Source organism: Heterocephalus glaber, unplaced genomic scaffold (genome assembly GCF_053883595.1).
Source record: "Heterocephalus glaber isolate CG9 unplaced genomic scaffold, H.glaber_assembly_v1.0 deba00001764, whole genome shotgun sequence".
NCBI lineage: Eukaryota > Metazoa > Chordata > Mammalia > Rodentia > Bathyergidae > Heterocephalus > Heterocephalus glaber.
In genome coordinates this window covers 245,246-317,334 of record NW_028258461.1, presented here as the reverse complement: position 1 = coordinate 317,334, position 72,089 = coordinate 245,246, and positions in this window count along the sequence as shown.

The window sequence follows — 72,089 nt, the reverse complement described above, 5'->3', positions numbered from 1 at the left end:
CAGGAAGGCAGCAGAATGGATTTTTATGGGTAAAATGAGAAAGGTTACATAAGTTATTTTAAAACAATTGTTCTTGGCTACAAAGATAAATAACAAGGGCGGTGTATCAGTCCAAGGCTGAACAGGCAGTTGTTGAACAGACACTTCTGTAAGGGTATTTTTCATGCAAAATTTCATTGATCTATTTGCAAGGATATCATTTGGGCTGTCTTTTGCGACAGTTCTTGTTATCAGGCAAGTATACATGAGGATTCTCCACCCCTTCATGTACTCCTAACTCCATTTTGGAGGGTTTGACATGAGTGACTCCATTTTGTTTCTAACCATTTTCACATTTATCAAGTAGACTTTCTCAAGGTCCAGCCTAGTGCTGAGGTCTGACCCCCGTGAGCATTAATTTCCTTCCGGTGTTGCAAGTAGAATCAGGGAAATTACTGGCCTACTCATTCCCTGGTATTTATCTTAAGCCAACCAAGCAGAACAAACCTAGTGATCAACAGTACACTATTCTATGCAATGGCACTGAATTGTAACACCTTAGAAGTAAAAAGATTAAATTGTATGTGTATTTACCCTAATAAACAGAAGGAAAAAGAAAATCAGGAATAGTATGTGGATCTCATGCACATAAATGAAAATAGGATTTATCCATGTATAGTCTACCTACATGAATAGACAGGAAATTTGTCAATCACTTATGATTTAAGAAGAAAACATTCTATTTGTCGGTACATAAATAAAGAAATTCTCACAGTTTTCCAGTAAGTACTATTTAATTTGGTAGAATACAGGTGAGTGCTTTGGTAAAAGGAAAACAACTTCAAAATCATAGATTTAGCACCATAGACATCATTTGTAATTTTGATAAAAGCCTTTTCAGGGTACAAGGTGTGATCAAAAGCTACAGTGTTTTTAAATTTTAAAAAGCTCTTGACGGTAAGACAGGTTGCCATTAATTCCACTCAAAATACTTTCCCTTGCTTCCAACACAATTATCCCATCATTCTTGCCACTTAATGAAGCAGTTCTTGAAGTCCTCTTTCGTGTGTCTTTAGTTGGGTCATTGTGGCTAAATTCATGTCTTGACATGATTCAAAATATTTACCCTTCATGGTCCTTTTGACCTTAGGGAAGAGCCAGAAGTCATAAGGTTGCAGATCTGGTGAAGGTGGATGAAAACACACCTTAATGTTTTTAGGAGCCTGCATTTCCATTCAATGGCTCTGAGCAGAAGTATTCATCACTTTTTATTGCACCTCCTGAAGACACTCCTGAAAGAAGTCTTCCAGAACTCTTGAGAAAATGGAAGAATGTTGGTCTAAGTGTGTCTTAAGTGACAGGAAGTATTTCAAGGGGGCATAATGGCAATGTTCTTGATTGTAATAGAATTTTTTATTAACTTTATTGGTACATTTTAGGTACACATTATGGTCACATTCATCCTTGAGAATTTGTACCTGTACACGATGTATCTTGGTTCTTGTTTTTGACATTCTCATTCCCCTTCCCTCCCTTCCACCCCTACCCCTCCCTATTTACAAAAGCTTTGTTTCCATATTTTCCCAAATTTTTTTCTTTCCCTTCTTTTCCTTTCCCTCACTTCCCCTACTTCCCCTCCCCTTTTGAACATTTGCATCCTATTTCACATTGTCTGTTATACATTTTGGTCCTCATTTCCACTTTCAGTTTCTCACACCAGAGGGACCCTGCTCTCATACTGTTATATATTTTGTTTACTATTACAACTAGGTGCAAATAATGTTGGTATAAAAATTAAAACTGTAAATATAAAAATAATGTATAATTACTATAAAATATTTTCAAAATGGGAAATACAGGAAGAAAAACAAACTCTTGAAATTCTATCACCTAGAGAAAAATAAAGATAAATTTGTAAATATAAGCTAAGGGCTATGTGGCCAATGCTCTGCAGGAGGTTGCCTTCCAGAAATTATAGTTGCTAAGGGAGACTTTTAAAGAACTCTACATTTATGTCCATTGCTTTGAAAAACGTAAAGTGTTTACTCCATGCACTATAATAAAATTTCTCAAATTGTCTTTTGTCTCCACCCAAATTCTCTAAATCTTAGAAACTTTTTCATGCTTTTTTATTAACCAAACCACAACCCCTTTTTCAGATAACCAGCCAGCTCTGCTATTCATGCTTTGTTTGTCTTTTCAGGTTCTAGTGATATATGTCAACTTAGGTTATCTGGAATTATATCTAATTTTCTCTGTGTATTAACTCTGCTTTCATAAAATCTCATGGTCCAGTTTGGCAAATACTGAACTGACACAGACCAAGCCTGAAGATGGTCCTTCGCCTAATACCTACTCCCTTTCTCCTCCATAGACTAGATAGTAAAGAGACACAGTCTGTTTGGCTAAGGTTGAGGACCCTGGATGGCACAGCCCCAGGAGACAGTTACATTGTATGTTTTCCCTGTTCCCTTCCCGCACATGCCCCATCACAAAACAATCACACTACATTCCGCCTAGGCCACGTAGGCCATGTAGTACTATTTGCCCCACCTTCTCTTCCTGTTTGTCTTACACTATAAATAAAGAGCACTGGATTCCAGGCGGCCATTAGCTCAACAGGCTATGGTTCCACCTGGTCTCAGCTTTCAAGCATAATTTTGGTATGTATCCTTTCTTGGTAATTTTTCAATGTTCTTCATCTCCCACGGCCTTCTGACTCTACATTGTGTGGGTCTCAGCACTGGACACTCTAGAGGTAGGAAAAGAAAGAAGCTGAGCTAGCAAAACAAAATATACTTAGGGGAAGGAATAAATATTCACATGTAAATGCCATTCTCCCTAGTAAGCATTCAACATGTTTAATCTTAATTACATCTGCAATGAAATATATGCACTTTATGACATCAAGCCCCTGTAATATTAACTCAAGCCTGCCCTTTGCACTTCTACTTGGTGAACCAACTTTCTTTAAGATGTTTCTGAGAGTACTACCATTCTTGGACTAGAATAACAGCCTCTTCTGGCAAACTTCAGTTTTTGAATGGTGAGCTTCTAGGTGGGCAACCATCTTCCCTGCATACACACCTCTGGGTCTTCACTGCTGTTAATGGTTGAGATCTAAAATGTCACTCAAAAGTCTCATGTGTTGAGACCTTTCAGACGGTAACTGGATCATAGGAAAACTAGACTTGATAGTAGAATTATCTACTGAGAACTTCATAGTGGAATGTGCTTGATCGAAGGGGGTCATGATCTGGGTGGGTGTATCCTTGTCCCTGGCTCCTTCTCTCTCAATCACTCTCTCCCTCTCTTTCCATTCTACATGCCCATCTTCCTGCCTGTCTGCCATGGGTCGAGCAGTTTTCTACCATGAGGCCTTTCTGTCATACATTTATGCCTTGGAGCCATCTCATCATGTACTTTTCCTTCTGAAACTGTGAGCCAAAATAAACCTCTTGTACTTTAAGTTGTGCATGTCAGGTATTTTGTGTTAGCAATGGGAAAGTGACTAATACCATCACAGGCACACCTATATGTGTCTAACAAAGTGAGGAATCCGATGAATTTCTTGAAGGGTTTCCTTTATGAGGGTAGTTATCCACTAAATGGTTCTTACCTCTAAAACTAAAGGAACTTCCTCTCTCCCATGGGTTCCTGGTAACAACTAACAACATATAAACAGAATCATGCGACATGTGGTATTTTATGAATAGCTTCTTCTTTCACCTAGCATAGTAATTGCAACAGTTAATCTGTGTTGTTGCATGGATCCATATTTAATTTTGTAATTGAATAATATTCCATAGTAATAGGCATAGCTCATTATGCTTATTTAGCCATCAGCATTTTTATGTTTGGATTGTTTCCACGTTTGATTTGTTTTTAATTTTTTATTACATTATAATAAGGAGTACTATTTCTGGGTCATACATCATGTTTAACTTTTAGACAACCACCAGACTTTATCCAATAGTAGCTGCATCATTGTATATTCCCACAAGCAAAGTTTGAGGATGCCAGTTTCTCCATATCCTCATTGACATGGGAATTTCAATTTTTAAGTTACATTCTTTCCAGTGGGTATGAAGTTGATATCTCATTTTGCTTTTCGATTTGCATTTCTTTTCTAGTTAATGATACTGATCATCTTTTTTTTTGGTATTCATTGACTCTTTGGATATCTTCTTTTGATAAATGTCTATTCAAGTATTTTGCCCATATTTAATGGGCTGTTCTCTGTAGTGCTGAGTTGTGAAAGACTTTAACATATTTTTGACTCTAGAGTTTTATCCGATATGTGACTCAAAATATTTTTCTTAGTTAATGTTATGTCTTGTAACTTTTACTAGAGTACATTGAAGCAGGAATGTTCCAAGTTTACCTATTTTTACCAAGTTTTACCTATTTAATTTACCTATTTTTTCTTTTGTTCCTAATGCTTTTTTGTCATAAATAACAAGGTATTGACAAATTCTAAGTCATAAAAATTTACTCATATGTTTTCTTTTATAAGGTTTATATAGTTAATTCTGATAGCCATATCTGATTCAAGTTTAATTCTACAAATGATATGAAGATCTAACTTCATTCCCTTTCATGTAGATGTCCATTTGTCTAAATATTATTGGAGAGACTATTCTTTCTCTATTAAATGACCTTTACAACCTGGTGAAAAATCACCAGGCCACAGACGAATGGGCTTATTATCTGAATTCCCATTTACCTAACTACATGCCTATTTTATACCATTAGCATTCTTTTGTTTGTTTGTTTTTGGTACCAGGCATCAAACTCAGGTCCTTGTGCTTGTGCAGCAGGCGCCTAAACCACTGAGCTAAATCTCCGGCCCAAAGCATACTTTTGATTATGGAAGTTTTATAATGAGTTTTTAAATTGGGAAGTATGAGTTTTACCAACTTTGCATTTTGATTTGGTTTGGTTGTTTTTTATGAGTGCTGTCTATTCTGAAATGCATGATATTAGACAGGAATTTTACGAAAAAGCCTCTGGGATTTGGGTAGTGATTGCATTAAATCTGTAGATCACTGTGGAGAGTATTGTCAACATAACAATATTAAATTTTCCAACCCATTACCCAGAACATTGTTACTTTTATTTAAGTCTTCTTCAATTTTCCTAAGCACCATTTTGAAGTTTCAGTGTGTAAATCTTGTGTTCCCTGAGTTAAACTGGTCCCTAAGAATTTATTATTTTTGAAGCTATTGTACATGTAATTGTTTATATATGTTTTCTAATTTCCTTTTCAGATTTCATTGCTAGGGTATAGAAATGCAACTGATTTGTGTGGGTTGATCTCATATTCACACAAATTTGCAGATTTTTAAAATTAACTTTAATAGGTTTTTTGGGGGGTAGTGTATATTTTAAGTTTATCTATGTAAGGATCATGTCATCTGTGAATACATTTGTATGTTCCTTTACAAATTAGATGCTCGCTATTTTTTTTTTTATTGCCTAACTTCTCTGGCTTCTAGTAAAATGTTGAATACAAGTGCTGAATATAGGCATCCTGGTCTTGTTGCTTATCTTAGGGAAGAACTTTCAGTATCACCACTAAATATGATCTTAGCTGTGGAGATTTCATAAATGGTTCTTTTTTTGGTAAGGATGCTCCCTTCTCTTTATAATTGTTGAAAATTTATCATGGAGGATGCTGAATTTTTCAAATACATCATTTGAGATAAATATTTTATTTTCTTTCCGTTAATTTGTTACATTAAATTTATTGATTTTTATATGTTAAACTACCTTACCATTCTTGGGATAAATCCTTCTTGGATATGGTATATAATACTTCTAATATGATGCTTCATTTGTTTTACTTTGTTGAAGAGTTTTCATCTATATTCATAAAGATTATTGGGCAGTAGTTCTGGTTTCATAGATTCCTTTTCTTATTCTTTCATTTATCTCTTCTACAGTAATTATTATTTCCTCCTGCTAGCTTTATTTTTTTTTTAATTTTGCTTTCTAGTTCTTTTTAGGACATTGGTTGGAAACACTATTTTAAAGTAGCAGTTGATAATTATAAATTTCTATCTGAACACTGCTGTTACTGCATTCTAGAAGTTTTCATATGTTGCATTTCCATTTTTATGCATTGTAAAGCATTTTCAAATTCCTTCTGTGATTTCTTCTTTGACTTATTGGCTATTATGTAATGTATAGTTTATAGTTTTCATATTTTTCTGAATTTTGCAGCATACTTTGTTCTTAATTTCCATGTTCATTCATTATGTCTTCCAATTAGACTTTGAATAATTTAATCTTTAATTTCCTAAGACTTTACATCTATCTAGTTTGAGTTAATATCAACTTAGCTTCAGCAGTATTCAACTCTTCTGTTATGCAGCTCTTTACTCTCTCCTTTATATTATTATTGGCATGGGTTGCCTGTTTATATATTGTGTGGCATTTAGCATAGTTTTAAATTATTGTTTTATGCATTTATCATTTAAATAACATTAGAAAACATGGATGAGATATAAACAAAAATATAATAAATAATACTAGATTTTACATACTGTTATCTTTAATGACATTACTTTTTCTTCTTATGATTTTAAGTTACATTCTTAAAACTGCATGTCACTTACACTTCAGTCTGACAGATTTCTTTTTTTTTGTATTAAATTCTTTTATTGGTACATTGTAGGTATACAACACAATGACATTTCTCATTGGGAATTGTACCTTTGCATAATGCATCTTGGTTCTTATTTTTTCCCCATTCCTAGCCCTCCCTTCACCCCCTCCACCCTTCCCTATTTTACAAAGACTTTATTTCCATTTTTTCCATTTCTCAGCATTTTTCCTTTCCCTTCTTTCCTTTCCGCTGCCCCTCCCACTACCCCTACAACTTTGGACCTTTTCTTCCTATTTTGCATTATTGATTATTCATTCCAATCATTGGTACATTTTAGGTATACAATATAATGACATTCATCATTGGAAATTTGCACCTTTACATAATCTCGCTTGGTTCTTATTTTTCACCCTTGCTCAGCCCTGCCTTCAACCCCTCCATTCCTCCCTACTTACAAAGATTTTGTTCCTATTTTTCCATTTTCTCATATTAATCCCATTCCCTTCTATCCTTTCCCCTAGCCCTCCCACTTCCTTCCCCTTTGCCCCTTTTCTTCCTATTTCACATGACCTATTACACATTTAGTTCTTATTTACACTTTCAGTTTCTTACACCAGAGAAACTATTCGATATTTACACATGTGTGTCCTATTTATTTCACTTAAGAGGATGGCCTCAATGTGCATCCATTTAGCTAGAAATGTCTCTAGTTTCTCGTTCTTTATGGCTGAGTAGTACTCCGTTTTAGAAAAAAACCACATCTTCTTTATCCAGTCTCCAGTTGATGGGCACTTGGGCTGTTTCCAAGCTTTTGCTATTACAAACTGTGCAGCTATAAACATGGGTGCACATATATCACTGTGGTATGATTCTTTTATTTCTTTTGCGAAGATACCCATCAGGGGGATAGCTGGGTCGAATGTGACCTCTAGCCCTAGTTTTTTGAGGTATCTCCATGCTGATTTCCACAGTGGTTGCACCAGTCTGCACTCCCACCAACAATGGAGAAGGGTTCCTTTCTCTCCACACCCCCACCAGCATTTGTCATTTGTTGATTTCTTGATAGCAGCCATTCTTTCTGGGATGAGGTGGAATCTCAGTGTCGTTTTCATCTGCATCTCTCGAATGACCAGTGATGTTGAACATTTTTTCGTATATTTATTTGTTGCTTTTACTTCTTTGTCTGAGAAATGTCTGTTCATTTCAGATCGCCATTTTTGAATTGGGCCTTTGAACTTGGGGGTCTGATTTTTTTCAGTTCTTTATATATTCTACATAGTAGACCTTTGTCTAAGGTACAGTTGCTGAAAATTTTTTCCCAGATTGTAGGTTGTCTCTTAGCTCTGTTGGTGGTTTCTCTTGCAGTGAAGAATCTTTTTAATAAGATGAGATCTCAGTTGTTGATTGTTTATGCAAGTTCCCGTGCCACTGAGGTTTTATTCATACAATCTTTACCTAGATCAATATCTTCAAGAGTTCTACCTAAGTGGTCTGTAGGTTTTAAAAGGCAATGCCAAGAGTTGAAACAAAGAGCTGATATAAATACAGTCACTGTAAATGAACAAGTATTGGGTTAGGAAAGCAATCATGGAATTTCAAAACTAAGGGTCCAGATGGCTTTCAAGCAGGCAGTATCAAAACTCAGAGAGGAATCCTGTTGTGTTGATATAAGGACAGGTGGCAGTTCATTGCCTGGTGATCTCCTGGGCAGAGACTGTGATGTGTACACTGGATGGCCCATGACATGTGATAAGTCAGTGCACCATGCTGCAGACTCAACTGACCTTCCTTTTATGGCTCCTGGATAAGGTGGTTAGTTATATGATACATTGGTCTGGTGTGTTTGATAAGCTCACATGCCCGGAATCTTTGATATAGTCTGAAAAGTCCATGTGTCTATGTGTTCGTGATTTAATTCAATAAATTCATAGTTGACAAAATTTTATTAGCACAAATAAGTCATTTATCAGTTTGTGCCTTATGGCTGTGATGGGCAGATGGTGGTTGTTCACTTATACAGTCAAATTGCCTAGTCATTCTACTTTAGCATTTGTACTCAAAGTGCAGTAACTCAGGATAAGCTCAGAAAAAGTTGCTAAGATACAATCCCTTGTCCACCAAAGATGGCGCTAATTTTGGGCTGGATCTGAGTCCTCTGGAGTTGGGTGGATGTTCCACGGCTGGAACTGTTGCAGTCAAAACTCGGGTCTGTTCAGCAGGTGTCCAGATCTGTGTGATATCGGAGCTAGCCTAGAGACTGGATGTGATCTCTGGCCTGCACACAGGGCCTTCAACACCATGGCCCTACGTTAGCTTTGATGCCCTGTTCTCCAGTGAGTGGAGTCCTTCTCCTTGCTCTGCTACCCTAGACACGAGGTTGAGGGAAGAGTGGAAGAAGTTGTGTCTTTAGCACCTGCCATAATGCATTTCCAGAGGCTCACACCACAGGTTGGCAGTAGGGGTTGTGGGGCTTTGCCCGACATTAGGTTCACTGTGGTGGGTCTGATACTAGGTATCAAGTCTAAGGTTTGGACTTAATTCTCCTTCCCGGAAGCGAGGGAGAGACACCTCTCTCCAGCCTGGGCTGCTTGGAGGTGGTGGGAGGGTGAACGTGGGATGCAGGCACTTCTTTCTCTCCTCTTCTCCTCATCTTTCTGAGTGTGTCTTCTGGAAGAGACGGGAGGAGGGTCAGACTCACCGCCTTGTTCCATTTGCCCTACTTTTGGTTTCTTGAGGATCTACTTTGCCCTCTGTCAAATTCCTCTGTCAAATATAATCATTTCTTATATCTTACTCATACTTTTAATGGTCTCTCTTATTTCCCTAAGCCTGTTAAATATAATCACTCATTTTATATTCTTTTTTAGATAATATCAATGTTCATAGTCTTTGCAGGTTGGCTTAAGGCAGCAAGTTTGTCTTTTCGGTTGATTATTCTCTCAACAGTTTTTGTTCATTTACCTCTATCTTTCATGAGTTTTGATTAGAAATTCAACAATAGATATATAAATATGCAGGTGAAGTAATTATTAAGTATTAGGAATGCAATTAAAGAATTCATCTCTTTGATATGTCGAGACAGAATACAGATGTTGCTCTTAGAGGTTAAAATTTTTGCCCAAAGTAACAAAGTTAATGAGTGGCAGTAATAAGAGAACTCAACCAGGTTTCTTACACCATCTGTTGATTTTCTTTCCACCTGATCACTCTGTGTGAATTAATTATTAGCTTTTTTATTGTTTTAAAAATGAATAGCAATAAATAACTTTAACACTGGCACTGTTTGTTTACAAAAAGCTGGTAAGATGTTAACACAAATATCTTTAGAATGTGACATATTTTCCCTCCCATTATATAAACAGAGAAATGAGGCATTTCCTTTGAAAGATGATTTCCTTGATACTCATTCATTTTCAAGTGACCTTCTTTTGTCATTGAACTTCAAGTTGGCAGTAAGATGTTATGAGAAAGTCACACACTTCAGTGATGGAGTGTGTAATTAACATAGACTTTCTGTAGGAAGATTTAAGAGTTAGCTTGTTGTTTGACCAACATTTCAGATGGTTTTCCTTGTGCTGCAGTTTGCACTAGGAATATTTTATCAAATATTATATAAAGTCAAAGGTTTGAGTCACACATTCCTTTTTACTTTGTTCCTCAAACATCTGCTAAAGAGCAGATTTATTTTGATGTGAGAATGTTTGATCCCAGCTGGCTGGTTTGAATAGTGATTTAATGAGAGCTAGCCCAGTAAATAGGCTGCTTATATATGATGAACATGAAGTCTTATGCTCTACATAATTATCTGGATATATCTTCAGAGGCTGCGAATGAGAAATGCTTGTGGTAGAAAGATGACCAGCATCTGCTGCATTTCAGACATGGGCATTAGGTCAACAGAGATATGCAGACATGTGAATCGAGTTGGTTGATCATGAATTTCAAGAAAAAATCCTAGTATTTGAGGAGGCAAGCTTCAGTCCTCTTAACTATTTCTAATCTGATTCTTTTTTCTTGCTTAGTAGAAGAGGCCTGTTAGATATATTAGATTGGATACCAACTTAGGCTCCACTTCCAAAGGGCAGTGCTCCATTCTTAAGGCATAATTATCTCTAGACAATTAGCTGCGGGTGATAAAATAATAGACAGTTCACTTCACATGAAATTAGCCAACTGTTGGTTTTTTGGGCTAGTTTATCGGGCAACTGACCACTTAAAAGTTATTTAGTGAGTTTGAGCCACCAACGTAACAATTATTCAAGGATCTAATTTTTCCACTTGCAATTAATTTGGAACTGACAATTACATGTGATTAATAGAATGGCTGTGTAAGCACATTTATTATAAAGGTGTCTTGTAAGCTTGCCCAGAACATTGAGGGGAGGGTGCAAAAAACTCAGAATAGATTCAGTCTACATAGGTGGGATCATGGAGTTGTTATAGACCAATGCAAGCAGGAAGAAAGTTTTGGATAATTGGTCAGTGAACATGTACCAAGCGCCTACCCTGTAGGTGTCAGGCACCGTTCTTAGTACTGGCAACACAAAAAGAAATAGGATAAAATCTTTATTCTCAAGTAACTTGTAATCCAGGTTTCTGTTGAGCTTCTTATATGGTAATAATCTTGAAACCAAAGTGCTGTAGAAGTTCTGATAAAAATGACAAATTGTTTTAACTCTATCTACTTACCCCATTTCTATTTTGGGCCCAAGCTACTGTAATTACATATTTAAATTTTTATTTGGTCAGTTACTTCTTAGTCATTTGGCTTCCTACTCCTATAATGTCTCTTCAGAGAAACCTTCCTCATCTATTTGAAAGAATGCACCACTCTATCCCTCTGTTATTTGATTAATTGTTTTAATAGCTCTTATCACTGCCTGATCTTATATATTTATTTGTGTATTAACTATCTCCACAGTAATGCAAGATTTGTGAGCCTGCATCATTGCATATGTTCTTCATTGCTCTTGAAGTTGTTAGAACACTGTTACATATAGTAGGTATGCAATTTTCTCAATTAATTGATTTATAGACTGGAAAATCAAGGAGGGTGTCAAGGAAGAAATAATACTTTAAGTTCAGCATTGCTTATAGATTTGCATAACTTTACAAACACTTTCCGACTGAGCCATGCATGAAATTAGAAATCACAAATGTATACAAGAGTCAAAATGCAAAATATGTCAATGGAATCTGATATAACCAAGGATGAAAATTTAATCTGTATGGGTTCAGAGTCCACAATGCAGCTAATCTTCACAAAACCATTCTTTATTGTATTCCTATATAGTATGAAAGGAAAATCTCTAGTTGTCTGAAAATATCATTGAATTTTCCCTCATTTCTGAACTAGACATCTGCATAAAGTAAATTTTCAAATATATATCAAGCAAAACATATTACAAGGCTGGGGATACACCTCAGTGATAGAATACATGTTTGGCATGTGAAGCCCTAGGTTCAATCCCCAGAATCTTCTGAAAAACATATCATATTATAGCTACCTGAATGTAGAAATAGACAGGAAAGTTCAGCAGTCTTTATTAACTTGGACATTAGTGACATTTTGAGAAATGTGAAACAATAGCTTCCATTTCACTACACTTATGGTTGTCTTGGAAAATATAACCACTTTTCATAAAAATGTTATTTATATTAAAATATAACAGGGGGATTTAGCTCAGCGGTGCCTGTGCCTGCCTTGCAAGTGCAAGGTCCTGAGTTTGTTCCCAGGTACCAAAAATAACAAAAGTGACATTTATTAATAGTTTCTGAAAATTTAATTGATAAATTTGTGTTAAATTGCCTCTATCTTAATTTCTAATATGGAAGACATAGATAGATATAATGCACATAATTAAAAGCTAAGATCAGACCTCCCAAATTTAAAGACCCAATCTGAAAATGGGCATCTGAAATGAACAGACATTTCTCAGACAAAGAAGTAGAAATAGCAAATAAATACATGAAAAAATGTTCAACATCACTGGTCATTCGAGAGATGCAAATGAAAACAATGCTGAGATTTCACTTCATTCCAGAAAGAATGGCTGCTATCATGAAATCAACCAATAACAAATGCTGGCGGAGCTGTGGGGAAAGAAGAACCCTGTTCCACTTCTGGTGGGAGTGTAGACTGGTGCAACCACTGTGGAAATCAGTATGGAGATACCGCAAAGAACTAGGACTGGAAGTCCCATTTGACCCTGCTATTCCACTGCTGGGGATCTCCCCAAAGAATTAAAAGAATCATACCACAGTGATATATGTGCGCCTATGTTCATAGCAGCACAGTTTGTAATAGCTAAAACTTGGAAACAGCCCAAATGCCCATCAACTGGAGACTGGATAAAGAAAATGTGGCTTTTTAATAAAATGGAGTACTACTCAGCCATAAAAAATGAGAACTTAGAGACATTTATAGCTAAGTGGATGCACATTGAGGTGATACTCTTAAGTGAAATAAATAGGACACACATGTATAAATACCAAATAGTTTCTCTGGTGTGAGAAACTGAAAGTGTAAATAAGGACTAAATGTATAATAGGTCATGTGAAATAGGAAGAAAAGGGGCAAAGGGGAAGGAAGTGGGAGGGCTAGGGGAAAGGATAGAAGGGAATGGGATTAATATGAGAAAATGGAAAAATAGGAACAAAATCTTTGTAAATAGGGAGGGCTGGAGGTGTTGAAGGGAGGGCTGGGCAAGGGTGAAAAATAAGAACCAAGAGAGACTATGTAAAGGTGCAAATTTCCAATGATGAATGTCATTATATTGTATACCTAAAATGTACCAATGATTAGAATGAATCATCGATAATGCAAAATAGGAAGAAAAGGTCCAAAGGGGTAGGGGTAGTGGGAGGGGCAGGGGAAAGGAAAGAAGGGAAAGGAAAAATGATGAGAAATGGAAAAAATGGAAATAAAGTCTTTGTAAATAGGGAAGGGTGGAGGGGGTGAAGGGAGGGCTAGGAATGGGGAAAAAATAAGAACCAAGATGCATTATGTAAAGGTACAATTCCCAACGAGAAATGTCATTGTGTTGTATACCTACAGTGTACCAATAAAAGAATTTAATACAAAAAAAAAAAAGCTATTTGGAGCATTCCATAATTTTAAGAAAGAAAGGGGTTAATGAATGAGCAACCAAATAAACCCCAGAAATTCCAGAAGTGCTTCAAATTATTACACATATGTGGCAAATAAAGAGGAGAGAGTAAAAAAGGAGGGTCACAGCTAAACTTTAGTGTCAACTTCTAGGTGGTAAGCATCAGGCAAGGAACAGGCAAAGTGCTAGGACTATTAGAATGAAATACCCGGCCCTAGCTCCAAAGCCAAAACCCCTCAGGTTTCTCTGCACTTTTTTTTTTTTTTTTTTTTTTTGTACCGGAGATCTAACTCGGGACCTTGCGCTTGCGAGGCAGGCGGCGGCACCCCTGAGCTAAATCCCCAGCCCCTCTCTGCAGTTCTTAATCAACACAAATCCGTTTTTTTCAGGGCTCAAATAATACTTCATGTGTCATACTTTTTGTCACCTTCCAGCTTTTGAAAAATATATTTACTAGATTTGTGACCTTGGAGGAGTACCAGGGGTAAGAATTCCTTATGAGATTGCTGTGACATAACACATATAAATAATAATTACTTTACAGGATTATGTGAGAAAATGCTTATAGGAGATCTGAAATGCATTTAAGTTCTGAAACACTGATAAGCACCAAAAAAGTACTTGTCATTACAATTGCCATTATTTATTTTTGAGCATATTTATTCAATTAAATGTAAATTCCTTAGGGGAGGACCGAGACCATATTTTACATAATATTCTGTATAACAGTATTTAGTACAGAACATCTTACCTATGAGCCGCTAAAGACAGTTTTGTCAAAATGTATTGAAATGGGTTGGGGATCATTCCGAGTTAGAACTGAGATGATCCACCATATTGCAGAGTCAAAGAGGATGAGTATCAGGAAGAGGGTGATGGTCAAGTTAGAGAAAGGCTGGCCTCTATTGTCAAAGAGATCCAAAGATTGGGATTGGTAATAGCTATATATGTATTATCTTGATGAAGGATCTGACAAGAGAGGTAACTGCATGAAATGATGAATATGTTAATTTGGCGGACTGTGGTAATCACTTCACTGTATATGTTTCAGAACATCATATTTATACCTTAAATATGTATAAGAATTAATCATCTGTAATAAATAATTTCAAAAGAAATAAAAAGATTCGATCTTAGTTTGGGGAGGAAATTTTCTGTTATTGTTGCTTTGTTTCATTTTCCCCAGACTGTCAGAGGTACTTAATATTCTGGAATTTCCTTATAGCAATTTTAACATTGTTTCAGTTAACTTTGGAAACTGATAAAACTTCCTCATAAAACTAGTCACTGTCTGAGTTTCATAAGGTTCCTGTACATTTTTTTTAATTGCATTTAACATTTTTATTTTAGACTGCAAAAACAAACAACCAAAAAAATGTGAAATAGGCTCATCAAATGATGTAAAGTCATCCTTTCAGGGGAGAAGAAAGTAGACCCTACCACAAAGAAAAGATGTTTAGTTAATGTATGTTAAGTTTGAAAATACACTAAAATTGTATCAGTTTAACTCCTGAAAATTCTAGGTTTTATTCACCTCCCTTGGTAACCATAACCATATAAGTTAGGCTTTGTCATAATTAATGTTACCTAAATTATAAAAATGAATTAATAAACTAACAATTATCAGATGTGGTCTTACTGGAAATTCTTATCCACAAGTTCATTTTTTTTCCTTCAAATGATAAATTGTCTTAGTATAAGTCATTTCATTTCTATAACAAAGAAATAAAAAACACAATTATGCAAGTGAATAATATCCACTCTACTAATAGGAGGAAAATTATTTTGGTTTTCCAGGAAAAAAATTAGTTAATTTTCATAGTTATACTCCAATAACTATATGATGTAAATATTCCAGAAGAAGATTCCTTTACTTTTTAAAAATCATGAAATTATAAACTTTATAAAGTAGGCCTGTTGCTACACTTTCCTATTAATAGCATCATAAGGAAAATTTTCTAGTGGAAAAAATTTTTTTTGCTATCTGAGTGACTTTATAACAGAAATGAAACCTAGTATTTCCCACTGCTGTGAGTATAAAAGAAGAAATATGTATGTAAAATTACATAAACTTCAGATGCTGTAGTTAAAGAAAGCCAAAATCTCAAGGGGAATTCCATGATCTATAGCCATCAGACAAGACAATATGCTAGTATTTTACATGATGGTTTCCATTTTAAATAGTCTTAAGAGGAAAATGTTGGGCTGGGGATTTGGCTTCGTGGTTCTACCACCTGCCTCACAAGCCCAAGGTCCCAAGTTTGATCCCTGGGACCAAAAAAAAGAGCAAAATGTTACTTCCTTCTTCTGTACTTTTTTTTTTTACTGTAAACCAATTTTTCTACTGAGTTGTAGCCAATAGAATGTGATGTACAATAGATGTACAGCACTTTCAATGATGGCCCATTAAATTACAAAAATAATTTTATGTTTTCCCTCTTTCTCCATTTGATCACTGAAAGAAGAACAATTAGGAGCTCAGAGAAGGGGAACATTATATGATAGAAAAGTCTTTTTCTAAAAGACCAAGTGAAATTTCCAGTTTGGAACACAACTTGTTCATCTTTGATATGAGTGAATAGATATGGATATGGATATAGACATAGATATATTTCTGTGATAAACAAGTGAGATTATTCAGCTAACAACACTTTCCTGCCTATAAAGAATGTTACATAAAAATGGAGTACTATTATAGCGAACAATTAAAACTGATTTATATCTCAGGCAGTAGGTATTGAGAAAACAGGAGATGAGAATGTGGCCCATCAAGAATAAAGTGAGGATTCCACAAGGCTAAATAGAAGAAGAGTCACATCAGAGAAGCTCAGAAAAGATCTACTGAGAAGGAAGGTATTCCGTGGGAGAAGGGCTTTCACACTGAGATGGAAAACTAATAAGGAAAGCCGATACATAGAGCAAGTCAAAAAACAGACAATAGAAAGACAGGGAAGCAGAGCTGCTGTGGCAGCTCCACTGGCTCCTGCTCCCTCTCTGTTGGATACTGAGGCATAATGTCAGCTGGACAGACTTAGCTCTGCACAGACTAGATTCCTGGGACAAAGTTTGTGTCCACCAGACTCACACAGGTAATCCCCACCTTCCAAACACTAGAGAAATCAGCATCCCTGTGTTCAGTGCTCAATGCCACAGCATGTACTGTGAACAGGGGGGCACCACCACCCCCCGCCCACAAGACTTAGGCCAGAGAGAAGATATACAGACAAAGGGCATTGTACCTGAGCTGGCACTGCTTATGAGCCTGCCTGTGCAGACAGCTGGCCTACTCACCGCCATGCACCTGCATAACCCCTGTGCTCTTTGCTCAGCACCTGCCTGAATGAACGTTTGACTAAGAGTCCCCACCAAATCACAGGCAAGTGCACACAGGGCAACTGGCACCAGCTCTGCAGCTCACAGGTCAGCTGAGTCACAGGTAGAGTGACGGAAGAGCCTAGCACAGGTCCTGCATGTCCGCTGGACTGCAGGGTCACAGGCCCCAGCTCTGAACACAGATGGAGTTGGCGCTGTTCCTGCTTGGCACACCAGCACTCCATCCCAGTCACAGGAGCATATGCCTGTCTATGGAGAACACAGGGGGTCACCTGCAACCAGACTGCAAAGCAGAATTGTGCAGACTCGTGCACTTTTAAGCATAGCAGTTAAGAAGGAATTGTAGCCAAATTTCCCTGGAAGAATCTCCACCAGTACTCACCAAGGGCTAGGGACCCCTGCCCACACTCTGGAAGGAGTGGCAGGGACAGCAAACTCCAGCAGGTGGGCACATGCACCCTAAGGAAACTTAAGACTTCAGAGAGTGAGGACTCAAATGGTTACATGGGGATCACATATACATTTCTGTATTGGAGTGTTTGAACTGAGTTCCAGTTAGATGCCTTCTGAGTTTTGGCTTTGTGTGTATGTCTGTGTGTTGTATTGCTTTGTTTGGTTTGGCATTGTTTGATTATATTATTTTTGTTGGTTTTTTGTTTTTCATTTATTTGGTTTGGCTTTTTGTTTATTTTTCTTATATTTGTTTTGGCTTAGTTGGTGTCTAAATTCTCTCCCTCTTCTCATCTCTCTATCTAGTATCTTCATCACAAGATCCCACAGCTATTCTATTTCTCAATTATGTTTCTGATTATATAAACTCCTCCTCACAAGTTTCAAATTTGCCGTATTCTTCTCTGTTCAGTCACTCCTGTCTTCTCCATCCTATTTCTCTGGCTCTTCTTGCCTAGTCCCCTATCCTCCCAAACCTCTTCTCCACATTAAAACACACAAACTTATCAACAGGTTCCAACAGTTATATAGCTTTCCTCAATCACAAAATACAACACCCTCACCACCACAAATGTCATCTTCAAACTTTCCACACTAACCATTCAGTCCAACAAAAGTACTCCAACAAAATCTGACCCCATATCTAATTTTCTTTTTTCCTCCCTCCTATTTCTGTCCACCCTGCTAACCTCCCCTTTACTGACTTACACTCTCCTTTCACCCCTTCAGCCTCTTCCCTCCATTTTTTTCTACCATATTGCAGAACAGATGATAATAAAAAATGAACATAGTCTACATAGAGTATTGGTAAAGGAAGAAAGTGCAAAAGTAAGGTCTATGTTATATAAGTGATATATGATCAGATCTGCTGATGCTGTTATAACCAGAAAAAATTATTTTTACAGAACTTAGAGACAGAGTCCAAATCACTTAAACTAAATAACTTATGGGGTACATACTACCTCTGGACATATAAAGCTGAAAATATGCCAAGGGAAGCAGCATGTTACTAACAATCTTCATATAAACTGCAAATTCTCCACATTCTACTAGAATTCAACCTGCAATACCAAAAAAGAAAAAAAAAGATATGCATACACACAGGGTCATGGGAAAGCAAGGCAACAGGTGTTCACCAAGGTCTCCCAACTCTCCTAAGGCAGATCAAGGGGACACAGATAAAGAGGAAAGCAAATACCAGGTAGCAGAACTCTATGAAAAGATTAAAGAAAAGATGAAAAGACTAGGAAAGTTCAAAGAGAAAATGAACCAAAAATTGAAGGATTTATCATTCAAAATGGCCAAAGTGGATTTGAAGAAGTAAAAAATTGGAAAAGCTGACCAAAATGATTCAAAACATGAATGACTAACTCACAAAAGATATAGGATCCACAAAAAGTTATCAGATGGAAATATCTGAAATAAAAGTTTGTATAGAATTCATAAACTGCAGAACTGTCTAATGTGGATACAGTGTCTGAAATTGAGAATAAAATGGAAAATTATGACTAAATGCTCAAAGAAGCCACAAAAAAAGAAGAAAACAAGAAAAGACCATCCAACAGCTACTAGATACACTAAGAAGATCAATGTAAGGCTAAATGGAGTTAAACAAAAGCTAGAAGGTAACAGAGATGGAATTATTAAAATGTTTACAGAAATCATAGCAGAAGATTTCCCAAATGTGAGAATAGTTCAACATTCAAGTAAGTGAGGCTTCCAGAACAACAAACAACTATGAGGAGAAAAGAAGCTCGTCAAGACATATCCTTATTAAATTGCCAGATATTCAACCCCCCAAAATTTAAAAGCAATCACAGAAATACAAAAATTTACATGTAAAGGTAAACCCATTAGAATGACAGCAGGCTTGTCAACATAAACCTTAAAGGTCAGAAGAGCATGGAATGAAGTACTTCAAGCCCTAAGAGCAAGCAACTTCCAACCCAGATTAACATGTTTGACAAAACTGTCCTTCACAATAGATGGAGAAATAAGAACATTTCATGAAAAATATCAGCTCAAGAGGTACATGAATACTAAACTTGCACTGCAGAATATACTCAAGAATATCCTAGACAGAAATAATGAACTCAATAAAGGTAAAAATCCAGATGAAATGAAAACACCAAGCAAGGTCAGTGGATAAACCACCACAACCACAAAATGACAGGAAAAGAAAAACAAAGGAATTATCAACAGAGAAAGAGTGAAATAATAGTTAATAATCAACACATCTAATAATATCTCTCATAATGAATGGCCTCAGCTTTCCAATTAAAAAACACAGATTGGCAGATGGGATCAAAAAACAGAATCTAAAAGTCTGTTCCATTCAAGAAACTCATCTAATCCAAAAAGATTCTCATGGACTAAAAATCAAAGGATGGGAAAATATATTTCATGTGCCAGGATGTTCAAAACAAGAAGAACCTCTGACATGGTAAAAGGCAAGCTAAAACTGATAGAAGAGAAAAAGAAGGTCACTGCATAATAGTTAAGAAGAAGAAATAATGCTGATAAATATTTATGCACCAAATACTGGAGCACTTATCCTCATAAAACAAATGCTGATGAACATAAAATGTCAAAGAAATACAAACACAATCATAGTGGGGATCTTAACACCCCACTTTCACTGAGATAGATAAAAAATTTTAAAAGATATCAGAACAGAATCATACCCTTGAACATATAGACTTCATAGATATCTACAGAACATTCTACCCCTGTACAACAGTGTACACTCTTTTCTAAAGTACATGGTACTTTCTCCAAAATAGATCACATACTAGTTCACAAACTCTGCTTAAGTAAATCTACAAAAATCAAAATCATCTCATGTGTACTATCAGACCACTGTGTAACAAAAATACATATAAATGATAGAAGAAATCACATAAATGTAGAACTACTTGGAAAATTACACACTCCTAAACAATGCATGGGTCAAAAAAGAAATTAAAATATTTCTAGAAGTTAATGGCATTGCCTGCACAACTCACTAGAACCTCCAGGACACTATGAAAGCAGTCGTAAGAGGGAAGTTCATTGCAATCAAGGCTCACATTAGGAAAACAGAGCATGCTGAAGTAAATAAACTTATGAGGAATCAAAGATACTTGAGAAACAACACTAATACAAACCCAAACCAAAATTAAGGAGAGAAATCAAAGATTAGGGTGGAAATCAGTAAAATTGAAAGTAAAAATAAAAATTCAAAGAATCAATAAGTTGAGGAGAGGTTTCTTTGAAAGAACAAACAAAATAGATAAATCTTTAGCCAAAATAACCAAGAGAAAGACAGAAAAAACCCATGTCAATACAATTAGAAATGAAAAAGGCAAAATCACAACAGACATCATTGCAATCCAGAAGATAGTAAATACTATAAAAATTGTATTCCAACAAGATAAAAAAACTTGGAAATAAATGGACAGATTCCTAAACTCATACAAATTACCGAAACTAACCCAAGAAGACTCAAAACTGCTGAACAACCCAATAACAAGCAATGAAATTAAAATAGTAATAAAAAATATACCAACTAATGAAAGCTCAGTACCTCATGGATTTACTGCTGAATTGTATAAAACTTTTAAGGATATGATATCACCTCTATTCCTCAAGCTCTTTAAAGAATATGAAAGGGAGAGTGCTTCCAAATTCATTCATGGAAGCCAGTATCACACTGATTCCCAAACCAGATAAAGTCCAAACTGAAAAAGAAAACTGCAGTCTGTTCTCCTTAATGAACATAAATGCAAAAATCCTATACAAGATATTAGCAAATAGAGTGCAGCACATCAGCAAAAAATCATACATCATGACCAATTAGGTTTCATCCCAAAGATGCAAGGATGGTTCAATATATCCAAATCAATAAATGTAATACATCAAATAAACGGAAGCAAGGTAAAAAAAAAACCACAGGGTCATATCAATAGATGCAGAAAAAGCTTTTTGACAAAATTCAACACCCCTTTATGATAAGAACCCTGAAGAAAATATTTATAGAAAGATGAGACCTGAATTTGATAAAAGCTATTTATAACAAACCAATGACCAACATCATATTAAATGAGAAAAAACAAAAAGTATTCCCATTGTTACCACTTCAATTCAACATAGTACTTGAAACATTAGCCAGAGCAATCAGCCAAGACAAAGAAATAAAAGGCATGCATAAAGGAATGGAAGAAGTCAAATTATCATTATCTGTAGATGACACGATACACTAAATAGAAAAGCCAAATAATTCCACCAACAAAAAAACCTCTTAGAATTAACAAACGACTTCAGCAATGTCACAGGATGCCAAAACAACACACAAAACTCAGTAGTACTTGTATACATCATCAAGAAACTCAATGAGAAAGATACTGTGAAAACAATACCATCCACAGTAACATCAAGAAAAATAAAATACCTAGGAATAAATCTAGTCAAGGAAGTGAAAGACTTCTGTAAAGAAAACTACAGTGTTGTGTAAAAGGAGATTGAAGAGGACATCAGAAAATGGAAAGATGTCCCCCAATCTTGGATAGGCAGAACCAGTATTTTCAAAATGGCCATACTTCTAAAACTGTTATAAAGATTCAATGCAATCCCAATCAAAATACTAAAATACTTCACAGAAGTAGAGAAAATGATCCTAAAATTCATATAGAACTAGAAGTAACCCAGAATAGAGCAAACAATCTTGGGCAACAAGACCAAAGCAGGAGGCATCACAATATCTGAATTCAAGCTATACTACAAATTAATATTGATAAAAAATGGCATGCTACTGGAATAAATACAGACACATGGATCAATGAAATAGAAAAGATGATTCAAAAACATCTCCAGGCACATCAGGTATTTGATCTTTGACAAAGGTATCACAAGCCTATGTTGGAGGTTGAACTCAGTACTATTAAACAAATGATACTGAGAAAACTGTGAGATCTGAAGAAGATTGAAACTTGACCTATATCTCTTACCATGTATGCACTAAATTAAAATCAAAATGGATCAAAAGTCTAAACATTAAAACAGAAACACTGAGCCTACTGGAAGATAATATATATAAAACATTTGAAGTCTTAGGTGTAGGAAAGGATTTCCTAAACAGAACCACAATTGCACAAGAAATAAACAGCAAGAATCAACAAATGTGATGACATCAAATTAAAAGGCTTCTACATAGCAAAGGAATCAATTAGTACAGTGAAGAGACAATCTACAGAATTGGCAAAACTTTTTGTCAGCTATTCCTCAGAGCGAGAGACAGAGAGATCTAATATCTACAATATATAAAGTACTCAAAAAATTTGACACCCAAAATAAAAGACCAAGTCAAGAAATGACCAAGTTAAATGAACAAACACTTCACTGAGGACGAAGTACAAATGGCCAACATACATATGAAAAAATGTTCAACACTCTGGCCATTAGAGAAATGCAAATTAAAATGGCATTAATCTTCTGTGTTATTCCAGAAAGAATGGTAATAACCAAGAAGTCAAAAAATAGCAAATTCTGGCTTGGGTGCTATGAAAAAGGAACCCTCCTACATTGATGGTGGGAAAGCAAACCAGTACAAACTTTATGGAAATAAGCACAGAGATTTTTCAACAAACTAAAATTAGAACTTCCATATGACCCAGCTCTCCGCCTTCTAGATATCTTCCTCAAAGAGCCAAAGACATCATACTAAAGTGATACATGCACACCAATGTTTATACTGGGGCAATTCATAATAATTAAATCCTGGAAGGAACCTGTATGCCTATCAACAGATGACCAGATAAATAAAATATGCTATCAATACATAATGGAATACTACTCAACTATAAAGATGGATAAATTCAAGACATTTTTAGGAAAGTGAATGCACCTGGAAAATATAATGTTGAGTGAAATAAATCAGATACATAAGCTTAAATACCCTATAGTATCTCTCATTTAAGTAAGGCTAAGTACAAAGAGCATGATAAAGAGTGAATAGAAGGAAACAAGGGGACAGTTGTCTCACAAATGGGATGGGGTCCTGGAGACGGAGGGCAAGGAGAGAGGAGGAGGGGAAGGGGAAGTAAGTAGATAGGTCATGTACAGGAACCTGATAACCTCAATTATTGTAAACATTATATGTCATAAACATGTGATAAGATTAAGAATATATGAGGAAAGGGGATTTAGAGGAGAGGGAGGGAGCCAGGAGGAAGGGGGAAGAGGACTACAAAAGAAAAAAAACCCCAGCTGTATTATTATATTAAAAACCTACTCTCCAAGATGATTGTAACCCACATGTACTGCAAATATGTACTTAAAAAAAGAGACTAGAATGCGTAGAACATTTTATGTTGTTGGGGCTACTTACTAAACCTGTGACCTGTGATACCTTAGAAAGCAGACAGTACCTTAGCTCTTCCTGTAGTTCCAAAGAATTGAATTGAGGGGAACGTTTTAATGAAGGGGAACCATGTATTGCATACTGTTATGCTAGATGAACAATACATTAATAAACTGTTTTCAGAAAGAAATAAGCTCAGGTAAAAATCGACTGGTCTTCCAAGATGAAAATACTTGTCATCCTATTCTTAGAGTGAATGATCTGAATAAAGGAAAATGCTATCGTCTTAATCCAGAGAGAAGTTTTAATATATTGTCCTTCAAAAATCATATGATCATCCCAATAGATGCAGAAAAGGCATTTGACAAAATTCAGCACCCATTCATGATAAAAACACTACAGAAAACTGGAATAGAAGGTCTTTATCTCAACCTGATTAAGGCTATCTATGAAAAACCAAGAGCCAACATCATACTAAATGGTCAAAAAACTGAAAACTTTGACGCTAAAATCAAGAACAAGACAAGGATGCCCACTATCCTGTTCAATATTGTTCTGGAAACATTAGCCATAGCAATTAGAAAAGAAAAAGGAATAAAAGGAATAAAGATAGGAAAGGAAGAAGTGAAACTGTCATTATTTGCTGATGATATGATACTTTACGTAGAAGACCCAAAAAACTCAGTCAAAAGTCTTCTAGACCTAATTGACAGATTCAGTAGAGTAGCTGGATACAAGGTCAACAGTCAAAAAAACAATAGCCTTCTTATGTGCAAATAGCAGCCCAATTGAGAGAGAAATTCGGGAAATAATTCCTTTTACAATAGCATCTAAAAAAATGAAATATCTAGGAATCAACCTAACAAAGGAAGCAAAAGAGCTCTACACTGAAAACTACAGCACTCTGAAGAAGGAGATCGAAAAGGATATAAGAAAATGGAAAGATATCCCTTGTTCCTGGTTAGGAAGAATCAATATAGTGAAAATGGGCATACTTCCAAAACTACTATATAGATTTAATACAATGCTGATTGAAATGCCAACAATATACTTCAGAGAACTAGAGAAAACAATCCAAAAATTCATTTGGAAGCAGAAGAAACCTAGAATAGCAAAATCAATTCTAAGCAACAGAGACATGGCTGGGGGTATCACATTCCCCAACTTGAAACTATACTCCAAAGCTACTGTGATAAAAACAGCATGGTACTGGCAAAGAAACAGACCTGAAGATGAGTGGAATAGATTAAAAGATGCAGAAACAACTCCAGACATACTCAGCCACCTCATCCTTGACAAAGGAGCCAACCACCCTCATTGGAGGAAAGATAGCCTGTTCAATAAATGATGTTGTAAAAACTGGATTTCAACCTGCCAAAGATTAAAACTAGACCCATACCTATGACTGTGCACTAAACTAAGATTGAAGTGGATTAAAGAGCCAAATATTAAGACAGAAACACTAAACTTGCTGGAAGATAAGTTAGGTAGAACTCTCAAGGACATTGGCATAGGAAAAGACTTTATGAACAAATCATCAGTAGCACGGGAGCTAACACAAAGAATTAACAACTGGGATCTCATCATATTAAAAAGCTTCTGCACTGCAAGAGAAACTACCAACAGAGCTAAGAGACAACCTACAATATGGGAAGAAACTTTTAGCAGCTCTACTTCATATAAAGGCCTACTATCAAGAACATATAAAGAATTGAAAAAAATCAGACCCCCCCAAATTCAAAGACCCAATTCAAAAATGGGCATCCAAAATGAACAGATATTTCTCAGACAAAGAAGTAAAAACAGCAAATAAATATATGAAAAAAATGTTCAACATCACTGGTCATTTGAGAGAGATGCAGATGAAAACAGCACTGAGATTCCACCTCATCCCAGAAAGAATGGCTGCTATCAAGAAATCAACCAATAATAAATGCTGGCAGGGGTGTGGAAAGAAAGGAACCCTTCCCCACTGTTGGTGGGAGTGCAGACTGGTGCAACCACTGTGGAAATCAGTATGGAGATACCTCAAACAAGTTGGACTAGAGGTCCCATTTGACCCAGCTATTCCCCTACTGGGTATCTTCCCCAAAGAATTAAAAGAATCATACTACAGTGATATATGTGCACCCATGTTTATAGCGGCACAGTTTGTAATAGCTAAAGCTTGGAAACAGCCCAAGTGCCCATCAACTGGAGACTGGATAAAGAAGATGTGTTTTTTTTATAAAATGAAGTACTACTCAGCCGTAAAGAAAGAGAAACTAGAGTCATTTATAGCTAAATGGATGCATATTGAGGCCATCCTCTTAAGTGAAATAAATAGGACACACATGTGTAAATACCGAATAGTTTCTCTAGTGTGAGAAACTGAAAGTGTAAATAAGGATGAAAATGATTAAAACGAATAATTGGTAATTTGAAATAGGAAAAGGTACAAAGGTGTAGGGGTGGCAGGAGGGGAAGGGGAAAGGGAAGAAGGGAAAGGAAAAATTATGAGAAAGAAAAAAAAATGGAAACAAAGTCCATGTAATTAGGGAAGGGTGGAGGGGTGAAGGGTGCACAGGTAATGGGGGAAAAAATAAGAACTAAGATACATCATGGACAGGTACAAGCACCCAGTGGTAAATGTAAGCGTATCGTATACCTAAAATGTACCAATTAATATATAAATAAAAATTTAAAAATTAAAAAATATATATGTATTGTCCTTAAAGTATATGCCAATTGTCACTTTTGCCCTGTCAGTAATTGTCACTGGTGTGATGGGGATAACTACTTTATGATAATTAGTCTTACATGATCATAACTCACAACCAAGAATAGATATAATATGCTTTCAACAAACCTCTTTTAACCATTAGGCCACTGGTTTATAGTTTTTAAAAAATATATGACCTTTACAGTACAAGTATTAAAACATAACACTTATTGAAAGAATAGATTTAATACTGTTACAAGCTTGCATTTTGGCTCTAATACTCATTTATAATTAATATTATCTCTCAAATGACAGGCTTCTTTTCTATTTCCTGTGTAGCAAGTATTCTACATCAATTTAGTTTGTTGTATGCATAGATTTTTTTTTTGGTGCCAGAAGAATAATCCACATATGTATAGGTAAGATAATTGGCTTCAAAAAGTGCTTAAAAATGTTCTCTCCCCGTCCCCTCTGTCTTTTTCCTTTGGTTCTGGGGATTGAATCCAGGGTTCTGTACATGCTAGGGTAAGCCCTCTAGGACTGAGCTACATGCCCAGGCCTTTAAAATTTTTCTAAATTCATTTGTTCCTTCAAAGACAAGGTCTCATCATCCTCCTCTGTCAGCCTCCCCAGTAGCTGGGATGACAGGCATGTGCCAACGCTCCCAGTCTATCATTTGTGAAGATGAGTCCCCATGAACTCTTTCTCATCTTGCTCTTGAGTATACACTTTTGCAAGACTCTAATTTCAGAGCATAATCTTGTGAATGTGAGTGGATAGTTTAGACTCTTAACTCTCAGTACTTCTTCACATTAAGGTGTCCTCAAATTGGTCAACAGTTTCTCTAGACGGTCTTTTTAATTCTGAGAAAACAAACTGAAGGTACTATTTAATCAAGATATTTAATTAAGGGGAATGATCAATAAAACAGTCCCATTCCTGATGAAAGGTACCAGATGTTTTACAGTTTTCTCAGAATATACCATTTTAGAGTTTCCAAAGCACCTTGCTGTTTTCATTTGGACTTCCATAAAGCCATGTAAAGTTTGCAGGGTGAGGATTATCATACAAGTTTTACATGACTTATTCCCAATTCCTGTCAAAAACAGGAAACCAAAGTGTCTGTAAACTTGAGCTGTGGGATTTAAATTTCACATCATTTAAAATGTACTGAGCCAGAGAATCCATGGGGCAGTTTAACATAGGTGCTGACCACATAAATCTTCCCAAAGCCCTACGGTTCTTTTTCTTTGTGCCTCAGTTCATGGCTCAAGGCAGGGATTTCTAAGGCTCAGGCTCTGTGAGGATATTGTAATTGCTAATACTAAAAAATTCTCCTACATCAACTTTCATAAGATCGCTGGATTCCTTGTTTTTACAGCAAACATTTAGAAAGTTTGCTTTCCATTCTCATTTTTCTTAACTAAAAATTGCTGTGCTGCTAGTCGAGGATTTTAAGTTTATAATATGGTTTTGATGGCAATAATTAACTATGTAAATCTAGATGAGTTGAACATAGACTTTGAATGTTTGAATGTTCCCTGTTTTAAAATGGTGGTGGTGATTTAATGCACCCGATTACAAAGTACTCAACTATTCCAATAAAAGAAGATAACAGAGGAGAGAGTAATTTTAATCAATCTAAACCTGGAGGCAGCCTGCAAGGATTTCAACATTGGCTCTCTCACTTGCTACCTATATTGCAATGGGGAAGTTGCTCAAAATAGCCCAATTTTCTGGTTTGTCATAAAAGTCTAAAAGAAAAAATAGATAAACCAAATGCCAATGAGAGACATATATAGTATATGTTCAATACAAGTTAGCTGCAGCACCATGAAATTTGTAGAATTATTAGATTTAATTCAAAAACGGAAGTTAAAGGTAAAAAAATTTGTTTTTAAAAGTAAAGAAACACACCCTACAACATCCTTCAAAAGGATATTTCAATTTTGCTAGTTATATGAATTGTTAGGAATGTTTCCCATTTGGCTTACAATTCTTATAATGTTTAATCATTTATCTGAATTCTTTAGGTAGATAAATTATACAAACTATGTACAAATTAATATTTTTCACATTAGAAGACTATAGCTGTCACTCAATAATAAATTTTCTCTTTTATAGGGCAATAATGATAAGGTGTCAACTGGTATTTATATTACATGATTTTAAAATCTTTACTTTCCAGTTTGCCTTGGTATTTATCTATTTTCTGGCTATTTTTTAGCATCTTACACTATGGTAAAACTTGGGAAAAGAATATGGAAAAGACATGAAATTAGACTTTGTGGAGTAAACCTTTTGTACCTCTCATTCTAGAAGCAATCCATCCAATAAATTTTCAAAAATAAGAAAAGTAAAACAGGAATTTGTATTTAAGTACAAACCTTTAGCTTCAAAAACAACCAAACATATAATCTGTATTACTTATAAAATCCTATAGGCTCTATACTATAGAAAAGGTGATTTCATTTTTAAACACCCCAATTAGAAAGTAATATAATTTTCAATTGGCTCATGAATAATCCACATGAAGCAAATACAGATTAGACTATTGACTTTGTTTCTCTCTGGCAAATTGGTTCGTTAAAGAGTACTATACTCTGACAAAAATAGCAAAAATCATTTTCAAAGCTTGGATTTCTTTTCTTTTGTCATTACTAATGGTAATTTATTAGAGCAAATGCAAAGTAACAGCCATTTAAAAATTAGACAAAAACACACATATCTGGTTATTCCTTTCTTCAACTAATTGATAAAGTGTAACAAATGGGAAAAATGTGTTTCTTATTTCCTGAATTCTTGTTTTTCACTTGCAACTTTCTGTATGTTAATAATTGTCTGAGGACTAACATTAATGGCCACCAACATAATTTTCTGTTAGTGTTTTATTAGCCATCTTGTACAGACATTTTGAAAAATATTTTATACATTAACTTACCAAAATAAATATATAAATCAAATCAGCTTTTCCAGTATTATAAATTTAGAAATTTGGGCTTAGAGAGATTGTCACTTGTCCATGATCATGCATTTGAAATGTCAACATTAGTGTTCAAATAAGGATTTTTATTGCTAAGTTTTCATGATTCTGGTGGGGTTCAAGGCAAATATTTCCATCGTAACTGTCCTCCCACTCCCTTCCCTTGTGCCCCTTCCACCTTTCCTTTATTCCCATCTTCTTATCTAATAGTAGTCTCCCTTCTATTTTTACATTGTCTTTCTTAGATTCCTCATGCTAGGGAAAAGGTGTGATACTCGGCTTCCTGAGTCTGGCTTATTTCACTTAACAGGATGATCTCCACTGCCATACAGTTTTCTTCAAATGATGTGATTTAGTTATTATTATTTCTGGCTGAATGATAGTCCATTATACACACCACATCTTTATCCATTCATTCTATATCTTGGCTGCTGTGAACTAGCCCATGATAAACATGGGTATGTAGGCATCCTTGTGGTATGCTTTTATTCTTTGGGGTATATACCAATGAGTGGTATAGTTGAGTCCTATAGTAGATCTATTTTTAGTTTTTTGAGGAATCTCTATACTGACTTTCATAGTGACTCCACTAATTTACATTCCTACCACCAATGTAGAAGTTTTCATTTTCCTTGGCATCCTCTTGATCATTTATCATCTTTGTTTTGTATTTTTGATGCTATACATTTTGACTGGGGTGAGATGAAATCTCAGTGTAATTTTGATTTGCATTTCCCTGATAGCTAAAGATGTTGAGCATTTTTCCTGTAATTATTGGAGTTTTTACTTCTCATTTTGAGAAATGTCAGTTCAGTTCTTTTGCCATCTCTTGATTATATTACTTGTTTTTTTAGTGTTAAAATTTTTTTTTAGTTCTAAATGTTCTGGATATTAATCCTCTGCCAGGAAAGTGTAGCTGACAAAGATTTTATCTCATTCTTTAGGTGGTCTCTTCACTCTTGATTGTTTCCTTTGCTGAGTAGAAGATTTTTAATTTGATGGAGTCCCATTTGTCAATGTTTCCTATTACTTCCTGAGCTATTTGAGTGCTATCAACACTTTATATCTTAAAGTGTTTCCCTTATGTTTTCTTCCAGCAGTTTTAAAGTTCCAGGTCTTATCCTTAGGTCTTTTATCCATTTTGCACTGATTTTTGTACAGTGTGAGAGATAGGAATCTAGCTTCATTCTTTTTTTTTTCTTAAGTTCTCATTCTTCACATGTGGATATCCAGTGTTTCCAGGACGATTTAGTAAAGATGCTATCGTTCCTCTAAATATTTATTGTTGGATCCTTTGTTAAGAATCAAATGGCTATAGTAACATGGGTTGATTCCTGCATCCTCCATTTTATTCTGTTGGCCTACATGTCTATTTCGTGCCAGTACCATGACATTTTTGTTGCCATGGCTTCATAATATAATTGAAATCAGGAATTGCCATGCCTCAAGCTTTGCTCTTTTTACTTAGGATTGCGAAGTTTCAATTTCTAAGATAACGTGTTTGAATGAAGACATTATCACCAAACTTTTTTTCTCTTAAATCTGACACCAAAATAATAAATTTGGAGTGCAATCTAGATGAATAAGACCAAAGTAAACAAAATAAAATAAAGTGAAGACTTTGAATTTTCGTCCTTGCAAAGTGGAAAATTGTGAACAAATCAAAAAGTTTCCAAAATTACTAAGCTGCTCCTTCTTGCATATGCTAGGAAACACTACCAGGAAAAAGAAGATAATTAAACACTGATTTAAAAAAAAATACAACTACTCCAAAAAGGAAGAGAGTATATAGAAGACTAAATGACCTAGGAGGAAATAGTAAAATGCACTTCACACTATATAATAAGCTGCAGAATTTTGTTCTTTCTGGCTAGGAAGAGTAGAGGAGGAAGAAGATAAAATGAAGTTGATCACCTACAATGACAATCTTCAGCAATAAGTGGGAATATTTTAAAAACAAAGAGATAATAAAATGCATAAATTTTTGTCAGCCTTATTGGTTCATGGAGTACCCAGCTATTTGCTCAAAACTGATTCTGGTTAGGCCTACAAGGGTATTCCTGAATGAGTTTCACATTTGAATAGTCGAGTAAGTACAGCAGACTGCACTCCCTAATGTAAGTGGGCCTTATCGAATCTGCTGAAGGCCTGAATAGAACAAAAAGGCTGACATCCCACGAACAATATGGACTTCCTCCTGCTTAACTGCTGAGCTGGCACATTGTTTTTTCCTACTTTTGGACATAAATTGAAATATTGTCTCTTCTTTAGTCTCAAACCTGGCAGCTTTCTGACTGGTATTTATACTATTTATTGGTTTCTTGGTTCTCAAGCCCTTGAACTTGAAATAGAAATACAGCACCAGCTCCCCTGGGTCTGCAGCTTGCTAACTGTGACTCTTGGGATCTCTCAGCTTCTATAATTATGTGAGACAATTCCTTATGTGCTCTCTCTCTCCCTCTCTCTCTCTACCCCCCATCTGCCTCTCTCTCTTTCTGTCTCTCACACAAACACAAATACAATCACAAATACACACACACATTCTGTTTCTCTGAAGAGCTTAATACAGATTTTGTTACTAAGAATGTTTCTATTCCAGGACCCTAAGAATAAATTATCAGAATTTATTCTAGGGTATCTACAATTAGTGCACCATTCTCATTAGATTTAAAGATGTTAATAACTCGATTTTCCATAGTAAAACAAGCACTGATGCTCCGTGGTGTAATCTGGTGACTTTGCAGATGACACCTTTCAACATATGTAAGAAAACTCACATATAAAAGGAGATTGCTTAGCTGTTCCCAATGTCACTGGATACAGTGAGGAAAAAAAAAAAGATGAGCTCACAGATTCAAATTCCTGGCTCAATAGATAAAAGGTATGCCCTACAAGAGTCCTTTATCTCCTTTAGCCACAGGGCTGAGATGCTTTAAAATCAAATCCAGAATCTTATCCTATCACCAACTGAATTATGACCTAAGTTGAACTCCCAGCTTCACAGAATGTTTACTGTTAAGCTGAGGACACCGATTGGAAAGAAATGGGATTTTAAAAAGTGGAACGGGGAATGTGAGGGAATGTGTGTCCCTGATGAAGCTAGGGACATGAAGCATGAAGTCTAAATTCTGATGAATTGCACCGGCCAGTGGAAGAGGTTTCCCAATTCCTGTGGAAGTAGCCTCTCAACCCTTAGTGGTTTCCAACTCCATCTGATGAGAACGATCCTGCATTGTTTGAAGAAACTGTCTTGAGCATCTCAGAAACAGTTACTATTCAAGATTATGCTGGATCTCTTTCAGACATCTCTCTACCCCTCTCTGCTTTTAGAAGTACAGTTAGGGCCGGGAATTTAGCTCAGTGGTTCCGCAGCCTGCCTTGCGGGCACAAGGTCCCAAGTTCGATCCCCGGTACAAAAATAAATAAATATAAGTGTTCAAAAAAAATAAAAAAGAAGTACAGTTAGACTTGTCCTAACAGGCTCCTAAAATAGAGGTACAAAGTGCCACTCAAGAGAAGGTGTACTACTTCAGTTCTAATTTGTACAGGCACAAATCTAGGGGACATGTAAGGGAATGGACATTAAAGGTGTGGGATAATGGTGGAAGGACCATAACACTGGATCATGCCAAATTTGTTAATGTGGGGTCACTAAGCAGAAATTTTGCGTTTAACATTAAATCTCAAAGTGTTAGAAAGAGTGCTAACCATGTTTTGTTTTGTTTTGTTTTGTTCTGATTGTTTGTTTGTCTGAAATGACAAAAAAATGACTCATAGTAAATAAATTAAAAACACGAGACATGTTTTTGTTTAATAGACAATGTTTGCAAAAACAAGAGTGTACGCAGTCTTTTGACCTCACTCAGCCATATAAAAATGAGCCGTGGGCCCACACAGAACACTCTTGCCAACATAAGAATTTGGTGTGTATCCCTGTCGCTGTTTCAGACTCAGTGAGTGTTTCTTCATTCTGCATAAGCAAATATCCAATGCCTCTCAGGCAGCTTTGTTCCCAGCTTTCGATATTCAAATGCTATAGGGAATGGGGTTAGGGCCCTTTTACTGTGGCACAATTGCCCTATGTCAGCTAACTGGGCAGGGGGACCTATTAGGCATGAGGGACTCAGCATTGCAATCCAACATGTGATGCTAAAGCCACTACAGCTGTCTTTGAAAATAATCGATGTCATATTTCTGGATGCCCATGGCACTTCTTCCTACTAAGGAACAACTTTTGCTGCTGCAGAAACTCAACAACAGGCACATTGTCACATTCCACTAACCCTGTCACCTACAGGACAATGGAGCCATTGAACAATGGAATGAGCAGCTTGTACCACAACTCCAGAAAGGATGGCTGTGAATGATGTAGGACCCCTGCTTGAGTAGGCAGTATGAACTCTGTACTTCAGCACAAGGGAACAGGGCACCACAGTCCCATGCTGAGAAATAGTGAGCTCGCTACTAATGAAGATGGAAAAGACAGCTGCTGGGTTAGGTTGTCCCTGCACAATCCCAATCAGTGTTTCCATTCTTTTTGCTTTTTCCCTGTAGAGCACACAGCTTGCAAGTGGTTTGCAGGCCCAGTTGCCTTAGTGCTCTCTGACTCTGATCCAGAGGTAATATGTCCCTTCTGTGAGACCTCACAGGACAGGACCAGAGAGTACTATGGTGTTCGGGTCCTTCTGGTGGTGCCAGAGACATCTGACCCTTCCACTGTGGAGTGCAATGTTATCAGATATGTCAGGTTTGTGCAGGATGTGACCATCTTCCTTCCTGAGCTGGTCAAGCGAAGCTAACATGTGTGGCTCAAGCAACAAGGGCAATAGGTATCCATGGAAGTAGTAGCTTCAAGGCACGGACATAAAGTATGTGCTTCATACTTGAACAGCTGGCATCCCATGGAACAGACATGAACAACACCGGTAATGCGAAGTATGGGACGTGTGAAAGCATTCGTGTTTTTTTCACATTACCTAGTTGTATCTGAAGAATATCACGGCAGTTCCTCCAGGTAACATTTTGAAGCACAGCTAGATCTGCCGCCACCCACTAACTGAGAATATTTTCCGGAGATGCAAATACTCCATTTAGGGCCTATTGCCAGTTTGACAGAGGTTCCAATGGACTTTAACAGTTCCAGTTGAAGACTGACACTCTCAGTGCAGCTTCAGATCCAGGCGAATACCCTGTTTATGAAGCTTACCTGAAATGCAGACATAAAATCAGAGGTAGACTTTAACCATTGCTGATGGTAGGAGGTAGCCCATAGATAAAGCACTTTTACTCTGCTGCCTAACTCATGGTTAAATCAGACACCAGTTTCCTACAGTGGTACTGAAGACTCATATGGATGGCAAGTGACGAGAGACACACACTTGCTTGGGTTATATAGGTCTCTGAGGGGTATGCTCGGCATGATGTGCTTGTACTCTCAGATAGGGTATATTGTTTGAGAATTTAGGGTCTTTGGGTATTTCTCCAAAGTGACAATCTCAATTGGAAGGGCCCCACACTTCTGCCACAGAGGAGAATTGCTAGAATGGGACAGAGATCATCTTCAAATGTCTTTCTGTTTTTAAGCACTGGGAAAGAATGTTTCTATAAATAGTTCATTATAGAAGGATGTGTTATAGCAGGGTTAAGTTCCTGAATTCCTTCAATACTTTGTGTTCTGTAAGTCAGAACTCAGATAATATATGTGCTTGTAGTACATGTAATAATTTAGCAGATGACAACTCATCAAAATTTTTGAAAATAAAATGTTACAAACTGCCTGACTTCTCAAAGCATTCTTTACCCAGTTTTGGGATCATTTCCACTGCCAACATCTAGGAAGCACACATCACACTTTACTCATACATCAGCAAACAACTATTTTATTTTTCAATTAAATTTACTTTAACCAATGCATAAAATCATAAAAACTGAACATATTAATGGGATAATATATTTGATTTCTGTATCCATTGTGTAATGCTCTAATCAGTGTGAATATTTTCTCATAATTGCCTTATGGACACTTTCCAAATCTTTTTCTCTAGCTTTTTGAAATATACAGTTCATTATCACTATCTGTAGCCACCCTTCTCTATAACAGTATCCCAGAGCTTGTTGCCCCTATTTAACTGTAACTTAGTACCTGTTGGTCACCCTTTCCTCAGCTCTCCTTTCTCCTAGTATTCCCAGCCTCTGGTAACTACCATTCTACTTTCAACTTCCATGAGGCCAACATTTCTAGATGCCCCTTATATAGAGAGTGAAACTATGTTGTACTTCTTTTTCTACTCTCGGCTTATTTTACTTGACATAATGATCACCAGTTCCATCCATGTTGTCATAGATGACAGATTTTATCCTTTTATTAATTGATAGTATTCCATTGTGTTTATGTATCAGATTTTCTTTGTCCATTCATCAGTCAATTGGCACTTAGGTTATTTCCATTTCTTAGCTATTGTGAACAGTGCTACAATGTCCATGGAAAAGCAGATGTCTCTTCAACATAAGGACTTCATTTCTTTTGTGTATATACCCAGCAGACATCCATTGAGCACCTTCTATGAATCAGACACTGCTTTAGACTCAAATTTTAAAGCAATGAACCAATGAAAATGAACATAAATTCTAAATGTACATGAGTTATATGTTTTCTTCTTTACTAAGATTCCCCTTTATATATTTAGAAAGTTAAGGTGAATTAAAATATTAATTTCACCTTTGAAAATAAATGTTTTTAATATTAAATGATTCATGTTCTCATTATGTGAATATATTGCTTTACTTTTTTTCCCTTAAATTCTTTTATTGGTACATATTAGGTATATGATACATTTACATTTATCATTGGGTACATGTACCTTTACAAGATATATTTTGGTTCTTATTTTTTCCCCATTTCCTGTCATCCCTTCACCTCCTCCACCCTTCCCTATTTACAAAGAGTTTGTTTCTTTTTTTCCTTTTCTCATAATATTTCCTTTCCCTTCTTTTCTTTCCCCTACCCCTCCCAATTCTCCCACCCCTTTGGACCTTTTCTTCCTATTTCACATTATCAATTATTCATTTTAATCATTATTTACACTTTCAGTTTCTGACACCAGAGAAACTATTCCGTATTTATACATGTGTCCTATTTATTTCACTTAAGAGTATCACCTCAATGTGCATCCATTTAGCTATAAATGTCTCTAGATTCTCATTCTTTATGGCTAAGTAATACTCCATTTTATAATAAAACCACATCTTCCTTTTCTAGTTTCCAGTTAATGGGCACTTGGGCTGTTTCCAAGCTTTAGCTCTTACGAACTGTGCCACTATAAACATGGGTGCACATATATCACTGTGGTATGATTCTTCTAATTCTTTTGGGAGATACCCAGCAGGGGAATAGCCGAGTCAAATGGGACTTCCAGTCCTAGTTATTTGAGGTATCTCCATACTGATATCCACACGGGTAGCACCAGTCTGCACCCCTACCAACATTTTAGAATGGTTGCTTTCTCCCCACAACCCTGCCAGCATTTGTTATTGGTTGGTTTCTTGAGGGCAGCCATTCTTTCTGGGGTGAGGTAGAATCTCAATGCTGTTTTCATCTGTATCTCTCAAATGACCAGTGATGTGGAACATTTTTTCATATGTTTATTTGCTGCTTTTACTTCTTTGTATGAGAAATGCCTCTTCATTTCAGAGGCCCATTTTTGAATTGGGTCTTTGAATTTGGGGGATTGGTTTTTTTCAGTTCTTTATATATTCTAGATAGTAGTCCTTTGTCTGAGGTACAGCATCTAAAATTTTTTTCCCACAGTATAGGTTGTCTCTTAGCTCTGTTGTTGGTTTCTCTTGCACTGCAGAAGCATTTTAATAAGATGATATTCCAGTTGTTGATTCTTTGTGCTAGTTCCCATGCCACTGAGCTTTTGTTCATAAAGTCTGTTCCTATCCCAGTGTCTTGAAGAGTTCTACCTAAATTATCTTCCAGCAAGTTTAGTGTTTCTGTTTTAATATTTAGATCTTTAATCCACTTTGATCTTAGTTTAGTGCATGATGATAGACATGGGTCTAGTTTTAATCTTTGGCAGGTTGAAATCCAGTTTTTCCAACACCATTTATTAAAGAGGCTGTCTGTCCTCCAGTGAGGATGGTTGGCTCCTTTGTCAAAGATGAGGTGGCTGAGTATGTCTGGAGTTGTTTCTGCATCTTCTAATTTATTCCACTGATCCTCGGGTCTGTTTCTTTGCCAGTACCATGCTGTTTTTATCACAGTAGTTTGTAGTATAGCTTCAAGTTAGGGATTGTGATACCCCCAGCCATGTCTCTGTTGCCTAGAATTGCTTTTGCTATGCTAGGTCTCTTCCAGTTCCAAATGAATTTTTGGATTCTTTTCTCTAGTTCTGTGAAATATATTGTTGGAATTTCAATTGGCATTACATTAAGTCTATATAGCAGTTTTGGAAGTATGGCCATTTTCACTATGTGGGTTCTTCCTATCCAGGAAAAAGGTATGTCTTTCCATTTTCTTTTTCCCCATTAAGTTTATTGGTACATTTTCTTTTTTTTTTCACTTTATTAAATTCTTTTATTGGTACATTGTAGGTATACAACACATTTACATTTCTCATTGGGAATTGTACCTTTACATAATGCATCTTAGTTCTTATTTTTTCCCCATTCCTAGCCCTCCCTTCACCCCCTCCACCCTTCCCTATTTCCAAAGACTTTATTTCCATTTTTTCCATTTCTCATCATTTTTCCTTTCCCTTCTTTCCCTTCCCCTGCCCCTCCCACCACCCCTACCCCTTTGGACCTTTTCTTCCTATTTTACATTATCGATTAGGAGGGCTGGGCATGAGTGAAAAATAAGAACCAAGAGAGATTATGGAGAGGTGCAAATTTCCAATGATGAATGTCATTGTATTGTATACCTAAAATGTACCAATGATTAGAATGAATAGTCTTTCCATTATCTTAGATCCTCTTCAATCTCTTTTTTCAGAGTGCTTTAGTTTTCAGTGTAGAGGTGTTTTGCTTCCTTTGTTAGACTGATTTCTAGATTTTTTTTTTTTGGATGCTATTGTAAAAGGAATCGTTTCCCTAATTTCTCTCTCAATGAGTCTGCTATTTGTGTATAAGAAGGTCATTGATTTTTGAGTATTGACCTTGTATCCAGCTACTGTACTGAATCTGTCACTTAAGTCTAGAAGTCTTTTGGCAGAGTTTTTTGGGTCTTCTATGTCGAGTATCATATCATCAGCAAATAATGACAGTTTAACTTCTTCCTTTCCTATCTTTATTCCTTTTATTTCTTTCTCTCCTCTAACTGCTGTGGCTAATGTTTCCAGAACTATATTGAACAGGAGTGGTGATAGTAGGCATTCTTGTCTTGTTCCTGATTTCAGCGTGAAAGTTTTCAGTTGTTGACCGTTTAGAACGATGTTGGCTATTGGTTTTTCATAGATAGCCTTAATCAGGTGGAGATAAAGACCTTCTATTCCAATTTTCTATAGGGTTTTTATCATGAATGAGGGTTGGATTTTGTCAAATGCTTTTTCTGCATCTATTGAGGTGATCATATGGTTTTTGTCCTTGACTCTGTTAATATAGTGTATATTACATTTATTGTTTTAAGTATGTTGAACCACCCTTGCATCCCTGGGATAAATTCGACTTGGTCAGGTGTATGATCTTCTTGATGACCCTCTGTATTCTGTTTGCCAGTATCTTGTTGAGGATTTTCGCATATATGTTCATTAGGGAGATTGGCCTGTAGTTCTCTTTTTGGGTTGAGTCTTTCCCTGGTTTTGGAATCAAAGTAACACTTGCTTCCAGGAATGAATTTGGAAGCCTTGCTTCCCTTTCAGTTTCCTTGATGAGTTTAAAGAGTAATGGTGATAGTTCTTCTTTAAATGTCTTGTAGAATTCAGCAGTGAAACTATCAGGACCGGGTATTTCCTTTTTTGGTAAATTTTTAATTACATTTTCAATTTCACTGATTGTAATTGGAATGTTTAGAATTTTTATATCTTCTTCATTTCACTTTGGCCATTTGTATGTATCTAGGAATCTGTCCACTTCTTCTATGTTTTCCATTTTATTAGAGCACAGGTTCTCAAAGTAGGTATTGATGATCCTCTGGATTTCTGCTGGATCTGTTGTGACTTTATCTTTTTCGTTCTTAATTACATGGATTTGAGCCTTTTCTTTCATTTTTTTGATTAATTTGGCTAAGGGTTTATCAATTTTATTTATTCTTTTGAAAAACCAACTTTTGATTCATTGATTTTTTTTGTATCATTCTCTTAGTCTCCATTGCATTGATTTCTGCTCTGATCTTTATAACTTCCTCTCTTGTGTGAGCTTTGGGTTTGTCATACTCTTCTTTTTCTAGGAGCTTGAGGTTCTGCATTAGTTTATTTATCTGAGTTCTCTCTATTTTCCTAATATGGGCATTCACTGCTATGAATTTCCCTCATAGAATTGCTTTCATTCTGTCTAATAGATTCCTGTATGTTGTACTGGCATTATCACTTACTTGTAGAAACTGTTAAATTACTTCTTTAATTTCCTCTGTGATGCATTGGTTGTTCAGGAGAGTGTTATTCCAAGTCTATGTGTTTGTGGGGGTTTTGTGGTTTCTTATGCTATTGATATCCAATTTTATTGCACTATGGTCTGATAATATACAGGAGGTAATGTCAATTCTTTTACATTTACTTTGACATGCCCTATGAGGTAGCATGTGGTCTATTTTGGAGAATGACACTTGTACAGCCAAAAAGAATGTATATTCTGGTTTTCTGGGGTGGAATACTCTGTAAATGTCTATTAAGTCCATTTGTTCAAAAGCTTGGTTCAGTTCTACAATTTTGTTGTTAATTTTTGTCTAAATGATCTGTCTATTTGTGACAGTGGAGTATTGAGGTCCCCCACTACTACTGTATTACTGCTTACTTGATTTTTCATGTCTATTAATATTTGTTTTGTATACTTGGGGGCATTCAAATTTGGTGCATATATATTAAGGATTGTCATCTCTTCCTCTTGGATAGTTCCCTTCACAAGGATGTAGTGACCATCTTTGTCTCTTAATTAGTTTTGGTTTGAAATCTATTTTATCTGCAAATAAGATTGCTACTCCTACTTTTTCCAGTTCCTCTCACATGGAGAACTATTTTCCATCCTTTTATGTTCAGTCTATGAATGTCCTTTTGAATTAGGTGTGTTTCTTGTATACAGCCTATTGTTGGATTTTGCTTCTTAATCCATTCTGCCAGTTTATTTCTTTTGATTTGTGAATTGTGGCCATTAACATTGATGCTTATAATTGCTAGATATTGACTCATCCTTATCATGATGTTTTACTGTTGTTGCCTCTTTAATTTTTATTTTTCCCCCTTTCTTTTTAGTTTCTTGCCTTGCCTGGTGGCTTCCCTCTGCTGGGCATCATGGAGTTGTGACCTTCATTGTTTTTTTCTAGGATATTGTTTAGAATTGCTTGGAGTGCTGGTTTGGTGTTCATGAAATTTCTCAGGTGTTCTTTATAGTGGAAGTATCTAATTTCCCCCATCGATTTTGAAAGATAATTTTGCAGGATACAACAGTCTAGGTTGGAAGTTATTTTCTTTTAGGGCTTTAAATACTTCACTCCAGGCTCTCCTTGACTTGAGGGTTTGTGTTGAGAAGTCTGCTGTGATTCTGATGGGCTTTCCTTTGTATGTGATTTGTTTCTTTTCTCTAACTGCTTGTAGGATTTGGTTCTTCTTTTGCATTTCTAGGATCTTGACTATTATATGTCTAGGTGTAGCTTTTTTATCGTGGCTAGTTGGAGTTCTACATTATCTGTATATCAAATTCTTTACCTCTGTCTGGGAAGTTTTCTACTATTACTTCTGTGAACAGTTTTTTTTTAATGTCATTTGTACTTTCTCCTGTTTTTTCGTGGACTCCTATCAGTCTTATGTTATTCTTCTTTGCATCATCTAGTAACTGCTGGATTGATTTCTTGTGATCCCTTACTATTTTTAAGTAATCTCTCTTTTCATGGTCACTAACTGCATTCCTGTCTTCTATATTTGATTTCCATCTTCACATTCACTCAATCAGCTGTGAATGCTTTCAATAGAGTTTTCAATCCCCTGAATATCTGTTTCAATCTGTTTCATGGATTCCATTTCTTTCTTATTTTGGGCAATCATGGTTTCTTTCCATTTCTTTCTTATGCTGGACATTCATGGCTTCCAATATGGTTCTGAGCTCATCTATTTTTTTTTATCTCTTTCTGTTCTAGATCATCTAATCATGTGTTTCACTCTGCTCACCATCTCTGTAGTTATCTGGGAAATTATTTGTTTTGAATTTTTCTAGAGCCTCATTCATCTGTTTTGTTACTTCCTGTGCTATCAGTTCAGGGTGTCCAGGTGGTTGATTATCATATTTTTCCACGTCATTTCCCCCAGAATTTGCCTTTGGTGAGCTGGAAGTCTGTGTTTGTGTCCTGTCAAGGTGTCTTCTCATTTTTAATTATATTGTTGGTGCTGGGTTTTTTTTCTTTAATTCCTGGAATGATACTCCAATATTTCTTATTTTGAGTATCTTTATTACTGGTGTTTACAGCCCCTATGGCTTGATTACTTCTCAGAGATATCTTCCACGTATAGCTGGACTTTTTAGGCTTTGAGACTCTAATGACTCTTAGGCAATCTCATTTTCAGTATACCAGGGAGGACAACTGATTAGATCAATCACAACACCTTAGCCCAATTGACACACTCAACATCAAACACAGCTTAGAAAATGACAATTTGCGGTAGCAGTTAATCATCACCTTTAACCATATGAGCTAGATCAAAATCTAGGGCCTGCCCAAAATATGTTTGTAGTAAGTAAACCCTTCAATATGGCAAATTTACCCTCGGGATAAGGATTTAGCAGGGGTTGTGGAGGGAGGTGTAGAGAGGTAGAGGAAGAGGGAAAGGTTAGAGGAGAGGCTAAAGGACATGGGAAAATCACACAACTTGTGGGGATCTGTTGAAGAAAGGAGGAAAAGACAGAGCAAAAGAACAGAGATAAGTACAGAACAAACTGACAACAATAGGGAAGCTGGAAATTTTATTCACCTTCCTATAAAAGTGACAGTCAAAAGGACAGAGAGAGAGAAAAAAATCAGAATGAGACAGGAACAGGAATAAAGAGGGAGAGAAATATAGAGCCAGAAAGAAAAAGAAGAGAAGAAGATATATATATACAAACAAAAAGAGGTCTTCCTCAGGATATGTCTCTGCTGTCCTGGTAGGCAATGTGGGCAGCAGTGTGTGGGTCTAAGTAGATTAGTCTCAGCAAGCCAGCTGTAGTCTACTGAGATTCAGGCTGATTTCTGGCTCCAAGTTGAGGTCCCTGACCTCCTGCAGGATTAAACTCTGCAAGGTTCTACTGCAGGTTCCAGCTGTCCTCCTCCCTATCCAAGTCCGGGTTTCTATGGGAGGTGCTGATCCCACCAACTTACCAACCAGGATGGTCCAGTGTGCTTTTATTGAAGAGATTTTCTTCACTTTCCCAGTGATCTTGAATTTTCATTGAGGAGCCTCAGAGAGGCCCTCTCTGTTGTTCACTTCTGCTCTATCTTCTGGGGCTCATAACCATGGCCTTTATGTTCCCTCTGGTGCCTCTGCTGTGTGGATTCAGATGTGGCATGGTGTTCTCTCAGCTTGGACCAGCTGGGAGTGGGCTGCTGGCATCCGCAGGACCAGGTTCCGGAAGGACCTGAATATATTGCTTTTCAAAACCGTCACGCTGCAGATTTAGCTTATTTAGAACTTGGAATTTGACTGTCAAATAAATTAATTCCCAAAGATCATCTTCATTGTCAAACCAATCAGATTTACTGTCAGAAAAAGTGTGACTTCATTTTTTCTTTTAAAATAAATATATTAATACCATCTTCATGAATGCATATTCCTTTAGAATTTTAAAGCCAGATTGGGTAATGCATAAAGCATACCTTGTGTTTGTCACCTGTCTGAAATAAAGCACCATCCTCTTCTATATATCTAACAATGCTCTTTGGTTTGTTCTCACAGAATACCACTCATCAACGATTTCTTTGAAATGCTTGGGATGTGAAGAAAAAGTTCATTAAACACATTTATTCCAATGCCACCCTATGCAACAATATATCTGAATTCAGAGCATCCCAATATAAATCCAAAGATCACATTTCTACTACTATTCTTTGTATAAAGCTTCACTGATATTCTAAATTTCCTCTTTGCTTAGCACCCAGGGGGCTGTCATTGTAACCTGGCACACTAAAGTAAGAATCCAGACATGTTGAATGCCTTTCTTTTGTAAATGGGAGAGGGACAATTTTGAAGTGCACATGTAAAAGCAGAACCTGCATGAAGCCTGGACCAGAGGAATTTCAGACAGGTCAGTTTAGAAAAAGAACATAAGGAAGCAGAAGATCTGAGAATTGATGTTCTTAGATGCAGCTGTCCCTGTGGACCACTGGGAAATTCTTTGTGTACCCTCAGGGGCAAGTACTTCACATTAAAGATCACAGATTTAACAGGCATTCACTGAGCACTGCTGCGTTTAAATCAGTAGGTTAAGTACTGGGTTGTGGAGGTTAGAGAGACTTCGAAGCTGCAGTCTCTGCCCTCTCTTAGTAGAGACTGTCAACTCTAAGGGAGTAAATCAAGGCAAGGTCAATGTTCTGCCTAAGCTACACATGAAAACAGCATTCTGTCAGGTCCTAAAATGTAGTGCCAATACCATGCTATGGAGGGGCTTTGTTTCTTATTGTTTTACCTTTTTCTGGTAATGTGGATGATGTCACATCACTATTTAGGTCTGATGCAGCCTGTAGAGATGATAGTTTTTCATATTCAAAGTTATAAAACCTGACAGTTTTATCTTTCACTATAATATTCCACCCTTTAATCTATTCACCCCAAGATATCTCAAAAAAACCCAAGCTTCATTAAGGTATAATTGATACACTGGAATACTTCACATATTTAATGTAGGCAAATTGATGAGTTTGGACTTCTACATATATCCATGAAACCATCACAGTAATCCAGGTAATAGACATATGCATCACTTCCAAGAGTTTCTTTCTGCCTCTTTGCTTTTGTATATTTTATAAATTATGATATATTTTATTACTGTCATAAGAATACTTAACATAATTTTTACCCTCTTATCCAATATTTTTGAATATTAAACGACATTCTGGATAAAGCAATTAGAAGTAGTGTCTGGAACATAGTAATTTCTCAATACATATTATGAACATTTTGGCATTCCAGGCTTTATTCAGTAAGTAGATTTATTTTCTCACTTTTTTCAAATTATGTTTTTACCTGTATAAATTTATAGAGAATACGGTGCTAACTCAATACACTTAAACAGTGTTTAATGATCATATCTGGGTAGTCAATGTTTCCATGTCCTTAAACATTATTTTTATATTGCAGTAAAGTTAATGATAGATCTGGCATCTTTATAACTTCCTCTTCTATAACTGAAATTTTATACCTATTTAACAACAGCTTTCTAACCCCCTTTCTCCTCAGCCTCTGTCAACAATTTAACCCTTAATCCTTTTATCCAACAAAAGGACTATTTCACTCTAGAACAGTGAGAGATCATCTCAGTAGATCACCAAAGGTGTGCTGCATGCTTCTTATTTGAATAATTCTCTCCTTGATAAGGGATACACTGAAGGGTGTGAGGTTTAGACACTAACACATGATAAATACCCTTTGAGTAGAACATACAAAAATCATTGTAGACTTTCTGAGCATTGAAGCCTGAGATCATCAAGGAAGACTTCTACAAGGAGGTGAAATGTAAACTGAGTAAACATTTAATTTATATAAAAGAATAATTGAACCAAGGGAATTGGTGTAGATTTGAATATTTATGAAATTGCTCACGACACAACTTGTAAAAATGCTCATTTTATCTTTAATGAACTTGGGAGACCCCAAATTTGCCAGATTGTCTTTATTCTCTACAGATTCTAAGTTTACACATGGCCCTTGTTTCCTTTGTCTCACTTAAAGACATTGATGTGCATACCTGTTAAATATTTGAAGAGCCACTGAAACTATGAACCTATATACAAAACAACTCTAAAGCACACTAATGAAGACAATGAAGAGAATCCTTAAATCTTTTTATTTAACTTAAATATCTTTGAAATAGGTTATGAACATAACCTTGATGGGGTTGGTTGGTTTCAAGATGATAAGATACTGGTACACAGAAACTGTATTACTTTTCAGTGCCCATGGCAAGAAGATATCTCTGGCTTTTAAATATGTATTCCCTGCAATAATGTGGCTATTATTATTAATATTTTCTTGCGCTTAATATCTTAGTTTCTAGGCAGTGTAATATATGCCTGCTTGTATATGACTCATTTAATGAACAAAAGACACCCTAAATTAACTATTATCTCCATTTTATTAACACAGAAACTGAAGTTTTGATAACCTAACTATCTTTGTGCAAGGCTACTCAAAAAGTTAGTGGTGCAGTAAGCTTATAAACACCTTTTGAATCTCCAGAATCTGTGCTGCTCTCATTGGGCCTTGCTTTCTCACAAATAAAGAACCTGTGGTGTGAGCATACAATGGCTTCAATAAACCTTGGTTGCTCTTCGTGAAACGACACTGTGAGCTGTTCCCACTTGCTTTTCTGATACAGCTTTGAAGGATCCAACAGGAAGATTAATGTCTCTTATACTTGAAAGTTTAGTAAAACAGCTAAGAATCAAAGATTATCACATAGGTAAGACCAGGCAAATGCTTAGAGTTATGAGAGGAAGTAAATAATTTGGATGACTTCGTTTCTAAAATAAAAAATAAAACATACTCTGTATTCTATTATTATGGCTGCAGGTTAAAACTAAATATGTTGTGACAACTGCAAGGAAAAAGAGGCTTTGAGAAGACATTCACAGTCTATTTTGATAAAATAGCCAAAGATGGAGACTCATTTTTGTTATATCACTGGTTTCATGTTTGCTACTGAAAATTCATTACCAATCCGAAAGAACAAATGGGGAACCCTACCAAGTAAGACTTCTTACTGCAGCTGAACACCTCAAGTATGGAAAACTCCCTAATCTATTCATGTACAGCATTCCATTTTATGAGGAGCTGGAATAATTACAGAACTCTTCGATTAAATTTGCCATCTCTATAAGGTACAGAGCAACAAGGCAACAAAAGTCCTTGTGTTTTATACTGTGCTTCTAGTAATGATGCTCACACAGTAGTCCAAAATCCTAGTGGTACAAATTCCAACTCAGATGTCACTAGTCCATGTAACATAAAAGGTACTGCCCACTGAATACATACAAGATATTTTGTGGCAAAGTACTTCCAATTATATGAAGAAATACCAATAATTTTGAGATTTTTGCATCTGTCAGACAATTTCACTTTCAAGCTATATTAGATAGAATAGCTACATTTATTGAAATTTTAAATCAAAGGCATGTTTCCTTTATTATTTTATTCTCTGATGATACATATTAAAATACTTTTGCTCAGATTTCTAAAGCAGACTTTATATCATGGATGCAGCTGTGAAATCATGTCATATATACCTGTAATGTTATAAATCTCCACCAGTTTATTGGACTGGCAAAAGTAATAGAAGCAAGTTTAATGGTCTTATGATCTCTTCCAATGCTTGTTCATTAAACTGTAGATGAATTTTACAAAGATTTACTATACCATTACCTTCAAGATCTTCTTAAAACAAAAGTAATGCTTACCAAATATTCATTAATTCTGTAATTCACATTTTTTCACTGCTATTATATTCTGTTTTGAGAGGCTACATTTGACACTCCAAGGAAGGGAAAGCTTATGACCCAGCTAGAAAAGTACTCAAATTTGTATAAAAGTAAAATTGTTTCACAATATATATCAATCATAATTGAATTACACATTTTTCTATCATTAATCAACATATGGAAAGTATTCATTGTAATTAACAGCATCATACTCTTCTGCACAAACTAAAAGGCAGATGTGAAGAACATTTGGTATATATTCATATATTTGGAGTTACTTTCAATTTATGAAATACCGCTTTGAATTCAATATTAATAATATTCAGTTGACACAAGAGTCAATGAATTAAATTCACTTGATCAAATATAATTTGGAAGTGTTGTGTTCTTGCTGCAAAATCAAATCCAAAGAATATGAGCCAGTTTTGACAACATGGACACAAATACTACAGGAAAATGCTTTTTTTGTATCTGTTCCAATTACTGGAAAACCTTTAAGAATATTTGGAATAACTTTCAAGTGAAATGTAATTTTAATGTTAAGTGAAATCTAAATATAGACCAAACACTCCTGACAAAAATGAGCATTTGATTTGAGATATGCTGCAAGTATAAAATTTATACTAGACTTTGGAGCCTTAGAGCCAAAAAATGCAAAAAAACTTCACTAATATTTTATATTGATTATTATAATGATAAATATTACATGTATTGTATTAAATGGAATGCATTTTTAAAATTGATTTCTCCAGACTTTTAAGCTGGAAAGTGAACCGTAATTTACAGTAAACAATAATGTCAGTACAGTTAAAATTGTGCAGGGCTATTATTAGTGAATACTTCTTTTTGTTAAGTAAACTTTTTAAAGATAATTATAGTTTCCCATGCAGCACTAAGAAATAACTCAGAAAGATCTCACACATCCTTTACCTATTTCTTCCCAATGCCAGTATTCATATACAACTGTAGTACAATATCACAACTGAAATGTTGACATTGACAGTCAAGAAACAGACATTTTCATCACTCTTTCTGGGTACACTAACTTCCATGTTGCCCTCACACACCATTTAAGTGCTGGCAACCGCTGATCCATTGCCCTTTTCTATAGTCTTATCATTTAAAGAATGTTACATATTTTCCCATTCTGTAGGCTGTGTCTTCATTCAATTGATTGTTTAATCATGACACAGAAGCTTTTAAGTTTGATGAAATCTTATTTGTCTATTTTTACTTTTGTTGCTTTTGGTTTTGAGGCCATAGCCCCCTAAAAACTATTGCCAAAACCAATGTCATGAGGCATTACCCCTATGCTTTCTTCCAGTCATTTCATAGTTTCAGGTCTTACATTAAGTCTCTAAAGCATTTTGAGTCAATTTTTGGAAATAGTGAGAGATCCGGGTCTATTTTCATTCTTCTGTACCTGGATAACTAGTTTTCCTAGCACCATTTGTTAACAAGTCTATTTATTCTCCAGTGTATTTTTTGGCCCCTTTGACAAAATCAGGTGACTGAAGGTGACTGGGGTTATTTCTTCATCCTCAATTCTATTCCATTGACCAACACGTCTGTTTTTGTGTCACCACCATGTTATTTTCATCACTGTAGCTTTGTAGTATAGCTTAAAAATCTCAAATTGTAAGACCAAAAGTTTTGCTCTTGTTACTTAGGTTTGGTTTGGCTATTCTGAGCCTTACTTACTCCATATGAATTCCAGATGTATTTTTTTAATAAAATGGAGTACTACTCAGCCATAACGAATGGGAAATAGAGACATTGATAGCTAAATGGATGCACAGAGAGGAATACTCTTAAGTGAAATTAATAGGACACACATGTGTAAATACTGAATAGTTTCTCTGGTGTGAAAAACTAAAAGTATAAATAAAGATCGAAATGTGTAATTAATATTGTGAAATAGGAAGAAAAGCTCTAAAGGAGTAGGGGAAGTGGCAGGGATAGGTGAAAGGAAAGAAGGGAAAAGAAAAAATATGAGAAAAGGAAAAAATGGAAACAAAGTCTTTGTAAATAAGGAAGGGTGGAGGGGGTGAAGGAAGGGCAGGGTAATGGGGAAAAAGTAAGAACCAAGATACCTCATGTAAAGGTACAAGATCCCAATGATGAATGTAACTGTATGTATACCTAAAATGTACCAATAAACTTAATGGAAAAAAAACATTAGCTAAAGCAATCTGGCAGGAGAAAAATATAAAAAGAATATGTATAGGAAAGAAAAATCGGGCTTTTTCATGAATGTGTGTCAAATTTTGTTAAAAGCACTTTCTGAGTCTATAGTAGTAGTCATATGGTTTTTGTCCTTGCTTCGGTTTATGTGGCATATTACATTTATTAACTTACATATATTGAACTATCCTTTTATCCTTGGCATGAAAGATACTTGGTCGTGATGTATAATTTTTAAAATGATTTGTTGACTTGCTGTCCTGGCCATATTGCTTTTGTTTCTCTTTTGTTCAGAGACAGCCTAGCAGATCTGTTCCCCTAATAAAGGCTTGTTGTGGCCTGGTCTGGTCTTGGTTTTTGGCCCTTTTACCTGACATTTCTGGTGCCATGACTCGGATGGTAGATGGTCCATTAATGGACGATCCTCCACGGGTTTGGGTTGATCGGCCTTTTGGCCATCTCAATTGGACAGGCCATATCTGCTATGCCAGGACCCTCCAGGGCTTTCTACCTTTGCCACTGCTGATGCTATACATCCACACATGTCACCAATGTCTGGGTGAGTAGGGAGTTCAGCCTCCCTCTCATTGGGTTCTCTGTCTCATTCTCTCTCCCTCCACGGACTTCTCAGAAATCCAAGCACTTGGTCAGAGAAATCTCCAAGGCCGCTGGGCCCAGGACTGTGCCCCTGGGAGACGTCCCATCGGCCCAGCTCCTCCTGTTCTCTCCCTCTGGGAAACTCACTCAGAGATTGTCAAAGGAGACAAGGACTCTTCTCCCTTTGTCCTTCTCCCAGGGAGCTGCCTCCTCCTCACCTGCTCTAACATGGGGGCCCAACAATCCAAACCCTCTCCCTCAACGCCTCTGGGCTGCCTCCTGGCACAACTCAAACCCCTCCGATTATTGGGACAAGACTTTAAGCCAAAAAGACTTGTTTTCTATTGTAATCAGGTTTGGCCTCAGTATAAATTAGATAATGGGTTTCCATGGCCCAAAAATGGCACTTTCAATTTTAACATGCTGTGTGATTTACACAACTTCTGTCAGTGCAATGGCAAATGGTCAGAAATCCCTTACGTATAAGCCTTTTTTCTGCCTACTCTCTCGACCCTCCCTCTGTCAAATCTGTTCTCCTTCTCAAGTACTCCTAGCCCGAGCTTTGCCGTCCACCCTTCCCGATTCCACTCCTTCTGATTCCAACACATTCAATCCAGCTGATCACTCACCACTCACACTTCCCCCACCTTATAACCCTCTAAACCCTTTTGCCTCATCCAGTGCTTCTTCTCCCCCGCCATCTTGTGGCCCTCCTCCACCACCATCTTGTACCTCTCCTTTGTCTCCTTCCACCTCACCACATGGCCCTTATCCACCATCTTGTGACCCTCCTTTACCTCCTCTTCCCCCATCCCCACCATCTCACATTTCCCCACCCACACCCATTCTCGCTACCCACCCTTCCCAACATCGGCCCCACCCACAAAGATGTCTCTCTGAGAGGTTGCTGGGACTGAGGGCATTGTTAGAGTACATGTGCTGTTCTCTTTCTTTGATCTTTCTCAAATTAAAAAATGCTTAGGCTCTTTCTTCTCTAATCCTGATGTCTATATCAAAAAATTTCATTACTTGACTTTGTCCTATGATCTGACTTGACACAATATTTGATGCTGACTTCCACCCTTCCCCTCAGGACAAGAAAAGAGTTTGGATGGTGGCTCAGACCACAGCAGATACATTTTATGCTGCTGATAACACAAAGCCAGTGAGAATGCAGGGTGTCCCCCCCAAAAAGACCCACAATGGGACTCAGCTAGGCCAGACAGATAGAGGCTGCAGAGACCATCTGACTCTCTGCCTCATAAAAGGTTTAAAAAAGACAACTCACAGGTCTGTTAACTTTGATAAGACTAAAAAAAAAAATCATGATTTATGAAGGAAATATGTATGTTTGCTTGTTGATTTCAAGTTTGTTATAAAAGGTTTACAGGAAAAGAGTTTTCATTTCTTCTGATTCTAATTCTACAACAGATCTCTGTTAATTGACTTATAAAAAGTTTTGAATAGTCTTATTTATAATTAACCTAAAAATTATAAAGAAATATTATAATTCCATTGGGCTAAATATATTTGAGTGCACTCTAGTTTTATAAATTGTCTTATATCTTTGTTTTTTGTCCAATCGTACAGCTGTTTTGTTTATAGATAAAGGTTATTAAGTTTAAGGCACGCTCCCCTTGGTGAACAAAGGAGCAGCCGCATGGAAATATTTTCCAGTCTTTGTTCACTAGGGGGACCTCAACAGTTTTTCTCTGACAATAGACTGACCCGATAGTTTTCATAGCCTTATAAAAGACTTATATCAATAAATATTACTTAAATATATTATTATACTGTTTAGATCAGTTGTCATCAAAGGGATAAATTCTAAATATGCTATTATGATATGCTTACACTGGTCATTTTTAAAGGACTAAATATCTTGTAAAAAAACAACAATAACAAGGTTTTTTTTTTCTGGTATACTAAATGTTGTTATACTTTCTGACTGTACAGATATTCTAATATTCGTTTATGATAATAACCTATTTTTGATTCAGATATTTGCCTTTTTCATACATTCCAGCTATTTATAACAACAGATACATTTATGGGCTGAGATATTTTCTTTAGATGGTATCCTATCAAAAGATAATAATGTATTTATTTATTTATTTTTTAAAAGATAATAATTTACTTAAAAACTTTTGGTGTTTTTAAAAAAAATGAATATGTTTAACTATGGCTATTTTATATCAAGATGGACATTTAAATGTGTTACAAAGGTAAAGTCATCATAATTGTCGTGTTACAAAGGTAAATTCATCATAATTGTCATGTTAAAATATTATTTGTGGCTCTTTTTCTGTTAATATTCTACAGAAATTCAACTACTAAAACAACCATGACTGATAACGATAACAGTGCTCTATATTTTAAATTCCAAAATGCTTGTTATTCAGGTAAAACTATAATAGTTAAGTTCATTATTCTTGCTACAATGCTAATGTTATTGGCCTTCTCTTCTGGGTGTTCAACAACAAAAGTTTGGAGACCAAGACTAAAAGGTAACTGGGCTATGAGGACAGCCAATATTTTGGCCCTGGCCCCTCAAGGTCAACAAAGATCCAGGACATGAGGGAACTTTCTCCACAGGGTCCTACATCTTTGGTAAGTCATTCAACCTCCTAAACTGGGAGATTGTTGGACACCAGAGGACAATGTACTGTGTGCCAAAGGAGGGTCACCAAGAAAAAAATCTCCAATGCTTTCACTGAAAGCAACTTGGTCAAACAAGGCCATGACCCATCCTGATGGCTGACACTGACAGAGGAGCAGAGAGGCACTATGCATGGTTCCAAAGTAATGGCCTGGGGAGACTTAACTGACCTTGATAGATAGAAAGAGGTTCATATTGATTGACACAGGTGTCACTTTAACTTGGTCTTAAACACCCAGCAGAAAAATAACCAAAAGAGGTATAAAATAATGACATAATAATAAAGCTAGACTTCAGAAAAATTAAGACATAGCCTATCCATAAAAATATTTTGGTTCACTCATGACACAGCCATTTAAAAAAAAAAACTTTGTGGACTAAATAGAAGGGAAAATCATTAATTAGCTATAAGTGTATATAGATTCTTTTCAGAGAAATTAAAATAAGTTCTTTACTGGCATCCAATCCTAGAAACTACTGGTCTCCAGATCTCTCTTTTTAGATAAGTGTTTTCCTGATTCCATGATAACTAATTAACTACCGTGTAATGATAAAAAAAAAAACCCAAACCATAAAGTAAGAGTATTGGGAAAAAATCACCTGCACAGTCAGGATAAGTTCTATACCAAGCAGCTACAAGATTTGTTCCTTTTAAAATAATGTACATCCTTGTTCTCTGTTTATGATGCCTCTTCTCTTATCGTGCTCATATTTCCTGGATACCTACCCATATCTAAAAAAATCAAGCCTTTTATGTTACACTTGATCTCCTTAAGTTGGCCAGTGTCCTTGGTGAGGTTATCAGTTCTCTTTATTTTTAAATATATCTAGGAGGCCTCCAAAAACTGAGAGATACAGGAATAAAACTGTCCTTTACACAACTATTCCATGGCTTTGCTGGAACTATCAGCCTAAAATGTGTGTTTTCATGGCTTTGAATTTAAAGGACAAGTCAGGTTAATAGTAACACTACACTCATCGGTATGTTGGCCTCCAAAAGACATTTGCTCAGTTACATACACCTTTTATTTTCCAAAAAAAGATTATAAAGATTTTATAAATTGTGTTTATCACATTTCCACTCATTCTCTAAGAGCAAGGACATGACATATGGGCCCTTAGATCATGAGATATGATCTTTTACTTCTATAACAGTCTCTTCTATAATAAATGAGCCCTTAAACATCCAGCTATCTCTGTAAAACCTATGTAAATAATGAAAAAAAAATTACATGTCAAATAAAAAAGACTTAAGACTCAATGGGCCAGATAGATATGCCCCCAAGGTACTAATCAATGGTGGGGTACATTTGGTTCCTGGAGCTCATGGCTCCCCTGGCTATTACCACTCTTGGGACCCCTCAGTATTCGTCTGATCCTCTGCTTTGGACCATGCTTGTTTTGCTGTTTTCAATACTTCTTGCAGGAGTGAATGAGGGCATTCACCAATCAGACAGTCACAGAGTTCATCATAGCAGGGTACCAGCCAGTAAGACAAAAGGAAGAGGTCCCCACTTGCCACGGGCCTCATCAGATCCAGGTATAGCCCCGATCTTCACCCCTTGTCAGCAGGAAGCAGCTCCAGAAGAAGAGACCTTTGCCCAACTATCATAAAACAAAAGCCTGGAATGATAGGTCTCCCACTGCCTCAGCAGCTATTATGTATAGTAGCTGCCCTCTTCCTATTGTGCCTTGTCCCCTCCCCCATATGACATCACATCAAGATGGTTGCTCCCACCAAAAAACAAACCCTTCTTCCCAGCATGCCCCTGTTCCCATCTAGAGAGTAACCTAATACTGGCTCAGCTCCTACTACCTAGTGACATCACCGGCTCCTCCATTCCCTAGCCACTACCTCACTCAACCCTACCTCAGCTCCTACAGGCTCCACCCCTGCTCCTATAAAAGGCACTTGCTGTCCTGGCCATATTGCTTTTGTCTCTCCTTTGTTCAGAGACAGCCTGGCAGATCTGTTCCCCTAATAAAGGCTTGTTGTGGCCTGGAAAAAAAATGATTTGTTGCATTCTCTTTGCCAATATCTTATTGAGTATTGTTGTATCTATGTTCACTAAGCAGATTGACCTGTAGTTTTCTTTCTTAGTTGGATCTTTGTCTGGTTTTGGGATCAAAGTGATTCCGGCTTCCAGAAATAAATTTGGAAGCACTCCTTCCACTTCAATTTCATTAGAGTGTCTGAGGAGTATTTGTACTATAACCTCTTTAAGGTCTTCTAGAAATTAGAAGTGAATCTATTATGTCCTGGGCTTTTCTTATTTTGCAAAGTTTTTTATTAGTGCATTAATTTCATTGGGTTGATCAGAAGTTTTATGTCTCCTTGGTTCAATTATTGTAATTCATGTATGTTTAGGAATCTGTCCATTTTTTCAAGACTATAAAATTTGTTGGAGTATAAGTTTTCATAGTAATTACTAGCTGTTTTCGGGATTTCGGCAGTGTTCAATGTGATTTTGCCTTTTTCATTTATAATTATATTGATGTACATCTTTTTTTTTTTTTTGGTAAGTTTGGCTAAAGGCTTATTCATTTTGTTAATTTTTTTCAAAGAACCAGGTCTTCAATTCCTTGATTCTTTATATTCTTTTTTTTTAAATCTCAATTCTATCAATTTTCCTTCTGATCTTTGATTTCCCTCCTGAACCTAGGTTTGGGTTTGGATTATTGGTTTTAGAGTATCTTGAGATTCATTGCTGATTATTTGAGCTTGCTGTGTTTTTTCTAATGTGAACATTGACTGCAATAAGCTTCAACCTTAGGACTGCTTTCGGTGTGTCCCATAGGACACACTGATGTGTTCTATTGATGTTTACTGATGTGTTGTACTGGCATTGTGATTTGATTCTAGAAATTATTTAATTTCGTCCTTAATTTTTTCTGTGACCCATTGAATATTCAAGAGTGTGTTATTAAGTTTCCAGGTGTTTATAAGCTTTCTGTGTTTTTTCTGGGATTAATTTCCCCCTTCAGTGCACAACAGTCTGATATTATACACGGAGTGATTTTTAGTTTTTTGTATTTATTTAAATAGGCATTATGGAGTAGTGTATACTCTATTTTAAAGAACATTCCATGTGCTCCTCTGAGAAAAATGTGTATTCTATTGGAGTAGGGTAGAAAACCTTATAGATATCTATTCAGTCCATTTGCTCAAAGGTGTGGTTCAGCTCCAATATTTGGGGTATTTTTTAGTGGACCTGTGTGAACTTGGAGTATTAAGATCACTCACTATGACCGCATTGGTGTTATTTGAAATTTTATGTCCAGTAGCATTTGTTTTATTGGGTTTTTCTATATTTGGTGCATAAATATTAATAAGCATTAACTCTTCTTATTGAATTGTTCCTTTAATTGGTAGTATGTGGTGATCTTTTTTGTCTCTTCTGATCAGTTTTAACTTGAAGTTTTCTTTGTCTGAAAGTAAAGTTGTTACCTATGCTTGCTTTTGGAGTCTTAATGCATGAAATATTGTTTCAGATCCTCCATTTTTAGTCTATGAATTCCTTTTTGGATTAAGTGAGTTTCTTCATTGCAACAAACTGTTGGATTCAGTTTTTGTGTGTTTTTTTTCATTCAAGGAATATTTATTGGTAAGCTCCATGGGGCTACCAAAGATGACACACACAGATTCTGCCCATAGAAAGCTTACAGTCTAATGGGGAGATAAAACACCCAGAAGGGCTACACAATCAGGGGTACATTTTCAGTGAGATGAATCTTTTGGATTTTGTTTTTTGATCTAGTTTGCCAATCATTGTCTTTTAATTGGAGAGTTCAGGCCTTTCCATTGAGAGTTATTACTTAAATGTACTGATTTATTCATGTCATTGTGTTGATTCTCTGACTCCTTTATTTTTCCTTTTTTAACTATTTGCCTTGCTTAATGTATCCTTTCCAACTGAATCTTTGGCTTTGTCTCTGTCTAGGACATTCTTGACTACTTTTTAGAATGCTGGATTGTTGTGCACATATCTCTTCAGATGTTCTTTGTCATGGAATATCTTTATCTTTCCAACTACTTTGAAACAAAGTTTTACAGGACATTAGTGTGGATTAGAAGTTGTTTGCTTTCAAGGCTTCAAGTACTTTAGTCCAGGTTCACCTGTGCTTTAAAGTTGGTGTTGAAATGTCTGCTGTAACCTATTGTGTTTATATTTTCACATGGTTTTTTGCTTTTCTTTGACAGCTTTAAAGATTCTGTCTTTTAGTTGAACATTTAGAATTTTGATTAAGATGTGTCATGAGGATGTTTTATCATAGTTAATTGATACTCTATAAGCCTCACTTACCTGTATCTTGAAATCATTCTTCATACTCGCAAAATTTTCTATTACAATTTCTGAAAACATATATTTTATTTCATGTGTGCTGTCTTCTAATTTCTAACTCCATTTAGCCTTAGGTTGGTCTTAATGGTCTCTAGTAGCTGCTGGATGAATTTTTCTTGTTTTCTTGTGATTTTCAAGTTTCTCTAGACAATCTGTCATGATTTACCATTTTGTCCTTGATTTCCGGGACCCTGTCTTTATATTAGTTCTTTGGGCCATTTATGAAGTCTATACAATTTTTTATTTTCAGTATTTCTCTCTGACAGATTTTCTAGAATCTCTATCTTTGGTAAATCCTCCATGCATGTTTTGAACTGTTTTGGTTTGCTCTCTCAATTTTTTATTTTTTTTCCCATATACACATTGGTCAATTTGATTGAAAATTCTGTTATTTTGGGGGGCATGACCTCTTTGAACTCACCAAATGTCTTTATGTCTTTCCTTTAAACATTTTGTAAATCACTACTTTGTGTTTGTTTTCCTCTCTTTTTGTGTCCCCTCGATCTGACTTGCAAGAGTTGAGAGAATTTAAGGTCATTTTGTCACCAGATAGATAGATTGTCTGTGTGTGTGCACCCGGTTGTGTGTGTGTGCACATACATGTGCACACTGCTGGTTGAGATCAGGTAGAGCGAAGAGACTTTGCAGCTGATCTTTTTAGTTAGATTCTTCCTTCCAGTGATGTGCTCATGGCTTCCTTTGTCCAGAGATAGTTTTTACCCTTTCAGCTATTCAATTTAAATGACTGGGACTCTGTCAATGTTTTGTGAGGAATTACTAGTGGTTATAACAGCAACCACTGATCTGATCATATCTACACGAGATACATGCATTATAACTTGCCTTTATACTTTCACCCTTTATCAGTACCTTTTACAGTAAAGTCTGTACTATCTTACTGTAAGCAGTTAGTCTGTGACATAGAAAATAAATGGAAAGGCAGAGGTGAAGTGATGAGTGCAAGAGGGCCATAAGTAATTAGGAGGATAGGAAGATAGGAGAAATGATAATAGGTGAGAATGTAGGGGGTTAGACTCTCATAGAGGTTTTTTTGTGCTTAAAAATTATTTTTGGTACATTTTAGGTATACAATACAATGACATTCATCATTGGAGATTTGCACCTTTACAAAATCCATCTTGGTTCTTATTTTTCTCCCTTCCCCTGGCCTCCCTTCAACCCCTCCATCCCGCCCTGTTTACAAAGACTTTGTTCCCATTTTTTCATTTTCTCATATTAATTCCATTCCCTTCCTTTCTGCTACCCCTCCCACTTCCTTCCCCTTTGCCCTTTTTCTTCCTATTTCACATTATCTATTATACCGCTTAGTCCTTATTTACAAGTTCAGGTTCTCACACTAGAGAAACTATTTGGTATTTACACACGTGTGTCCTATTTATTTCACTTAAGAGTATGGCTTCAGTGTGCATCATTTAGCTATAAATGTCTCTAGTTTCTCATTCTTTATGGCTGACTAGTACTCCATTTTATTTTTTAAAAAAACACATTTTCTTTATCCAGTCTCCAGTTGATGGGCAACTGGGCTACTTCCAAGTTTTAACTATTACAAATTGTGCTGCTATGAACATGGGTGCACATATATCCCTGTGGTATGATTATTTGACTTCATTTCTTATCTTTATTCCTTTTATTTCTTTCTCTTATCTAATTGCTGTGGCTAATGTTTCCAAAACTATATTGAACAGGAGTGGTGATAGTGGACATCCTTGTCTTGTTCCTGATTTTAGTGTGAAGGATTTCAGTTTTTGACAATTTAGTATGATATAGGCTTTTTGTTTTTCATACATGGATTTTATCCAATTTGTTGAAGGGTTTTTATCATAAATGTGTGTTGGATTTTGTCCAATGCTTTTTCTGCATCTATTGAGATGAACATATTGTTTTTGTCCTTGTCTCTATTGATACAGTGCATTACATTGATTGATCTGCATATCTTAAACCATCCCTGCATCTCTGGGATGAATCCCACTTTGTTAGGGTGTATGATCTTCTTGATGATATTCTGCATTCTATTTGCCAGTATCTTATTAAGGATTTTTGCATCTATGTTCATTAGTGAGATTGGCCTATAGTTCTCTTTTTCAGTTGGGTCTTTCTCTGCTTTGGAGATCAAGGATTTCTTCCCTTTCAATTTCATTGAAGAGTTTAAATAGTAGTGGCAGTAGTTCCCCTCTAAATGTCTTGTAGAATTCAGCGGTGAAGCCATCAGGACCCAGACTTTTCTTAGTTGGTAAGTTTTTAATTATGTTTTCAATTTCATTGATTGATATTGGGTTATTTAAAATTTGTAGGTCTTCTTCATTCAACTTTGGTAATTCATACGTATCTAGGAATCTGTCCATTTCTTCTGTGTTTTCCATCTTATTGGTGTATAGATTCTCAAAGTAGATATGGATGATCCTCTGGATTTCTGCAGGGTTCATTGTAATTTCATCCTTTTCATTCCTAATTGCATGGATTTGGACCTTTTCTTTCCTTTTTCTGAAAAGGTTGGCTAAGGGTTTGTCAGTTTTGTTTATTCTTTCGAAGAACCAACTCTTGGCTTCTTTGAGTTTTTTTGTATTATTTTCTTAGTCTCCATTGCATTGATTTTTGCTCTGATCTTTATAATTTCCTCCCTTGTATGAGTTTTGGGTTAATCCTGCTCTTCTTTTTCTAGAAGCTTGAGGTCCAGCATCAGGTTGTTTAACTGGGATTTCTCTGTTTTCCTAATATGAGTATTCACTGCTATGAATTTCCCTCATAAGACTGCTTTCATTGTGTCACATAGATTCCGATATGTTTTATTGGCATTTTCATTTAATTGAAGGAACTGTCTGATTTCCTCTTTAATATCCTCTGTGACTCGTTGGTTATTCAGAAGTATGTTGTTCAATTTCCACATGTTACTGAAATTCTTGTGGTTTCTTTTGCTATTGATCTCCAATTTCATCGCATTATGGTCTGATAATATACAGGGGATAACTTCAATTCCTTTGCACTTACTTAAATATGTTCTATGAGCGAGTATGTGGTCTATTTTGGAGAACAACCCATGTGCAGCTGAAAAGAATGTGTATTCTGATTTTGTGGGGTCCAACACTGTTTAAACATCTGTTAAGTTCATTTGTTCAAGAGTTTTATTGAGTTCTAGTATTTCGTTGCTTATTTTTTGTCTAGTTTAGCTATCCATTTGTGACAGTGGGGTATTGAGATCCCCCACTACTATTGTATTGGTGCTTATTTGATTTTTCATGTCCATCAGTATTTGTTTTATATAGTTGGGCACACTAGTGTTTGGTGCATAGATATTTATGATTGTCATCTGTTCCTCTTGGATTGTTCCCTTTACAAGGCTGTAGTGTCCTTCTTTTTCTGTCTTAATCAGTGTTGGTTTGAAATCCACTTGATCTGCAAAAGGGATAGCTACCATTAACACTGATGGTTATAACTGATACATACTGACTTATCATTGTCATGACTTTTTCTTTTTGTTGGATTCTCCCCCTTTGCATTTAATTTCTTGTCCTGTCCGATGGATTCATTCGGTTGGGCTTCCTGGGTTTGTGATCCTCATTTTCTTTTCCTAGGATATTGTCTAAGATTTTTTGGAGTTCTGGTTTGGTATTCATGAAGTCCCTAAGGTGTTCTTTGTCATGAAAGTATCTTATTTCTCCATCAATTCTGAAAGACAGTTTTACAGGGTATATCAATCTGGGTTGGAGGCTGTTTTCCTTTAGAGCTTGAAATAATCCAGGATATTAAAAACTACATTGAAAGGTAGAAAGTCTTAGAGTTCTTTTATTGTTGGAGTAAAGGGTAAGTGTTAAGAATTTTAAGAAGATATTTTGGGTAGTGGGATATAGGAGAAGGGAGGTTTAATTTGGGATTGAGAAAAGGTGAAAGGTTCTCAGAACTTGTTGATAAAGTTAGAGAAGAGGCAAGGGAAACCAAGAGAATGGGTACAGTATGGAAAGGCAAAGAGAGTAGAATAAGGTGAAAAGAAGCTTTGAATGAGAGATGACAGGAAAAACTGAAAGAGAGCAGAATATAGAAAAAACGTGAAAAGAATTTTAAATGTAGAAAAAATAAGTTAAAAAATACTATTGATCTAGATGCAAGAATTGAAGATAAATAATGGGGAGAAGGGTAGCAAGAAATCAAAGAAAAAACAAATATATCAAAACAAAAAAAGAAAGAAAGAAGAAAGATCCTGGGGAGCCCATATCAAACACTCCAGCAACAGAATACATATGCAGTTCCCACATTAGCACTATGCCATAACCCCAAGTGCCCACACAGTTCCCTTCTTGCTTTAGTTGATGTCTGCAGGCAGCCACAGCAACTTTTCATGTCTTTAATCTACTTACTAGGCTGCTTAGAAGTGGTGAAGGGTGTGAGTTTCTTCCTTAATGCAGGCTCTGCTTTGGGTGTGGTTAATTGCAGTCTTTTGTCTCTGTCCCATGATTCAACCACTCTAATTAGTTTGGGAGGAGGAGGAGGAGGAAAATGTCAGGATAATTTCCTGACATTGTGCTCTCCTTCACCTTCTGCCAATGTTCTGATTCCTTTTCCCCTTTGCGCTGGTGGAACCTTCATATTCTCACTTCAGAAATTTTTCTGACTCATTTGTCACCAAAAGTTTTCTGCCTCATCCAGTCCAGTCTTTTCCTTTGTAGTGATATCCTGAACTGACACTGCCTCAAGAATTCCCCTTCCCAGATACCAGAATCTAATGCAGTCCCAGGTCTCTGCTTAGAGACTCATTCCCCCGTGTTCAGGATAGTGGTTGCTGCTCAAGATGTCCTGATAAGTCGGATTTTCTGCTCCTTGTGGAAATGCCAGAAAAGAGCTCGCTCTGGACCAACTGTGCAGTCCCACACCCTCTCCTTTTCTCCAGGGATATGATCCTTGGTAGATCCTTGGGCCCCTGGCTGCAGATTTGGTGGATGCCATTCACTGTGTTAGGCTCTCTTTGCCTAGAATGGGGAGCATCCCCTGCCCATGGTGGGGCTGGAGTGAATGCTGCCTGGACACAGAGCTCCCCAGTGCTTCAGCTGAGGATGGGGATACCCAGGAGTCTGGCCTGTACACCCCGAGTTCATTCCCTTAAGCTTTCTGGGATGTTCTTTGGTGGCTGCTTCTCAGAAGGAACAGGGGTGTGGGCTGTGAAGACCAGCTGTGGTAGTGCCCCATTTCCCTTTTCAACGCTTCAGATATTGGCTTTGACTTTTCAGATTAATTTTTTGTTTCACGGTATGATTGCCTTCTGCATCTCCCAGTACCTGTATTTTTGGTGAATCTCCTCAGAGCATCTCCAAAGTGACACCTCCTCTATTCAGCCATGTTGGATCCCCTCTCACCAACAATTTTTATTGTATTTTTGTTTATTTGTTTGTTTTACCATTCTCATAAATGTTCGATTGTATCTCATTCTTTTTATATTTTGCAAATTCATAATAACATATGATATTATATATTATCTGTATATGCTTATTTGAAGTCTGTATATTTTCTTTGGTGAGGTGTCTTCATGGGTTTCTTTCTCTCTTTTACATTAAAAGTGTTACATATTTTTGATCAGGTCTTCCATTTGATATGTACTTTGCATATACCTTATACCACTCCCTGGATGAATGTCTTTATAGAAAAGGTTGAAGGCACATAGGTTGACTTTCTGCCATTGAAGGATATACTTACTATCAGACTCTTCTACACTTGAGGACACAGCAACAAGATGCTATCTTTGAAGTAGAGTGCAAGCCCCTGTCAAACAACCAATCTGATGATCCCTGGATCTTGGGCTTCTCAGCCTCTAGAACTTTGAGAAATAAATTTCTGCTATCATAAACCATATATATATATGGTTTATATATATATATATATTGTACACAGTATAATGTTGTTACAGTGAAAGGAAAGGGCTAAGACATGATTGAAAAGGCTTAATTGAACCAGCAGATTGAAAGGGTTCACAGGGAGGATTGATGGGAGAAAAGCCAAACACAGAGATAACCTAGGCAAATTTAAGTTTTCTAGTATTGAGGCAATATCTTAAAAAATATCCAAGGTTATTCACAAAGGACTCAGAGTAACACTGTTTTTCTAACTATAATACAGGAAGTAGGAACTGAATAGAACATTTTAAAAAAACCATTTGAAGTTAAGAATTCTGATCCTAGAATCCTATACCCATCTAAGATAGCCATCATTTGGAGGACAAATGTTTTAGAAAACATATTCTAGACATATGCAGATTCAGAATGTATGCAATCTGTATACTTTTCACCTGAAGGAAAGTCTTATAGGCTGTCCTCTAATAAAATAACTGAAGCAGAACAGATATATAAATAATGTGGGAAAGAGAAAGTGCTGTTAAGAGTTTCGTTATATCTTCCAGAACAGTATGCAATAATGAAAACAATTCAGTAAATCTTCCAGAAAAATAAAATTAAAACAAATTGACAAAAAATCATATAGAAATATCCAGAGCTTTGTTCATAACAATTAAATGAATCCCAGTCAAAATTTAATACTTGCTGACTATACATTGTTGGGGAAAATGGGAAACTTCAAGTATACCTTTAGTAAGGTGTGCAGAAATGAAGTCTTTTAAGTAGAAATTTCCATTATTTACAACCAAGTATCATCCACTGAGCACATATAGTATGTCATATGGCATGATGTAAGTTTTACAAGTGCTCTCTGTGAAATAAGTGACCTTTTCATTTTAGAGATCATCAAAGTAAGGCTCGGATATCTTAAGTTACTTTCACAAGATCACAGTTTATAAGAACAGAGCTGAAACTCATTCAACCATTTTAATGCAATTCCAGGTTTTTATCTATTAAAATATATAGGATATAAATAACATATTATCATCTCAAATCAAGTTAAGTTCATAAGTTGTAGTATAACTCACCAGTGTTTCAGAGGTCCCATGTTCTATTTATAACATGTTATGATTTTCCTAGGGCTTCCAAGGAGAGAATAGTTAATGAAAGAATACTGAAATTGCAAGGTCAGAGTATAAACCACTTAAGAAAAAATCATTACCTGTGAAGTCCTTTATGGTAATTTTGGCTTGTATATAGATGCAACCTGTAACTTATTTTTGTTGCTATACCATTAGATCAAAACAAGACATATATATATATGGCGTTTAGAAGAACATTCAGCATTGAATATATAGTCAAAATATATATATATTACTAGCCAGAAATTCAGCTCTGACATGACTCCAATACCCGGATATATCATGTTAACTATTGCTTTAGGTTGGTTCATGTACATTAAAAGTCTATACTAAAAATCAACTATTAGAATATTACTGTCAGGCAAAAGGGCCGAAGACCAAGACCAGACCAGGCCACAACAAGCCTTTATTAGGGGAATAGATCTGCTGGGCTGTCTCTGAACAAAGGAGAGACAAAAGCAATGTGGCTGGGGCAGGGAGAGTCTTTTATAGAGACTGGGGTGGGGCTTGTAGGGGCTGAGGCAGGGTTGAGTGAGGTAGTGACTAGGGAATGGAGGAGCCGGTGATGTCACTAGGTGGTAGGAGGTGAGCGAGTATTAGGTTACTGTCTAGGTGGGAACAGGGGCATGCTGGGAAGAAGGGTTTGTTCTTTGGTGGGAGCAACCATCTTGGCATGATGTCACACAGGGGAGGGGCAAGGCACCATAGGAAGAGGGCAGCTACTATACATAATAGCTGCTGAGGTGGTGGGAGACCTATCAATTACCAAAATTCATCCTGGTCTTCATGAGGGGTTTTTTGTGAATTTGTGAAATATAAATGAAATTTAATGATTTAATTGATAAAGAAAATATCTCCAACTAAATACTAAGCAGAGAGAAAAAAATGTGTGTTTACATGGGTATATCTGTGCCTGTTTATCAAAATAATTTTAAAATAAATTTTTAAAACATGTGCACCTATAATAAATATGATATATGTGCTATATAGCACAATAGCACAAAGATTGTGCTATTGTGGAAAATTGGAATCAATAACAATTATGGCTAAATCTTATCTTGGAATTTCATTTCATTCATAAACTTTTATCTGAATAACCTTGGAGTTAGAAGTATTAGCATATTGAAAGTCATTATTTCTATGAAAACTGTATGCAGGGGAATTTCTGTCTGTGATAATAGAAATTAAAATGGAGGGAAAATGCATGAACTCATGGGCAAAAATGTAAATGAAGGATTAGGAGAAGGGGTTAGGTGACAGCTCTGAGAGAGTGATCTGGCTTCCCCTTAAGAAAGGAGGAAGTTTTCATCTAATTGATAGGCTTCCAGGCTTTAGTAATTTTCTGAGTCACAAGTATAGAATGTTTTAAAGCCCATTCTTCCTGTTTTAAGGGATTCCTTTCTTATGTAAGATATGAATCAGCTGCCACTTCCTCTTTGGAGACATCATGGCTCCAATCTGCTTGTCCCAGTGTACCTGGTACTTTACTCAGAGTAGGAGGCTAGGGAAGGACAGGGACACATTCCTTATGGTTTTGAAAAGAGAGGATAAGGAAGAGACACATTTGACATCAAGTGGGCAATTGTTTATAGATTAAGTTCCAAGAAATTTATCCCTTTTTGACTCCCTTGAATGCCAGTGTTCTACCCTGCTATTTGTATTTTCTTTCTTCACAAAAGTAGCTCAATAACAAGAGGTCATTTGAAAGAAAATTTACAAGGAAATACTGATTTTGGAATGTATGACAGCATTCCAATGTTATGTGGGATCACCTAGTTCATGCTGATGTTTTGTTGGCATTTGGGCAGTAAAAATACTAAGAAAGGTATTTTTGATGATATATTTACAGTGTGCATGACTAATAAATGAGAAAAGGCCACATACACTTTGCCTAGGAGACATGTAAAGTCATTATTAATGATATGTCTAAGCATAAGAAATGTATGTTCTATTAGCCGATTATTTGTGATGACATTAGATTTTAGATATATAAATCACTTCATTTCTTACATGACTCGCACATGATTCATGTAACTGTTAAAGGAAGGAAGGATATATTTATGAATCTCAATAATAAAGTTTTCATCTAGAAGTTACAGAAGCCCACTATCCCACTGTTGCCAGGTGATGGGTTCCTGGTGTCCCGAACAAACAATTGTACATGACACACTGAAAAGGTATTGAAGGTGGAAAATTAGTATGCTTTGCAGAGTGAGAGAGGGCCAGTGAACAGACAAAATCCAGGAAGCTAAGGGGAAACGGCTTTTTGTATCTGGAATCCTGGATTCTCTTCTTCCTCAGGAAAATAAGGCATTGCAATAGTTGTCCTATAAAAAAACTCAGTTGGCCTGGCAGCAGATTTAAACTGTGTGCTATCAAAGAGTTCCTTGGTTTCACTCCAGATGTAAATGAAGAATTGAGAATAGCACTTTCCTGATTAGCTCCACATACAGGGCTCAGGAGATGCAGAGCCATCCCGTATCCTGTGTTCTGCGCATGTGCCCTGAGCCTCCATAACATTGACAGATTTTGCCCAGTTGTTTGGAATAGTTTTGCCCCAGCCCTAATCTCCTAGAGCACCACTATGGACAATTTGTAAATTTGCTTAAGAGTGGGAGAACATCTAAGAGTTTAGTATAGTCATTTACCAATGAAACAGTTTTCCTGGAAAAGCACATGACAAAATGCTATAAAATCTAACTATACTTGTTCTGCAGTTTAGATATAAAACATACTGGGTTGAATTCATGAAACTCTAACAAAAGCAAACACTCCAGATGGCTCTGCATTTTCCCATCACACTTGAGAAACAAACTAGGAATTGTACATGCTAACACGGCCTTAGTTCATATTTCTTTAGTGGAGAAGAACGCAAGAATAAGTAAGAGCTTCCCTTGAAAATGTATCTTGGAAAAAGTCATATTCCTTAAAAGTCATATTCAGAGAGTTTCTCTGAAAAAACAAGGGTTTTATCCATCAATTTTATAACATCAATAATGTAATTTAATAAAAAAACAATGTGGAAAATAAAAGTAGGAGCAGTCATTTATGGAGCATATACATTGCATCAGGTTCCAATTACAGTGCTTATGTACTTTATTTAATTTTCACAATTGCTGCAAAGAGTAGATGTTAAATCCCCTTTTGACAAATGAAAATGCTAAGATTTAGGGAGGTAGTGACAAATTTATAACAGTACATTTTTAGTAAGTTGATGACAATAGAGATTGTGAACATTTGTGTTTTAGTCCTTGAATCATGAATAACGTAAGACATTTAGGATATAGTTAATAAATATTGCCAAATATATAAATATATGAATGAAAGCATTAATGAATAATGTAGGAGAGAAGACACTGTGACACTTGTGCATTTAATTCCAAAGGCCAGGGTCTTTGACAAAAGCTATAGTAATCAAAGAACAAGCTGAAGTGTTAATTTTGGGTGTTAATTTGCTTGGGCTAAGGAATTTTCTAAGAACTGATAAGACATTATTTCTGGGTGGGTCTGCTAGAAGTTCCCAGGTGGGATTAGCATTTAAAAAGGGGAATGAATAAAGCAGATTGCCCTGCCCTAAGTGGGTGGGCAAGATTCAATTCATTAAGAGTTTTTCACCAATACTTTGAGAAATAAATTTGCAAGGGAAGCCAGAATATCCTTGAAGGGCTTGTCACTGGTCAGGGCCCTGGGAGATTCCTAAAGCTGACATAAGGAACCTACCCCACTCTACACATAGAATAAATTTGCAGATTTGCAGACTCCCTTTGCAGAAAAATAATTTTCAGGGCTAGTCAGAAAGAGGCAAAGGAAGTGTTTATTAGGCAGAAAATTAAAAGGAAAAGGTGGCCCGTCCCCTGGAAGAGTACTGCCTCATTTTGTAGGTTTGAACCTAGGTTATTTTTTTAAGATAAGGAATTTGAGCATTGTTTGAGCTCTCTCCACTTGTCCTTTATCTTAGGGTCCCGTTCCTACGTTCCTACTCTTTACCTTCTCAGGCAAGCCAATTTATGGATTTACAGTGTTCCTGAGCAAATTTGGATATGATGGGTCTAGAAGAAAAGAAGCCTGAATTTAATCAAGGGACTGTTGATATGGATTTCCTTGGGTAACTTCGACTGGGTCCTAGAAGTTGTGGTCTTCCAAAAAGTAAATTTTTAGTTACAATTTCCTTGTCTCCTTTCTACTATCTTTTATTTTTCCTATCCTACCTCAGGCTTTGTAAAGATTCTTTGTTGGCTGGATTTTACAGGAAGAATCTCTCTCTGTCTCTCTGTCTCTCTGTCTCTCTCTCATAAGAAGACTCTCTTGTAGTCTTCTATATTATTTTGCTATATTAGTGTTGATTCAGAACAGCATTTCTCAGTAAGAGTTGTGGAAAACTCTACTTTTCTTCCAGAGACACCAAGTACTCCCTTACAAATTCTTGACAATAATGGAGGAGTGAGGTCTGGACAGGAAGAAAGAGGAAGAGTAGGAGGAGGAGAAAGGAAAAAACCCAAGAACAACAAGAAAAGTTATTTTTTAAATTCCTCAAGACAAGCAATACTATTGCTTGCAGTGATAGTGACAAAACACTCCCATTAGCAATTAGCATACTTTCAACCCCCACGACAATGAGCAATAAGATTATGTTCATTTAGCTGAGACTATTTTCCACATTTGACTTGAATAGCCCATTGATAAAATAGGTGAGCATTATATCTCACAGAATAGAAGACAGGAAGTTAATAATGATTCTCTTCATCCCACAGAAATACTAGCCCGGAACTTCCTTTAATCACCTTACTTTCATTAGCGATGATATAGTCACACACTTATTCCATAATAGTTTCAGAATTGCTAAACCATATTTCTGTGAAAACAGAGTCAGTAACTAGAACACAGTATTTATCTACAGTTCCTTTTGTTATACAGCAAAAATGATACTTTTCGAAGAAATTTAGGTCAGTTCCCCCCCCATCTCTTCAGTGCGATTGTTTCTATTATCACAATTTCTGCTTGTTTGAAATTGTATTCCTAATGTTGTATCCCACATTCTGATTGGTCTTAAATACTGTGAAATTTTCTGAAACACTACTATGCTTTTAAGAGATGGAGCTAGAGGAAAATAAATGCTCAGAGAAATGGCATTAATCCTCCATAAGTATTTCAATGCTCAATTTTCCAAATTTTTTTCCTACTTATTTCCTATATGTAAGCAGTTTCTTTAGTTTCTGATTTAATATTCTGGATTTGTCTTGCACAAGATTTTCTTAGGTCTACTTCTTTCTCACAGTATGTACAAGACCTTACTGAAGACACTCTTTAACATTTAATTTTTAAACTAAGAGTATGTAAAAGAATCATTCCTTTTTTTCCCCATTAAATTTATTGGTACATTTTAGGTATAAAATACAGTTACGTACATCACTGGGATCTTGTACCATTACATGAGTCTCTTGGTTCTTATTTTTTCCCCTTCCCTTGCCCTCCCTTCACCCCCTCCACACTTCCCTATTTGCAAAGACCTTGTTTCCATTTTTTTTCTCTTCTCATGTTTTTTCCTTTCTCTTTTTTCCCTTCCCCTACCCTTCCCAATTCCTCTGCTCTTTTAGACCTTTTCTTCCTGTTACACAATATCAGTTATACATTTTTAAAATTACAATATTAAGATCTAGGAGGCATTACCACAGATTTTACAGAATTTAAAAGGATATAGAAAACATATTTCAAAAATCTATTTTGAAATAAATTTGACAACTTCTAAGAAGTACCTTGGAAGACAAATTAATGAAACTAACTATGGAGGAAATATAAAATTTGAATAGCACCTATTAAAGAAAGTATATTCCTAGCTTGAAAACCTACCTATATGACAAAAGCAGGCTCATAAACATTTTAACTGATAAATTATATCAAACAATTAAAGCAGAAAAAAGAAGGAACACTTCTCCCCTCATTTTAGGAACTCAACATTGTGATAATTCTAAAATTGGATAAAGATAATAGAAGAAAAAGTATGAACATAGATAGAAATTTGTTTAACAAAACAAACTATTAGAAGTCAGATCTGGCAGGACATAGAAAGTGGATTTGTTATAGGGATGGCAGTGTTGGTTCAGCATTGATGACCAAAAGTCATCATTTAAACAGAGGAAAGGAAAAAGCCATATGATCCTGCCACTAGTTGGAGAAAAAGTATTGGACTAAATTCTATAGCTGTTCATGGTAAAAGCTATCAGGAGACTAGAAGTAGAACAGAACCTCCTCAACAGATTAAAGACATGTACTCCATACTTCCAGCGAGAATGCTTTATATGAATGGAGAAGATACAATGCTTTCTCCTTAAGGTGGGGAACAAGGGCAGATATGCTTACGCTTTATCTGTCCATTAAACTTTGAAACCTAGGCCCCACCAAAATAGTCTGGCAATAAAATGACACAATTAGGATAGGATTGGCAAGGTAGAAGCAAAATCTTTATATGTAGATGAAATGATCATCTACAGAGAAAATACTAAGAAATCTCTAGGAGCCCCTAGAACTTGTATTTGAATTTAGCACAATTAGAAAACACAAGGTATATATAAAAATTCAGGTCTGTGTATACCTGCTATACATGAAGAGCTGGATATTGAAATTTAAAAGTCATGTAGGGTACAAAGGACCCAGAAAAGCCAAAAACAAAAACAAAAACAGTGTTGGAAGATGTTTAGCACCCAATTTTAAGACTTCTTCTAAAGCTACAGTAATCAAGGCAGTGTAGGTGTAAGGGAAGACATATAGATCATTTGAATAAAACAGAGAATCTAGAAATAGAACCACCTATATTTGGTCCACTGAGTTTTGAAAGATTATTTAACATTAGCATTTTATAGAATATAAACTTGATTCAAGAGCCGAGGAAGAGAGAGTGTCTTCAGCAAACGGCACTAGAACACCTGGTATATGTATATAAAAATTAACCTCAACCCTTTTTTTTTTCATACATGAAAATAACTTGAAGGGATCTATGAACCTAAATAAGAAAGCCTAAAAGTATAAAACTGTAAGAAGAAATTATAAGGGAAAATATTGATGAATTCAGGGTAGGCAAGAACTACCTAGGATACAAAAGACATGATGTATAAAAGAAAAAAATTGATAAATGGGATTCAATCAAAATTTAGAACTTTAAATGACATCATTAAAATGAAAAGTAGTCCTTAAGCAGACTATATTTACAATGTATATAACCTATGAGGAGAATATATAAAGAATTCTTAGAGCTCATTAATAGACAACCCAATTAAAATGTAGACATAAGAAGATGATAAATAGCCAGTATAGCACAAGGAATCGTGTGCAACTCTAGAATCAGAAAAATACTAATCAGTACAATAATAAGATTGAATTATACACTCATTAGGGAGATGAAGTTAAAAGTTTTAAAAGCCTTGTGATGACCTTTTCTTTTTGTTGGATTCTCCCCCTTTGCGTTTAATTTGTCACACCCAATGGATTCATTCTGCTGGGTTTCCTGGGGTTGTGATCCTCATTGCCTTTTCCTAGGGTATTGTCTAAAATTTTTTGGAGTGCTGGTTTGATATTCATGAAGTTCCTGAGGTGCTCTTTATCATGAAAGTATCTTATTTCTCCATCAATTTTGAAAGATAGTTTTGCAGGGTACATCAATCTGGGTTGAAGGCTGTTTTCCTTTAGGGCTTGAAATACATCACTCCAAGCTCTTCTTGCCTTGAGGGTTTGCATTGAGAAGTCTGCTGTGATTCTGATGGGCTTTCCTTTGTATGTGATTTGTTTCTTTTCTCTCACTGCTTGTAGAACTTTATTCTTCTGTTGGATTTCTAGAATCCTAACTATTATATGCCTATGTGTAGATTTTTTTTGATTAAGGCTAGCTGGAGTCCTATATGCCTCACTTATCTGTATGTCAAGTTCTTTTCCCCTCCTTGGGAAGTTTTCTGCCATCACTTCTGTAAACAGTTTTTTTATGTCATCTGCACTCTCTCCTGTTTCTTCATTGACTCCAATCAGTCT